This window comes from Heptranchias perlo, chromosome 2 (assembly GCF_035084215.1).
Source record: "Heptranchias perlo isolate sHepPer1 chromosome 2, sHepPer1.hap1, whole genome shotgun sequence".
Classification (NCBI taxonomy): Eukaryota; Metazoa; Chordata; class Chondrichthyes; order Hexanchiformes; family Hexanchidae; genus Heptranchias; species Heptranchias perlo.
This window is the reverse complement of record NC_090326.1, coordinates 94,973,935-95,046,023: the sequence shown is the minus strand read 5'-3', so window position 1 is coordinate 95,046,023 and position 72,089 is coordinate 94,973,935. Positions and strand designations below refer to the sequence as shown.

Sequence of the window (72,089 nt, the reverse complement as noted above, 5' to 3'; positions counted from 1 at the left end):
GATGTGGGGTGGGGGCAGTGATGTGGCAGACGGAGTGTAGGGGAAAGACTACGTGTACTCACTTTGGCTGACCTACTGAGGTCATTGGACCGCCTCCTGCACTGTATGCAGGTGGGCGATATGTTGGTGGCGCAGGTGACCCCCTCTGCCACCTCGAGCCAGGCCTTCCTGGTGGCGGAGGCGGGCCACTTCCTCCCGCCCGCCGGGAGGAAGATCTCTGTCCTCCCCCTCCTCCTCACCCCATGTATTGATACCTGGGGTGAGGCATCATTACACTGGGAGCAGCCTTCCCCCTGGGCTGCTCCATGCAGTCATCTTTGCTATTGGTTGCAGCATCTGTCAGTGGAGGACTGCCCCTTTAAATAAAGCGCCTCCAGCTGACAGATCTTACTGCGCATGCGCAGCCTGCCCGACGCGCAGATCAGCAGTGGGGAACCCGGAGGAGCAGGTAAGTGGCTCCAATTAGTGCGTTGCCTGCTACGATCGCGCGGGAAACCCACTAATTTCACCGGGCGCATTACCCACGCGCCCGCTTGCCCATCCGCCGAGAACCCGCACCCCTGCTAAAATCGGGCCCATTGTCTTAACCACAAACAGCAGAACATGTCATAGACGCCCTGGAGGACTCCCCACTAACGCTATTTAAAGGGACCATGCAGGATTTACAAGTTACTTGCTGGATTATTGCTTCTGGCTGCTGATGCATTTGTACCTAGGGGACATACTTAATATTTAGAGCCAGGACTTGCAGGAGTGAAGTTAGGAAACGCTTCTACACGCAAAGGATGGTAGAAGTTTGGAACACTCTCTGTAATTGGCAGTTGATGCTAGCTCAATTGTTAATTTTAAATCTGAGATTGGTAGATTTTTGTTAGCCGAAGGTATTAAGGGATATGGGGTTAAAGCGGGTATATGGAGTTAGGTCACAGGTCAACCATGATTTAATTGAATGGCAGAACAGGATTGAAAGGCTAAATGCTACTGCCACTTGCTGCCTCCTCGTATGTGCCACCATCTCCTGCAAGAAAGCAGGACGTGTGTCAGTGAGTGTCCTGTGGGATGTTTGGGTGATGTGCCTGTCATGGTTGAATAGCTGCCAGTGTGTGTGAGCTTTGAGTTGTGGGTGTGTGGCTTGCGATAGTGGTAATGTGTGAGGGTGAGAAAAAGCATCTGATTGGAAGAGTTGAATATTGATGGGAAGAGTTTGTTGGTAGGTGGGTGATGGGGGGTGTAGTACGTGGAGCAGTGGATGCAGCTGGTGGTGCAGCTGGTAGGAGATGCCACTTGACAGTTGACCTCACTCACCTTGACCACTCGCGTCAAAACATTGAACTTCTTCCTGCACTGCATCCATGTTCATGATGCTATGTGCCTGGCATTGACTTCGTCCCCTACTGCCTCCCACTGCCTCTTCAGCATATGTCTGGAGGGCCTCTTGCCCCCCCCCCGGCAGATATAGAATGCCTCTCCTTCTGTCCACCTCTTGCACCAAGGCCTCTAGTGCTTCAGCAGAGAACCTTGGTGCATGCTCTCTCGCAGATCTGGTACAAACTCAGATCAGCAGATTGGTGAGGTCTGGCATGGAGATTGGAGGATATGGGATTTACTAGTGCGCAACCTTTATTCAATGCTTTAACATAACTCAACAGTTTGTAAACATAGGGATGGGACCAGCATCTGTGTTTTGCATGTGAGATGACTGATCTCTGTTCAGACTCCGTGCAGACCCGTATCTTATACTTTGCAAATAAGAGGTGCAGGCTGCCTTTAAGAGGTACAGGCTGCCTTTAAGAGGTGCGAAGCACTCACGCGACATCGGGCCCCCCTGCTGGTGAGAAGTCATTCAAAAGCGCAGTCAGCTCTGGCTGCTTGTGCCAGAATCAGGTAAATGACCAGGCAGCACGAAACTCATGTGCTGCCCGCATCACAACAACCGGGCGCGTGTTAATCACACACCTCGACCTCCGTGCCCGGATTCGGGGGTTATCGAATTTAAATTCCACCAAGTCCAGACCTAGAAAAATCAACCACAGTGCCACCTAATGGCAAGAGGCCTGCAACTATTTATCATACGAAAATGCCATTATAAATATTTTAATAAACCCCAATTAAATCTCCTCACTCTGCTGCTGGAAGTGCAGCAGGTCAGGTCTTCTGCCTGCCCATGGAGATTGATGCTAACCCAGAAATTCTGGGTCAGCTAATATGAATGTTGCTGGGTTGGGACAAAGATTCGAGTTGTGCCATCAACTGTTTTTTACACCAGGGAGGCAGTGGCAGTCCGTGGCGCTTCCATACCCAAGTAGAAAGAAGTTTGATGACCTGACATGGACAGCAAAGGTAAGTAACTTGTCAATTAATTGCCAAGACTGCTTGGTGAGACTCTCCAAGAGAAGGCAGCACTCACTGCCGTCAGTGATTAATCACTGTACTATGGGGTTTCACAAAACATGTCTTGCTCTATGCACCAGTGTGTCTCTCACATGGATCCCTCCACTTAACCTATGCTCACATCTTGCCAGACATGTTTGCTCTTTGAAGTTTACTTCTCATGTCCCATGTTGAAGTTTCTTACAAGTCCTTTTATTTCCCTACACACTTTGAATGCTAACAGTCACTTAAGATGAAGATCAGAGACTATTGCTACTATTCAAATTTATTCATTCTTCTTACAGACGTTAGCACATCAAGCTAAAGAATAATAGGATACAGGTGAGAACTTCCAGGCATCTGGCCCACCACGAGGAAGAGGCAATGGAAATATATGGGACTAATTCTTCTCAAGCTATAGAAGATGGAGAAATTGGAGGTCCTGTGCCCACAGTCCGTCCTAGTCCAACTGCATATGTTATAAGCTCTGATTATGGAAACAGATCACAGAAGAAAAATTGTTTGCCTGAAAGGCCAAAATAAGATGATGAGGATATCTTCCAATAATCCTTGTTTATCTTTTGTAGTGTCAGAACCAGCAAGCAAACATGGAGCGCAGGAAGTAGCTGAAGAAGAGATAAAAGGCCCATCTACATCTGGGAACAGTCATAGAAACTTGCCCACCTTATCAGTTCCACTCTAACTTGCATTCATGACTCCACGTAGAGTCACTGCAGATCACCAAGATGGTATAGATAAGGAAATGTTACTAGTTGAGTCACTGGTTATGAGTAAGCCAGAGGCTGAAAGATGGAAGTGGAGGCTGATTTTGCTGAGTAGAGGTTAAAGAAACGTCAGACCCGAGCTGCAGTGTACAAACCGAGATGTCAGAGTTCCTGCCATGAAAAGAAAGGCAGGATGTTTGCAGAGCATCATACATATTAGGAGGCAATGCATAGCTGCTGAGAGGCAGATAACGAAAGCTGGAATCATGTAAAGTAGGGAGAAAATGGCGTCAATCAGTGTGCAATGCTGATTTAAAGTGATAGACACCATTTTGGGACTTAACGCTCAACTCAACACACAGTCTTAACCCTGACCATTTGAACGTGTCTTAGAGTGCCTGGAGGACCCGCCACCGGCGCTATTTAAAGGGACTATGCAGGATTTACAGGTTAGTGGCTGGATTATTGCCTCTGGATGCCGAGACATTTGTAACTGTTTTTGGAGATCTCTTAGGCTTCAATACTAGGACTCGGGGACATAGCCTAACATTTAGAGCCAGGATGTGCAGGAGTGAAGTTAGGAATTGCTTCTACACGCAAAGGGTGGGAGACATTTGGAACGCTCTTCTGCAGACGGCAGTTGATGCTACCTCACTTGTGAAAGTTAAATCTGAGATTGATAGATTTCTGTGAACCAAGGGTATTAAGGGATATGGGGCTAAGATGGGTATATGGAGTGAGGTCACAGGTCCACCATGATCTCACTGAATGGTGGAACAGGCTCAAGGGGTTAAATGCCACTGTCACTTGCTGCCACTTGATATGTGCCACCTTCTCCTGCAAGAAATCAGGATGTGTGTCAGAGGGATATGCCGGTCATGGTTGAATAGCTGTCAGTGTGTGTGGCCTGTGAGTTGTGGGTGGGCGGCTTGAACAGTGGTAATGTGTAAGGGCGAGAGGAAGCATCTGATTGGAAGAGTTGATTACTGATGGAAACAGTTTGTTGGTATATGGGTGATGGGGGTGTAGTGCGTGATGTAGTTGGTAGGAGACACCACTTGACAGTTGACCTCACTCACCTTGCCCATTCATGTCAAAGCATTGAACTTCTTCCTGCAATGCATCCATGTTCATGATGCTGTGCGCCTGGCATGACTTTGTCCCCTGCTGCCTCCCACTGACTTTTGAGTATATGTCTGGAGGGCTTCTTGCCCCCTGCTGATATAGATGTCCCTCCTTTTGTCCACCACTTGCTCCCAAGGTCTCTGGTGCATCAGCAGAGAACCTTGGTGCATGCACTCTCGCAGGTCTGGTACCAACTCAGATCGGCAGATTGGTGAGGTCTGGCGTGCAGATTGGAGGATCTGGGATTTAGTAGTGCGCAACCTTTATTCAATTTTTTAACATAACTCATCAGTGTGTAAACATAGGGATGGGATCTGCATCTATGTTTTATGTGTGCGATGTCTGATCTCTGTTCAGACTCCATGCAGACAGTAGACTGTTATTTTTAGCAAACAACAGCTACAAGCTACCTTTGAAAGATTTCTAAGAAACATCCTCCCTTTAAGAGATGGAGCTCCCTCTGGTGGTGGAAAGTGCAAATTGCATTCATTCCACGTGCAAGACCTGGAAAGGAAGGCTGTTTGCAGTTAAGTGCTCCCTTGGTTCCAAAGTTGCGTCTTGCCTGCCCAGGGTCCGTCGGGCGCGGGGTGTTAACACCGCCCAGAACGGACCCTTATCCAATTTTCCCCCTCCACCAGTCACAACTTGCAATGATCCCGTGGCATAATAATTCAGTACTATGGTCACCTTCTCCGCAATGGTAAGTGCAGTCTTAGTTCCAAGTCTGGACTGCAATTCTGGCTGCAATAGTGAGCTGAGTTCCTCCAGGGCTTCTGGATTGAACTGTAACTTCCTCTGACATAACTCTAGAGAGCAAACTAAGAGGGAGCACGTAGATCTATACATCCTTTTGGAAGGGTATTGGCAGGAGGGTCTGGTTTTTCTTTGGTACTGCCTAATTAGACGTGCTTCCTGTATAACGTTTTGTTTCTCCCTCTCTTCTTCCAACACATGTATCATTTATAATGGAATCATCAATTTTGCAGCTTTCACAGCTTTTAGGCTAAATTCTCCAATCAGAGAAACCTTTCCAGGAGATCTTGGATTTGAATTTGCAGGTTTCAGATGAACAGGACAAAAACATTACTGAATATAGAACTAAAGCAAAATTATAGCCAGAAATATTTTCCTACCAAAAGAATTCGACAGTACACCTCCACTACTACTTTCATCAGCTGGTCCAGGCAAATAGGTCTGTTTTATGCAGGTGCTCCTTAGAAGGATGGAGTTCAGATGGGTGATATCATTCAGTCCTAAATCCAACCTTTGCACACTTGCACTGTTTAATTATGCGGGCGTTTCTTGTTCATGCCCTCACTTCTGGAGGGAGTTGGGCCACATGTTAAACAGGGCAGAAACCTGACAAATCCAGGTCCCAGCTCAAATTCCTACCCTCCACCCCCCTCTGCAAAAGATGTTACCATTGCGCCCTCCACAAACCCCTCGGAATTTCAGGTTCCTAATGTTAATATGCAGATTCCCATTATAAATGTTCACTTAAGCTGTTTCAGTGTTAAATATTGACATAGGAAGTAATGTGCTTGCACCAAATGCAAAACTTTTAATACTACAGTATATAGATATTTCTCGAATTCTTGTCCTTACAGTTCCTAAATTAAATGTCACATTTTTGTAAATACTGTATCTTGCTGTGCTCTTGATTTTTGTGAGTTTTAAATCTGACTTTATCTTCTGTTCTGATATTTTCTTTCTCTATTTTTAAGATTCAGGATAGATTTTCTGTCAGTAAATCTACCACAATTACATGGGGTATTCTGGATACTGTGAGTTTCTATACACTTTCAACATTAATGCAGTGAAAGAAGCTACATTTAATTGAAGGCTGCCCAAATCAAACACCAGTGCTGCCAAAGCATTGAGTGTACAGATAAAGTATTGAATAATTGTCACAAAGAATGGATTGTCTTGAGTTCTCTTGAGAAGTGTCACTGTACTTCATTTTTGAAGACGATGCCCCATGAGTATTTAGCACTTGATCATGAAGCACGTTACAGCAGACTGATCAATGATCTATTAATTTTAGTCTTTACAAGGAGGGGTAGAAGAAGGACAATCTAGAAGCATAGCAATTTTTTGTTCATTCATTTGAACTAAGCCATAGTCATACTAAAGGGTAGAATTTCGTCTTTAACACCTGGGTGCTAAGCAACACTTGGGGGGAGTACGAGAACAACATTGGGTGGGACACACCTGTTATAGAACCCAGCAATTTCCTTTCCGTTAATTTAAATGGAAGGAAACTCAGGCGGGTTCTGTTAGGGACATGCAATCCTTCCTGCCAGATAGCTGTCTCCGCGTTCAGCCCAGGTGATGCTTAACAGCCATGCGGTAAAGATGACAATTTACCCCCATGACGTTTGGATAGGAGGAAAACCCATCACGTTATTTGGCCTCTCCTGACTCCTCCAAAGTATTTAGTAGTTTATCTCATTCATTATTACTGCTCTAAATCAGAGAGTTGCAGATAAGAAAAATTACTTTGGTCTATTTTATTGATACTGGTAATGTCGGTCATACAAAAAGTGCACATTGGTTAAAATGAATTTAGGGATCAATTGTTCCTTAATTGTGAATCAGTAATTATGCCATTCATTGGTACCATCTCCTATAGGCTTTTGCTGTAGTGCCAGATGGCACAGTACAAGGATGATGGATTCAGGTGAAATATAAGAATAAGATAGAGCTTGAGTAAGGGTCCAGGACTGTTTTCACCCTGCTGTGTTATAGTATTTTAATATTACTACATGTCCAGGAATACTATTATGAAGTGACTAAATGATGTACAGGATCACTGTATTGCCCTTTCATTAGTGCAGTTTATTGAGATGCTTCACTAGTTTTCAATTTCACTTGTGTCAGTGCGGAAGATCAAAGGCCAGGTGCCTTCCCATGGAGTAGCTGAGTATAAACATACAGTGGTTATGCTGAGACTTTATAATGCACTAATTGTACATGAAGTACTGTGTACAATTTTGTTCACCACGCTTCAAAAGGTACTTAGATGGTTTCAAAGGGTACTTAGATGAATTGGAGAGGGAAGAGCAACAAGGATGACCCCAAGTGTAGAGGGGATGAGCTGCGAGAAAAGATTAGACAAATTTGAGCGTCTCACTTTATAAAAAATAAGGTTAAGCGAGGACCTCGTCAATGTTTGTAAAGTAATAAATGGTATAAATAAGGTGAATCCAGATTATTACTTCAAGGTAATTCAGGCCAGTAGGGTCTGAGCTCATCCACTTTGGACCTAAAAAGGATAAATCAGAGTACTTTCTAAATGATGAAAAGCTCGAAACAGTGGACAGTGGAGGTCCGAAGAGACTTGGGGGTCCATGTACATAGATAATTAAAATGTCATGGACAGGTACAGAAAATAATCAAAAAGGCTAATGGAATGCTGGCCTTTATATCTAGAGGACTAGAATACAAGGGGGTAGAAGTTATGCTACAGCTATACAAAGCCCTGGTTAGACTACACCTGAAGTACCATGTTCAGTTCTGGGCACTACATCTTAGGAAGGATATATTGGCCTTGGATGAAGTGCAGCTTAGATTTACTAGAATGATACCTGGACTCCAAGGGTTAAATTATGAGGAGAGATTACACAAACTAGGGTTGTATTCCCTGGAATTTAGAAGATTAAGGGGTGATTTGATTGAATTTTTCAAGATATTAGGGGGAACTGATAGGGTAGATAAAGAGAAACTATTTCCGCTGGTTGGGGAGTCTAGGACTAGGGGACATAGCCTAAAAATTAGAGTCAGGACTTTCAGGAGTGAAGTTGGGAAACACTTCTACACGCAAAGGGTGGTAGAAGTTTGGAACTCTCTTCTGCAAAGGGCAGTTGATGCTAGCTCAATTATTAATTTTAAATCTGAGATTGTTAGATTTTTGTTAACCAAAGGTATTAAGGAATATGGGGCTAAGGCGGGTATATGGAGTTAGGTCACAGATCAGCCATGATCTCATTGAATGGCGGAACAGGCTCAAGGGGCTAAATGGCCTACCTCTGTTCCTATGTTCCTATGAAACCCCAGGAAAACAAAACTGTTGTCATGAATTATTTCTTTCTGGGGATAAGGTTAAATGAAAAGAGATAGAAGGGCCGATTTTAACTCGACTTGCCAGGTGGGAGCGAGGCTCTCAAATCAGAGTGCTGCACTTGCTGCTCCATTCCTGCTCTGATCCCATCAGCCCCCATTATGCCCCGAGCCTTTACAAGAGTGGCCCAGGTGTCTGTCTGAATCAGGTAGGAGCCTCGTTACTGTATGCAAATCAGGGTCCTATGACGTACAGGATATAGGATACCAATGCAATTTCCAGGTACAAATGGAAGCAGCCTAAGCAGCGGCCAAAAATGGCCTAGAAATTTTTTAATGTTATGTTTTTGTGAATCCAGGAGGACCAAGGTTGTTCCTCCTGGTTCCACAAAAATACTGCGAGTCACTTCTGGCCCAGGCTTGCAAACCCCCACCTCCCATTCATCCCATTTCCCCCTGGGATCTACCTGCAAGCCAGCTCAGTTTCTGGGCCACCTGATAATATGCCGGCTCAGAGGTGGTGAGCTGCAGCGGTACACTTGTTTGGGGTGTGCAGCTTGCCGGCAAAATGGAAATGTGACCTGGGCCTCTAAATGGCTTAGGCCCCCCACTGGCAAGAATGGGTGGATGGTGGGTTTGCTCTGCTTGCTCCTTGCTCCGCTGGAAGTTAAAACAGACTGTAGAGTCAGGTCAGTTCTGAAAGAGCATTTTATTTATTCATTCTGAGGGTGTGGGCATTTCTGCCAAGGCTGGCATTTATTGCCTATCCCCAGTGGCCCAAGAAGGTGGTAGGCTTTCTTCTTGATTGGCTGCAGTCCATGTGGACAACTAAATGGCTTACGAGGCTACTTCAGAGTCAACCACATTGGTGTGGGATTGGAGTCACATATAGTTAGACCAGATAAGGACAGCAGATTCCCTAAAGGACATTAATGAACCAGTTGGGTTTTTACAAATTCTGATAGCTTCATGGTCACTTTTTATTGATACCAGCTTTTTATTTCTAGATTTTTTAAACTGATTTCAAATTCTCAAGCTGCTATGGTGGGATTTGAACTCACATTCTCTAAATTATTAGTCCAGACCTTTGGATTACTAGTCCAGTTACATAACCAACAAACCACTGTACCAGATTTCTAACAGCTCTAATTAACAGACATATATGACCCAAGAGATTATAGCTATGACCTCTATTTTTAAGAATTCTGCTTCCAAAATCTCCTTTCATCGCTACAAACAACAAACATTTAAGTGGATAATTTTAATCTAACCTGCCGGGTAGGAAACAGTAAGGATCGGGCCCGCCAACCATATAACACAGGCTCAATTTTACTCTCCATTTACTTCAATAGAGAGTAAAATGGGGCGGGTGGTAAAACCAGCGGCCAACCCAAATCCGACCATTTCTTGTCTGGCGGTTAGGTTAAAATGTCCTCCTAAATGTGTGATGGTATTAGTTACAATTTTAATTGAGGATTTCAGCTAGGCGTTTCATTGTCCTCACAGCTGATTGAATCTTGGTCTAATGATCTCTTTTGCCCTGGCACATCTGACAAAATTGGAGTCGACCTCTTAATAACACATTCATTATTCATTTGAATGAATACTTTAGAATTCATTACATTTTGACAGATCATGGTTTTAGCCATTTCATTTTATAGCTGTGATTGTTCGCTCTGCCTTGTAATATTTGCCATGTGATACTTATAAAATTAAGGTGGCTCTAAGTTAACAGTTATTTTCTACAGGATGTGAATATATAACTCGCTTAACCCCTTAAATATTTAATTTGCTACAATGTGATGTTGCAAACCTTTTAACCGACATTTATAATTCAGCACTTGTCGAACACACTCTTGGCTTGTATCTTTCATTTTGACAAAATGGACCATAGTTGTTCAGCTGATGAAGAGCGATAAAGTAAGATGGCTGCTTGGGAAGAACTTGTGCCATTTCTTGAACATGATAAAGCTAATGTTGTATTTTAAGTTTTTGTGCTAGGTATCTCCTGGGGTTAAGCACCACTGACTACTCTAGTGAGCGGACCTGCATCCCCCAGGATCCAGAGCATACGTATGTCCAATATATAGGTAAATGTAGCGAGATCCGAGAGTTGAGCAGAGAATCCTTATCAATATACCCCGACTTACTGGAATATATCATGCATCATCGCGTGATCCCACTCTCAGTAGGTGAAGAATATACATTCTATCAGACTGTGGCTCAGGCTGTACTCCAACAGACAAATTTATTAAACATTAAACAGTGTTCAGTACAAACATCATATTTAGACTAATTACAAACTTTACTAATCTCCTCAAAATGTCAATAATAACAAAAACACTTCTCCTGCACTAACTCTCATCATTTTTTTATTCGTTCATGGGAAGTGGGCGTCGCTGGCAAGGCCAGCATTTATTGCCCATCCCTAATTGCCCTTGAGAAGGTGGTGGTGAGCCGTCTTCTTGAACCACTGCAGTCCATGTGGTGAAGGTTCTCCCACAGTGCTGCTAGGTAGGGAGTTCCAGGATTTTGACCCAGCGACGATGAAGGAACGGCGATATATTTCCAAGTCGGGATGGTGTATGACTTGGAGGGGAACTTGCAGGTGGAGTGGTTCCCATGTGCCTGCTGCCCTTGTCCTTGTAGGTGGTAGAGGTTGCGGGTTTGGGAGGTGTTGTCAAAGAAGCCTTGGCGAGTTGCTGCTGTGCATCCTGTAAATGGTACACACTGCAGCCACGGTGCACCAGTGGTGAAGGAAGTGAATGTTTAGGGTGGTGGATGGGGTGCCAATCAAGTGGGCTGCTTTGTCCTGAATGGTGTCGAGCTTCTTGAGTGTTGTTGGAGCTGCACTCATCCAGTCAAGTGGAGAGTATTCTATCACACTCCTGACTTGTGCCTTGTAGAAGGTGGAAAGGCTTTGGGGAGTCAGGAGGTGAGTCAATTTCCGCAGAATACCCAACCTCTGACCTGCTCTTGTAGCCACAGTATTTATATGGCTGGTCCAGTTAAGTTTCTGGTCAATGCTGGCCCCCAGGATGTTGATGGTGGGGGATTCGGTGATGGTAATGCTGTTGAATGTCAAGGGGAGGTGGTTAGACTCTCTCTCGTTGTAGATGGTCATTGCCTGGCACTTGTCTGGCACGAATGTTACTTGCCACTCATCAGCCCAAGCCTGGATGTTGTCCAGGTCTTGCTGCATGCGGGCACAGACTGCTTCATTATTTGAGGGGTTGCGAATGGAACTATGCAATCATCAGCGAACATCCCCATTTCTGACCTTATGATGGAGGGAAGGTCATTGATAAAGCAGCTGAAGATGGTTGGGCCATTGTAACTGTCGCATGGAATTTGATCTCTTACTTCTGATATGATTATCCAATACTATGGAGTACTCTCACACGCCATCTAGACTGATTTTATGCCACAACACCCAAGATATAGCTCCAAATTTCTCTGAATTATCTCAGAACAAAGATATTAAAAATTGAATTTCTCATAACTAGATTAGATGGTCAGTCATTTACAACTTTTAAAATGGCATTTCCCTACATAAATACACCCACTAAACAAATATGTACTGTAAACACCCTCACAGGTTGCTTGTACTTGAATTGAATGGCTTGAACTATTAATCTGTTCCAAATACTTTGAATGGCCTGTTAGATGGATTTCCATCTGAGAACAATGGTGGCAATCAACTCACATGTATCAAAGGCTTCCTGAAACATGTTATGCTGGTGCCTTTTCCTAAGGTGTGTATCTCAGCTAGTCCAGTTTATGTATTCTCTGCAGCCTGCAGAAACAAATAGCGGTAACCAATTTTAACCCAATGTGTGCTGTGACCATCAAGAAAGAATCTAATAAATGATCCATCATAGGCAAAAAAATACACTGAGTTCAATTAGGATCTTTCTGAGATTTGAGATCTTTGTTTTTGTTGCATTTTAATTGAAAAACTGAATTCTGTAAAAGCGTTTGTTTAGAAGCAATGTGTATGCAGTGGGATTCTTACTATCCATCGTACTCTGCTGTGTCCTTTGGGCACTTCATGCAAATAGTATTTTATGGCACAATCTCAATTACCGCAGTCACAGCCACCGTGAGCCCGAACCTCCTCGTGCATTGTTCCTGAGCTGTACCAGGTAGCCTAACTCTGCTGTGGTAGAGCCACTGCTGGGATAGCACCAACTGCAGGCCATGTGCCTACTATGCTTCTAGATTGTCCTTCTTCTACACTTACCATTACACCCATGCTCTCAGACAGAAATGTCCTTTGTATTATTCAACTCCATCACTGCTCTGGTGACACTTCCAAATCTTAAGTTTGTTTATACCCGGTTTGATTGGAGTAAAATACAACAACAACTTACAGTGCTCCTCACAAAGGGGGAGAGCTCTCAGGGTGCTTTACAAGGCAGTGACACACCCTGAGCAATGGGGAAAAAGGAAAAGCAGAGTTAGGATAAAGCAAAACCACAGTCAAACAATTGGATATTTAAAAGGCTTCTGAAGGCAGGGAGGGCGGTGACAAGCTGGAGGTGCTTAAGGAAGGGTTTCTAGAAATCATTGACATAATGGCTGAAGGAATGACCTTTGATAGTGAAGCAGAGGAAGTGGGGAGCAGGAAGGTGTCAGATGAGTGGAGAGTGCGAGCAGGGATGTATTGGTTGGAGGAGAATCCTGAGGCAGGGAGTGCAAGGCCACAAAGTGATTTAAAAGTGGGAACAGGAATCTTAATGTCAGTTATCTGGCACACAGTGGCTGAAGTGGGCTATGCTTTACAGGTTAAGGAAAGTGGTCTTGGTGATGGATTGGGTGTGGAGGAGGAAGCTCAACACGGGGTATAATGATGCCAAGGCTCCACATCTCTGGGTTTACCCTGTAGCACCAGCCAGGCAGATAAATGGAGTCAAGGCTGATGGTACATAGGTGTTTTCAGGAGCTAAAAAGGATGTTTTCAGTTTTGCAAACATTTGGCTGGAGGAGGTCTTGGGTTATCCAGGTCTTAATGTTAGAAAGGCAGTTGAAAAGACAACAACCCTACGGTTCAAGAAGGAGGCAGGAAGTTAGACCTGATTATCATTGGCATGCATTTAAAAGTTGGTGCCATGCTTCCAGAAGATGTCACTGAGGAACAATAGGTAAATGATGAAGACAAGAGGGCCAAGTATAGAATCCTGTAGTATACCAGAGACCGCAATGAAGGCACAGATAGAGAAGCCAAACAAGGCAATGTATTGTCTACAATACAAGAAGAAGAAGTGGAACCATGAGAGAGCAGTGCCACGGAGGTGCACTGTGGAGAAGAGGCATTCAAGGATGATAGAATGGTCAATGGTGTTGAAGGCAGCAGAGAGTGGAAGAGGAGAAGGAGCAAGAGTGAGTCATCATTGCAATTACACAGGATATTGTTAGTGATTTTGACCAGCATGGTCTGAGGGCAAAATTCTGTTTAGGAAGCTGCAAGCAGGGGGTGGTGTAGTGAGAGTGTAGTTGTGAGACAACAATGCACTTGAGGACTTTAGAAAGAAAGGAATTGTTGGAGATTAGATCGTAGTCAGGGAGAATGGAGGACTGGAAGTAAGATTTTCAGGAGGGAGGGATGATAGCAGACTGAAAGGACATAAGAAAAGGTTAATGATCTTGGTGGCATTGAACTAAAGAGAAGTTGAGTGGTAGAGGGTCAAGATACCAGGTAGTGGGCTTCATGGGTGACATAAATTGTGATGGTGGGAAGGAGAGGCGGTGGAGAAACTATGGAATAAGGGGGTGGGGATTTGGATGGAAAGAAGGCAAGGTTGAAGGCTAAGGGAGAGGGGCACCAGAGAAGTGAAGGCAGCAGAGCAGATAGCCTTGATTGTGGATGAAGAATCCTTGGGTTTCTTACATCTGGTGTTTAAGGTGAGGATTTGAGATAGATCCTTTGCACAAAGGCAGTATCTCTCATGAATGCTGCAAGAAAGCCTTGCTCTTCAATCTTCAAGAAGTTGGCTTGTCCCACTTCAACATGCTGGGGGGTTTGGTTGGAGAGAGCCATTACACAGGGCTTCACAAACCTCATTGCTGACCAGAAGTCTGCTCCCATGAAAATCAATGGACCTGCAACAGGGCCATGGATGGAGTAGGCATGGATGAGGCTGATATCTCTCATGCCAAAACCACATCCAACATTAAATCAAAAGCAAAATACTGCAGATGCTGGAAATCTGAAATAAAACACTGTTACTCAAATGACAGTAGATGTGCCAGAAAGTGGGTAAGGACGTATAAGGAATATTAGTTTAGGTTCTACAAGATATATATTACATACGAGGGTAAAATACACCAGGCGCATACACTCATCACTTTTAAATTATTAAATTTGGTTGCACTTTATTTCAATTGTGTGGAGAATTTTCATCTGATGGTGCAGAATCAGCAGACCAACAAAAACAACTTGCGTTTATATAGCGCCTTTAATGTAGTAAAATGTCCTAAAGCACTTTATTGAAGCGATTTTCAAACAAAATTTGACACTGAGCCACATAAGGAGATATTAGGACAGGAGACCAAAAACTTGTTCAAAGAGGTAGGTTTTAAGGAGCGTCTTAAAGGACGAGAGAGAGGTAGAGAGACGGAGAGGTTTAGGGAGGGAATTCCAGAGCTTAGGGCCTAGGTAGCTGAAGTCACAGCCACCAATGGTGGAGCGATTAAAATCAGGGATGCGCAAGAGGCAAGAATTGGAGGAGCACAGAGATCGCGGAGTGTTGTAGGGCTGGAGGAGGTTACAGAGATAGGGTGGGATGAGGCCACGAAGGGATTTTAAAACAAGGATGAGAATTTTAAAATCGAGGCATTCCCAGACCGGGAGCCAATGTAGGTCAGCGAGCACAGGAGTGAAGGGTGAACGGGACTTGGTGCGAATTAGGATATGGGCAGCAGAGTTTTGTTTGAGCTCAAGTTTATGGAGGGTGTCTGAGGCTGTTGAATTAGTGCTACAGAAAATATTGGCAAAGATGTTTTGGGACACTATTGTGCAAATGTGGACAGAACCGTTACCGAATGGGTGAAGGTTCTATCTTTAAGAATCTGGTGCATGAATCTTCCTGGCCGAAAAGGTATTTCAGGAACAATGTTTCTCTGGATTATTGTCAGGGTCCTGCTCTGGCCTTTGCTATAATAGGCCTCCTCGTCTTCCTCCATCTGCTCTATTGTCAAGCTTCTCTGGATGACAAAGTTGTGCAGTGCACGGCAGACAATAATCTAGGAGATTATTATTAGATAATATTGGAGAATGGAGACCCTGGTGTGGCTGTTCTATAATATGCCTCTGATCTGACCAGGCATCTGAAGTGCTATCTATAGCATGATCACTAATTATCTTGTAGCTGGATGCATTTCATTGTAACTTCACTCAGTTGGTGTTTCTAGTTGTTATAATAGTGTCCCGAGCTGGACTGAAGATGGTCGCCTTTGTTTCCGAGGAGCTATACTTTCAGTCTGCCTTCTCTTTCAAATGGGACTCTTTAGACATAGTGGCATTGAATATAAAGCAATTAAGTAATAGTGACTTTGTACAAGACAATGGTTAGGTGCCCATTATAGGAGCGAGTTAGAGTCAAGGATTCATTAGAGTGATACTGGAAATGAGAGCTTATAGTTATGAAGAAAGGGGCAAAAAATTGAGATTTTTTTCCCACTAGAATTGAATTAGTTAAAAGAACATCCAATAGAGGTTTTCAAATTCATGAAAGGTGTGGGGAGGTAAACAATGAAAGATTATTTCAACTGGATGGCAAATTGTTAACAAATGGCATAGATTGAAGATTATCACAAGAATGAAGTTAGAAGAATATTTTTCTCACAAAAGGCTATTAGAACATAATGCTACACCAGAAGTGGCTGTCGAGGCAGAGACTATAACATCATTTAAAAGGTGATTCAATAAGTATTTCAAAAGGAAGAATATAGGATACAGGCAAGGACGGGGAAATAGAATTACAGTAAACAGCTCCAGTTAAAGAGCTAGCATCAGCACAGGCACGATGGCCAAATGGTGTTATATGCTATAATTTATATGGCTCTATGATTTGATTGCGCAGCTGCGGAATGCTGCCCAGGTTCCTCACTAATAATATTTAACACGGTTATAACAAATGAAAATTGACTGATGTGGGTGGAGGGAGAGGTACTACAGAGTAGACTACAATGGAGGATGCGCAAGTATCTGGTTGATGCCCCCAACACTTCCCAACTGCAAAAACGTGATGAAAATCTTGCTAAAATTAACAAAAGGAGGAATGTCAGTTCCCAGATCATTTCTATTTTTTTTTGGAAAGCTGAGAATATTCAGAAATTTCCATTTTGACCAATTCAAGTAAAACGTCTGCATAATTCTGGAGACACGATTGTATCGAGTCTATACAAGGTTAAGTCACTTTATACACAAAACGGATTATGCACATTTTCCTTTCCATTTCATTCCACACACTCATTATCATTGTGTGGATGTGGGAACGTTTTACTGGACCCTGGTTTCAGGATATATTGTGCTATACTATGCATGATTCATCATTCATGTTTCTTTACTTTGCCGAGAAACTAATTTACCATTAGCAGAATCAAGTAAATCTGAATAGAGCTTCAGTATAACAATACATATGCTTTTATTCACTTTGACAAAGGATATGCTGTATTGTTATGGTTTAGGTTTTCTGGATGTTCTGAATATTATTTTCTCAATAGCTGCTAGTTAACACCAGTCAATTTTTAAGGAGTTTTTTTGTTGCTACTATTTTTATTTTCACCTTCACATCTACTATATGCATCATCATATTAGGTACTTATTCAACATATAATCATTATAATTTCTACCTTCTCCAGTTAGTTAGTATAACACAGTGGAGAAATGGATTGAGATTTAGGTTTATATCCAGGAATTATTGCAGTACATAGTTTGGCTTTGGAGCCTTAAATCCTATTCAATTAAAAACAGCTTGACCACCAGCATGATTAAAGTGCAGCACTGCATAGATTGCTATTTAACCTTTAGCTCACCTCAGATATCAAGGTCTGGAGAGTAATAACAATTTGCAATTATATGGTGCCTTTAATGTAGCAAAATGTCTCAAAGTGCTTCACAAGGTGGGGGATGCACCTGAGTAGGAGAGGTGATTTAAGGTTATGATCAAAGAGGTAGATTTTAGGTAAGATGGGAAGAGATGTAGCCAGATGGAGGAGGTTAAGAAGAGTATTCCTGAATACAGGAATGAGATGGCTGAAATTGATGTGGGGTGGAGGGAAAGCAAATGCACTGTACACCAACCGTAGTCACAAAAACGGAGGGTGCAAGAGGGCATGGGGCTGGAGAAGATTGCAGAGGTAGGCCAAAGCAAGGTCATGGAGAGATTTGTAAATGAGGACAAATATTCTGAGGGGCATGGAGTCAGTGGAAATCAGCGAGAACATGGCTAATAGGTGTCTTAGTATGAGATTGGATTCAAGGAGTGGAGTTCTGGCTGAAATGGAGTTTATATAAGGTGCAGCTTGGGAAGCCAACAAAGGAAGAGTTGGTTCTCGCATCAGAGATTTATTACAGTAGAGTTTCTGTACATTTCACAAACATGGTAAAATTCCAATTTCCAATGTATCTAAAGGAAACCATTTATTTGTTATTCTTTCTTATCTTTTGCCATTCAGCATGTATTACAGTGCATTATAATCATGTGAAAGCTAAATTCATACACTCACACTTCTCAGGAAGTTCTTGTTTTCAAAAAGTTTCATTGTTGAGTAATGAAATGCAAATACTTCTTCAGCAATTCTTAAGTTCAAAAGTGATATATTGACAAGGAAACCAAAATCTTTAACATATCAAAATAATGGTATCAAAATCAAATAAATGAAAAAACACAAAAGATAGTCAGTCAATGTTTGCTATAACAGCCTCAACTACTCTAATCAAGAAAGGTTAAAAAGATTAATTAAATGGTTAGAATTCTCCAGGATCACATCACATAGAGAGATAATTGAAAGTTAATGAGGATAAGTGCCAGAGTATCTGTCCTAAGTACTACCACAGATCTCTCAATTAAAGAAACAACTGTACAGAGGAGTGGTAATTAGGTAATGACTTTGTTGCACTGATTTATTCAAGTAGTATCTAACTGAGGTTGTTGAGGCAATCACATCTTACATTATTGTTTTCTGCAGTGCCTTTATATTCAGCTTCAAAGGAAACATATACCAATGGGAAGACAAAATCATTACAAACCATTGGATATATATTTCTACTTTATTATATGTACACTTTCAAAGTAACAAAGTCAAAATGCATTTTAAGTGGTGTTGCATGCTTTAAATTGCTTAGTTTCCTTGTTAGTGAAAGGCAATATCTTCTCACCGCAAGTTCAAAGAGGTTTGTTTCAATGATGGATTGAGTGATTGATTGGAAATTGTTACAAGTGTCTGAAGCTGTGCAGATGCAAAGGTTATTTTCCTGCTGATTGTATTGTGTGAATCCTGTTGAGTTCCACTTACATCAGTGACTTTCAATTTTTTTGTGCAAATAGCGATACACTCATGAGGACACAAAAACAAGATAATTGCAGAAAATATTTATTACCATACAGCAATTTACCTAATGCAAAATTTTCTTTAGTTAAATATTTATGTATTTATGTCTATATTGTGCTATTAATATTTGCTGAACCATTATGTTTCGCATTTGTACTTAGCTAGAAATAAACATATTAGTTGTCTTAGTCTGGAAAATTAGAACTGTACACATGTACAACCCACACGTCCCTCTGGTCATGCAACTCTGTGAAGGGCAGATAATCAATAAAAATACAGCTTCCAGATTATAGGAAACAAGGTCCACTCTTTGGAGCTACTGTGAAACCAATGATCACAAACACTTCTCCAAAAGCCAAAATTGTAATGTAGGGTTATAAAAGGTCTACATAGAGGTTCAGAAATGCATTCATATAACCTGTAGACATAAATACATACATTCACACATTACTTTATTTGCAATTCATTTAACATTTAATTTTTTTAAGGTTTCAGTACATAAAGTAGAAATGTGTTTTATAAATACAGTTCACAACAGCGTGTTGCAATATAGAATTTATTCTACCAGGGCAAAATCTTTGGAATTTATGCATTACTTATCAGATTTCCCTTAATACATAGAATTTGCAGCATAGAAACAGGCCATTCGGTCCAACTGGTCTATGCTGGTGTTTATGCTCCACACGAGCCTCTTCCCACCCTACTTCATCTAACCCTATCAGCACATCCCTCTATTCCTTTCTCTTTCATGTACTTATCTAGCTTCCCCTTAAATGCATCTGTGCCATTCGTAGGAATAAACTCTACACTCTGTATTTCTTCATTTAATGTATTCTATATGCATTTATTTAATAATAAAGGCATTTAAAAATGTATCAGTAGTCATTAAGGAATTATAGGATTTTATAGGAGTCTAACCATTTAAAGCAACAATGTAATTTACCTACCAAAAAACATCAATTGTTTTGCAAAGATTTTCATTTTGAAAAAGTTCCCCTTGTATATTCTGCTCACAAATGGTGCTAACCTCCATGTCCTGGCTCTGTCACTGGCAGTCACAAATAGCCCAACGTAGAGGTTAGCACCATTCAGCTACAATAACATCTGTCAAAGGAATCAAATTACTGGTGTTTTTGAATTTAAGACATAATTATGAGAGGAATAAATAAATCATGAGTTTTACATTTATATGAACTGAAATAAGTCACTGAAGAGAAGACAAGAAATGGGGCTATGAGGGAGATTCTCTGTTCCAAATAAAAGATCATTTAAGAAGAAAAAGATGCACACATTTTGCAGCAAAAACTTAGCATATACACTTCACATCTTAAATATCTCCATTTTTAAATGTATGCAAATTTTACACTTATCTAACCGCTTCCACTAGAATAATAGAGTGGAGTAAGAAACGATCATTTGGTCCATCAAATCCTTCCTCAGACGATATAATTCAAGAACTTTCTTTAATTTTCTGCCCTTTCTACAACATTTTCTTAAGCAAAATGAATGATACCTATATGTAAATGTAACAAAAGCATAATCTGAAAGGATCTCTACTCTAGGAATATTTTGGGAGGCTTAGATATAGATTGTATCCCCTCTTTTCACATTCAAAAAATGTGGAGAAAAAGTTGGTTTCAGTCTAGGTTTTTAAGTGAAAAAAAATTGTAGGAACTCTAGACCTGGAACTTCTTGCTAAGAATGGTAAACGTTTAATTTATCATCTTTGGATTTTTTAAAAACTGCTTTCTTCTTTGATTTGTTCTAATTATCTTATATGATGGTGCAGCAGGAGCTTCCTTATTTTTCATTGCTTTTCTGTTACCTGCTGAAAAAGAAAAGAAATGTCAATAAAAAAATATATATTGCAGTGCTCTATATAACCATTATATTTAACAATCTTGTGACAAAAATGAAGTGTTTTTTGTCTAATATTTAACATGCAATTTACTTTTTAAAATTCTGCCTGGCACATAAGGAGTTTAAAAAAAACAGCTTCACTCACAGAAAAACATGTCCTAGCTTATTTTGATGTAAATGTTACAGATTTCAGTCATTTTATTTCAACCAGGTATTGAAGGAAAGAACCAAGCCATTCAATTCAAATACAAACATCTTGTGGGATTTGTTTAAATAGATGTTTGATTGGCAGTTTTTATTTAATTAAACAGTTATTTCAATTTGTTTGGTTCCAACCATTTCCCATAAAATTTTTCTCAGCCTGGCTGGTTCAAATTAGGGTGTCTGTCTGAAGCCTTCAGAAAGCCATAGTCAGGCCGGAGAGTTTCAGTGCGCAGTGAAAAAGAAAAAAAAACATGCAAGAATGCTTAGTTTATCACAGCAATCACAATGATCAGTTAGTTTCTACTTAACCTGTGTTGATGGCATTCTGATAGATAGCCAGATCTGATCTGATCAGCTTGCAGAATTTAAGGAAATACTGGGTCAACTAAGGTGTGTTGTGGTGAAGATAGTCATGATGGAAGAACAGTGGTGTTGTACCCAGGTGAAGTACATAAGGTACGTCATTGGGCGGGGTGGATTTCTGCCACAGCACAACCATGTTCAGGCTATACAGAATTTAGAGGTACCTACCAACATGAAAGAACTGAGGAGTATTCTGGGTTTGTGCAATTATTACTTTCATAGAGGAGTGCACTGAAACTGCCTAATCTCTCAAGGTTCATGTCTAAACCTATGTTAAGACATGTTGTATAGCAAAGAATATCAGCCTAGTATTATACCAAAAATGCTACAAAAACTATTGGGTTATTGCTTATGCTAGCAACACCTTAAGTGAAGTGGAGCAAAATTACTCAGGAGTCTAAGAAGATGCAGTTTACTGTTTTCTGGGCCATTAAACATTCTGAAATTATGTCCACGGACAGAAAATCATCCTGTTGACCCATAACCGTGCTGCGATTTCTTAAACAGTAGAAAGGTTCATGAGGGTGAAGTTTCCAGTAATAGAACTGTTGCATGGACTCTGCTACTGCTGGGATTTCTGCTCGATGTTTGATACACTAAGGAGGAAAGGAAGGCCACTGTGCAAGACTTAGCCAAAGCACATGATTGTATGCTAGTAGACCATAGGGAAAAAAAATAGTAGAGATCGGAGCTACTATGCCAAATGAAGAGAACCGATAGTATGGCTAAAAGGAAGAAGAATGGGCAGGATTACCAAAGGTATGTGTAGATGGCTGCACATATCACCATGAAGGAAAGCTCTGTGCTGGAGTTAGAGAAAATGGAATAATGATTGTCTATATACGTCTGTGGAATATCAATTGGGTCCCCACAGTCCAGCAGATAGCGCCAGGAGTCTGATGGTGATCCAAGCTGCAACTCAAAAAGGACTCAAAGAGCTGGTGGTATGTACAGCCATCTCACTACGTGTGTAATAGCTTTGTAGAACTCTTGATGAGCAGAGTTGTGACGATAGGTCTTCGACCTGAAACATTAACTCTGTTTCTTTCTCCACAGATGCTGCCTGACCTGCTGAGCTTTTCCAGCATTTTCTGTTTTTATTTCAGATTGCCAGCTTCCGCATTATTTTGCTTTTGGTTATAGAACTCTTGTCCTATTGGAAAATCAGGGAGATGAAAACAGCAGAAGGGAAAGTGATTAAGAATCCAGAACTAACACTGGAAGTGGACAGGTTAGTCAGGGAGAAGTAAATGAAGGATTATTGGAGAAATGTTAACAGTCACTCAAAGTTGCTCAGGTTAGACAAAGAAGGGAATGATGACACTAAAAACCTAGCTAAAATGGGTGCTTTAAGAGGAATCAAATGAGAGTTGAGGCTGAACATAGAAGGTAACAACTTGGCAGAGGGAAAACCAAGATACATCTCAGAAAGCTATTGTTTTCTTATATCAAGATGCACCTGATAGCAAATTAGTTGAAATGCAGAAAGGGGACAAAACTGTAGGTAAAATATACCTCTATACTCAAGATCCTGAGTTATGCCCTATTACTGCAGAGGATCTAGAAGTCAATCGGGATTTACAAATAATATAACAAATAATAGACAGGTTCCAGATACAAAACCACTTCTTGGTTTATGCCCCAAAGGAAGGGGGCTGAGTAAATAAGTGGTTCCCTAGCGCCATGGGGGAGTAATATTACAGTATTCCCACCATGAGCAGAGCATATGGAGGGGCCAAAGATACTTATCAAACATCAAAACAAACTGCCTATTGGCCCCACATGTTCCCAGACATGGAGACTCACTTTCAACGGTGTCTGGTAGGTTGTAAATTTTAACCAGCCAACTGTTTGTTAAAGGACCCCTTTGGTCAGACATCCAGATGGACTGGGTTAAACCTGTGACCAAATCTGCACACGGAAATAAGTATATTCTCGTGGTCATGGTCCTTTTTACCAAATGGGGAGAATGTTTGCCTGCATCTATAGATACTGCAAAGCTTGCTGTCATCCTGCTGATTAATCATATATTCAGGAGATGGGTGCTGTCCTTGCGCATAGAATCTGATAGGAGTTCTCATTTTACATCAGAGTTGATACAGAAGATTTGAGATACCCTAAAGGTAAAACAAAAGCTTCATGTTGCATACCATCATCAATTCTCTGGACAAATAGTGTGCACTAATCACTCAGTAATCAGCCTTCTTAAAAAATATATATACTCTAGTGGAAAAGACTAGGATGTTAAATTGCCTCTGGTATTAATCAGGCCAACTCTGGCTGGACGTACACTGGGAGGTTTCATCACATGACCTCTCACCTCCAATTACCTACATTAGCTTCAGTACTCCAACACCTCAAATTTAAAATTCTCATCCTTCTGTTTAAAGCCCTTCATGGTCTCATCCCTCCCCATCTCTGTAACCTCCACCAACCAGAACCACACTGCCCCCCCCCCCACCCCACCAGCTCTCCATTCTATATTCACTAGAGTTTAGAAGATTGAGAGATGATCTCATATAAACATATAAAATTCTAGCAGGACTGGACAGACTAGATGCAGGGAGGATGTTCCCGATGGCTGGGAGTCCAGAACCAGGGGTCACAGTCTCAGGATACGGGGTATGCCATTTAGAACCGAGATGAGGAGAAATTTCTTCACTCAAAGGGTGGTGAACTTGTGGAATTCTCTACCACAGAAGGCAGTGGAGGTCAAGTCATTAGATGTATTCAAGAAGTAGATATATTTCTTAATGCTAAAGGGATCAGGGGATATGGGGAAAAAGCGGGAACAGGGTACTGAGTTAGACGATCAGCCATGATCATTTTGAATGGCGGAGCAGCCCCAATGTGCCGAATGCCTACTCTTGCTCCTATTTTCTATGTTTCTATGTTATGTTTCATTCCTGGCTGGCCTCGTGCATTCCCCCACCTTTTGTCGCATCATTGGCAGCTGTGCCTTAGCCACCTAGGTCCCATGCTCTGGAATTCCCTCCCTGAACCTCTGCGCCTTCGCAACTCCCCCTCCTCCTTTAATGGCCTTGTTAAAACCTATCTCTTTGATCACTGTTGCAAATATTTCCTTCTTTGGGTTGGCATTCATTTTTTTTTCCATCTGCCTCTGTGAAGCACCTTGGGTTATTTTTCTGTTAAAGGCACTATATAAATGTTGATGCACAGAATTTTCCTCTCCTACAAGTAGTGTTATCCTATGACACACCTGAGCTTGCACCTGAAGTTGTAAATAATTACACAAATGAGGTTAAACAAGAAAATTGAGTGCTATTAGTATTGGAGATTCCAAGGGGTCTTAAAGCAATGCAAAGCAAATTAGAACTGACTTATACCTGAAGACAAAAATCACCTCCAAGTTGTGTTACTTTAAGTACAGTCGACAAAACAAGGCAGTTAAGAAGTTCTTACCAATCTGGGAAGGACCTTACTGAGTTAGTTGTTAGTTGTCATCACTGGTTTATGAACGAGAAATACTTATGACAGGAAAAGGTGGTAGAAGTGGGTGCATATTAATCAGTTAAAACCTTTATGAGCCAGAAGTGAGTCTGGTGTTAGAAGAGACAAACTACGTAATCAAGAAGGCAGCTTAATCATGCTGTCTCTGTTACCAGTGGAGCAGCTTGACATGCTAGCAGTACTGCTTATTTCCAACCTACCAAAGTTACCGAGTGAGTCGACAACTGTGATGCCCAGTCCTCCATCTACAGTCATGTTGCAGGAAATATCGGGTGTGCTGATTACTAAATCCCAGGTAGTGTCTAAATGAAACTACATTACGCTCGACCCTCAGACCAATACCTGGAAAGGATACTGAGAACTTGTCACAGGAAATGCAATGATGGCATCAGGATTATATCCAACAGATGGTGCGAGTAAACAGATATTCTCCAGGATGTTGATCCTGGTAAGTAATAATTGGTGGGGTTTCTACCCTTGCAAAGGTGTTGTTATGCCACATGCCTATGTTGAGAACCATCTTGTTATGGTAAACATACTCAGGTTTAATAAAGGGTAAACTCAACAGAGAAACTACCTCCATTTTTTCACTATTGACATGAAGAGGAATAGCACTACCTAATCCATATGCCACCTTACACTATATCTGGTTAATAAGCAGGAATTGGACGTCACTGACTAACTTCACCTTGCAGTTATTGAAGAAATGTTATACCGGGACCCCTCTTGGTGACTATTTACTGGGCATTCTGCTTACCATAGCATTGGGAATAATGTGGAACAAAGAATGGGTTTCAAAAGAACAAGCTCCGGCTTTTGCCCCACTGGCAGGTTGGAAGCAGTGTTAGAAGATGACCATTCTCTGCACAGGATTTTGATCCACATTGATATAACCTTTGATTAGAAATTTGATACTGTACATTCTGTGTGCTTTTATTAATATACTTCTAATTATAGGTCAGAAGTGACTTGATTATATTCAGCCTATATATTCCCAACGTAAAAGGAGATGGATTGTATCACTTATTCGAATTGAATGTTTTATTTTATATTTACTCCATTATATTCATGTATTGTGAGTATGATTGATGATGGTGATACAGGTACCAGAGATTCCATAATTTATTTACACTCCTTGCAAAGAAGGATATATCATTTCTTGTCTTTGAGGGGGAGTAGTGTAGTGAAAATACCCTAAAGATGCCCTTTAAATGTGTCCTCAAAAAGGAGTTTCAGCCATCAAACTGAACTCTGGGAAACCAAAAAGCTATTACAAAAAAGAATCATGAATGCTTATGCGAAGCAAAGCAATCTTTATAAAAACTGGTAAGCCCAAGCTGTCAAGGCCACAGCTCAGAGATATCTTGTTAGAGAGCTATAAATGTAACTTTTATTTAAATTTGTGTAGTTTCTTTGTTAAAAAAACTGAAAAGTTATGGGGGTGTAACTGCTATGTGACATCTGTTTTCTCCCCCCACAGTTTAGCATGAGGCCATCATAATTCCTTAACATGGATGTTTAAGGTAACTGTATCTATAGGAATGAAATCATGTAGTAGTTCCCTGGATGTTTAAAGATATAGAAATTAAAATGAAACAGAAAAAGGGTTATGACAAGTGTAAGGTTCATAATATACTAGAGAAGCCAGCTAAATACAGAAAGTACAGAGGAGATCAAAAAAAATGAATGAGGGGCAAAGAGAGAGTATGAAAATAGATTAGCAGCTAACATAAAAGGGAACGCAAAAGTCTTTTAGAAACATATAAATAGTAAAAAGGTAGTCAAAGGAAGGGTGGGTCCAATTAGGGGCAAAAAAGGAGATCTCCTTGTGGAGGCAGAGGGCATGGCTGAGATACTAAATGAATACTTCGCATCGGTCTTCACTAGAGAAGAGGATGCTGTGAATGTAGCAGTAAAGGGGAAGGTGGCAGCGATATTGGACAGGATAACAATAGATAAAGAGAAGGAACTTAAAAGGTTGGCAGTACTCAAAGTAGAAAAGTCACCCAGTCCAGATGGGATGCATCCTAGGTTACTGAGGAAAGTAAAGGATATTGCAGAGGCTCTGGCCACAATCTTCCAATCCTCCTTAGATTTGGGGGTGGTGCCAGAGGACTGGAGGATTGCAAATGTTACACCCCTGCTCAAAAAATGGGAGAGGGATAAACCTGGCAACTACAGGCCAGTCAGCCTAACGTCGATGGTAGGGAAACTTTTTGAGACAATAATCTGGGAAAAAATTACTTTGAAAAATATGGGCTAATAAATGAAAGTCAGCACGGATTTGTTAAAGGAAAATCGTGTTTGACTAACTTGATGGAGTTCTTTGATGAAGTAATGGAGACGGTTGATGAGAGTAGAGAGTTGGTGTTGTGTATATGGACTTTCAAAAGGCATTTGATAAAATATCACATAATAGACTTGTAAGCAAAATTAAAGCCCATGGGGATTAAAGGGACAGTGGCAGGGTGGATACAAAATTGGCTAAGAGACAGAAAGTAGAGAGTAGTGGTGAACGGTTGTTTATCAGACTGGAGTGAAGTATACAGTGGTGTTCCCTGGAGTCAGTATTAGGACCACTGCTCTTTTTAATATATATTAATTAACTGGACTTGGGTATAATTTTAAAGTTCGCAGATGACACAAAACTCGGGAATGTAATAAAATGTGGAGGACAGTAACAGACTTCAGGAGGACATACACAGACTGGTAAAATGGGCAGACACATGGCAGATGAAATTTAATGCAGAGATGTGTGAAGTGATACATTTTGGTAGTAAGCATGAGGAGAGGCAATGTAAACAAAATGGTACAATTTTAATGGGGATGCAGGAACAGAGAGACCTGGGAGTGCACATACACAAATCTTTGAAGCTGGCAGGACAAGTTGAGAAGGCTGTTGGAAAAGCATGTGGGATCCTGGGCTTTGTTAATAGAGGCTTAGAGTACAAAAGCAAGGAAGTTATGCTAAACCTTTATAAAATGCTGGTTAGGCCTCAGCTGTCATATTGTGTTCAATTCTGGGCACCACACTTGAGGAGGGATGTCAAGGCCTTGGAAGTGGTGCAGAAGAGCTTCACTAGAATGGTACCAGGGATGAGGGACTTCAGTTATGTGGAGAGACTGGAGAAGCTGGGGTTGTTCTCCTTAGAGCCGAGATAGAGTAAATAGGGAGAAACTGTTTCCAGTGGCAGAAGGGTCTATAACCAGAGGACAGAGATTTAAGATGACTGGCAAAAGAATCAAAGGCGACATGAGGAAACATTGGGCTCGATATTAGCAGGGCGGCGGGTTCTCAGCGGGGGGGGTCGACTGGGCGTGTGGGTAACGCGCCCAGTGAAATCAGTGTGCTCCGCACGGAATCGCAGGCTAATTGGAGCCACTTACCTGTCCTTCCGGGTTTCCCGCTGGTAAGCTGCGCGGTGGGAGGACTGCGCATGCGCAGCAAGGTCTGTCAGCTGGAGGAGCCCTATTTAAAGGGGCAGGCCACCAATGCTCCTCCTGCAGCAAACAACCAATGCTAAACCATGGAGCAGGCCTGGGGGAAGGCTGCCCCAAGATCTTCAGACTCCTCACTCCAGGTGCTGCTGGATGGGGTGAGAAGGAGGAGGGAAATCCTTTTCCCGTGTGATGGGAGGAAGTGCCCTCCCTCCACCATGAAGAAGGCCTGGCTGGAGGTGGCCGAGGAGGTCACCAGCAGCGGCAATGTGCCACGAACCTGGGTCCAGTGCAGGAAGAGAATTAATGACATAAACAGGTCAACCAAAGTGAGTATACTTACGCATTCTCCCACACTCCGTCTTCCACATCACCTCCACCACCACACAACTCCTTCTGCACTGCCACCATGACGCTCTCGCATCACTCCTCACATCCACTCAACTATCATCCTCACCTTGCCTGCACGTACTCACCGCCCCTGTCCCCATTCGAACTCTACCAGGCAACCCAATCCTCATACAATCTCATGGCTATGTCTCACATGCACCCTCCCATGCATCTCCCTCACACTCAACCCAACCCACACCAATGCATGAGCGGCTCACCATGCAACCATTACTCAATCACGCCTCTGTGTTTTGCCTTGATAGGAGAAGAGATGCCAGAATGCTCGGGAGAGGGCACGGACGGAGGGGGCCCGCCACACCAGGTGGCACTAACAGACACAGAGCAGCAGGCATTGGACATCAGCCGCACGATGGAGTGCTTGTCCGTGGCGGATGCCGAGGCTGGGATTGCAAAAGCAGCCGGTGACAGAAAGCTAACACTCAGCACTCATGATAGCGAATGACCTTAGCATCACTTGGCAGCTGCAGCACCTCAACATCTGTCCACATGCCTAATATTGCTTTCTGTTCTCTTGCAGGGCCAATTGCGAGCGCCGTGATCGTGGAGGACGATTCCTCAGAGGTCCTGCCAGCCTCTGAGGGTCCATCGTCACATCTGAGCCATGCATCCACCAGCGCAGATACACACACCTCAGTGGGTTCCCGTCCTCACTTAGTTGGGCTTGCACATGGTGAGTCACCACGCACATGTGAGCACAAGCAGACCCTGGTGGCAGGGGCAGCCATGGAGAGTCCGCGTCAGTGGGAGCACTCTTCTCCAGGCTCTGCTCAGCTGGACCCAGATGCTGAACCCTGGAGGCCAGCCGTGAAAAGGAGAGTCGAGGGGCAGCAGCACATTGCCGAGGCACTGGAACAGGTGCCACGCGCACTCTTCACAATCGTGCAGAGGATGGAGGAGTCCAACTCCTGCATGAGGGGAATGGTGGCACAGGTACAGGAGGGTATCTCCGAGGCCCTGGCAACGGCCGTTCGGATTCAGGGTGAGCAACATTCTGCCGCCTTGAACAGGCTGACAGATACTTTACAAGTGGCCTTCCAAGGCCTCACACAAGTCCTCCAAACTACCGTCCGGCAGGGTGGAAGGAATGATGTGGGCCTGGGCCACGAGAGGGATGATGGTGAAAGGGCACATGGAAGTGGGGACTCCACTCAAAGCGCTCCCACATCTCACCCGTTGCCCCCCTCTCAACCAGTACCCGCAATGCTGCCCCCTCTCCAGGTGGCTGAGTCTACCCCTGCACAGGTGTAGGTGGAGCAGTCTTTGGAGCGGCCCTCACAGGTACCCAAACCCAGAGGGCGTCGGCCCAAAGCATCTCATCGGTCAGGGCATGAACAAGAGCAACCTGCCACTACCTCTGCTGAAGCCACAGGGGTAGCACTATGTAGGGGTTCCCGGAAACGCAAGGCGAAGGTTTTGTGAACACAAAGGGAATGCACAAGGGTGTCTTGACGATTTGTCACGTTTTTTATTTATATTTGTTTTCTTTCACAGGCACAATAAATATTATTATTATCACCACTACTGCCACGTCTTGCCCATTCTTTACTGGCTTGTGGAATAGGTCCCTTTCACGGGGTTCACCATGAACACGCACACTTGATGCCACCCATTGTGTCACTGCAGAGTGGGTGTAGGTGTATTTGCAGGGCTCTTTTGTGCAGACGACTGAGAGACATCGGCGATGTCCCCGGTGGCACCCTGGAAGGATGCGGAGGAGAAGTTGTTGAGGGCAGTGGTGACTTTAACAGCGACAGGTAAGAAGATGGTGCTCGGGCCAGCCGGGAGCAGCTCGGCATGAAGGAGGCTGCAGATGTCCACGACTACATGTCGAGTGACTCTGAGCCTCCGTGTGCACTGCTCCTCAGAGAGCTCCAGGAAGCTGAGCCTCGGTCTGTGGACCCTGTGGTGAGGGTAGTGCCCTCTGCGACGCATCTCTCTCTGCGGTTGCCCTCCCTCCTGCTGTGCAGATGGATGTGTCACAGCACTGTGTTGTGGAGCTCCACGTGTCAGAGATGGACGGCGAGGCTGGTGATGCTGTTCGCCCTCCGAGGAGGTCATGACTGCAGCTACGGCGGCCCCCATCTGGAAGATGTACATTTGAGGGGGTCCGCAAGGTAGATAAATGTGTCTGGACACCGGGGTAAGTGTGCAAGTTTGTGAATGTTACTGTTAGGGGGAGGGTGGTGGAGGCCAAACTTTGTCCAAGGTAACAGAGTGGCCTCCTGCAATGAGTGAGGATCTCCCCCACAACCTGTCAAATGAGCCTTTGCAGCTGCCACAGGCTGATGGCTGCAACACGTCCATTTGAACTGGGAGTGTTTCCCCCAGTACGGGAAACAGTCTCAGTTAATTTCAAAATCCCATCCCTCCTAAAATATCAGGTCAATCAGGTCTGTAAACGACCTGAAGTACCTGTTTAAGTACTTTAAGTGGCACTGGCGGGAGTCCCACTTGCGGGAACCCGGAAGTGGGCGGGTTGGAGCCGGGCTCCGGACCCACCCCGGGAATCCCCAATTTTTGCAACCTCCCTGCCACGAACGCACCCGATTGCGGGTGCGAAAATCAAGTCCTTTTTTTTTAAACGCAGAGTTGTAATGATCTGGAATGCACTGCCTGAAAGGGTGGTGGAAGCAGATTCAATAATAACTTTCAAAAGGGAATTGGATAAATACTTCAAAGAAAAAAATGTACAGGGGTATGGGGAAAGAGCAGGGGAGTAATTGGATAGCTCTTTCAAAGAGCTGGCACAGGCACGATGGGCCGAATGGCCTCCTTCTGTGCTGTAAAAATACTATGATATGTCATTCAGATTGGTTAATGACAAATGAGATTCTAGGTTCGAGAAAATGGTGTTTTGACACTAATAGTTAGTAAAGATTGAAATTTATTAGATTAGCAATTAAAACTCTTAGATTAAGTGTTATTGTGTGTAAGTTCTCTGTATAGTTGTAAGTATAAGTGTGCATGCATAAGGATGGAAAGAGCATCAGGAAAAAGCATCCGTGAGCAAAGAGCAAAGTTAGTTCTCACTCTGTAAAAGAAAGGGGGGAAGGAGAGTATCACAGCTAGGTATGAGTCCAGACACTGACCACCAGTGTGCTCTGTTACTGAAGTGTAATTCTGGTCACACCACAGGGTTAACAATGCAATGTTGATGTTGCATATTTATTGTGAAATAATTTGCAGTGGATTGCTGGAAAATTCTGCAGCCAGTATGTATTTTAGGGATTACACTACTTACGTGGTTGACAAATCTTTTGGCAAACTCTAAGAGAAACAAAATTGTTGTCATTTCCGCCACAGCCGGAGTAACTAAATGTCTCACAAGAGGAGGTCTCTTGACTATAGTAAAACCGTAGGATATCTGCTGTACAACTTCCTTTGTCTTTGGGCTTGGTACAGAATGAGGGCGTAACTGTAAAGAAACCATAGCTTTGAAACCATCTATCTTTACGCAATGAAAACCATTAAATATATTTATTCCATTTAAAATGGCTTAAAATAAATAAAAATATATATTTTAAAACTTACGTGAAACTTGTTCACACTTCTGATGGCAAGAAAACATATTCCTGAAGTTATTGTCATTTCCATAGCAGCCACCATACGAAAATCTCTCACACTGTCCTGTTGTAAAGTTATAGAAATATCTGGTAAAGGAAGCACGGCATGGTCCTGTATCTGCCTCCAACCTGCATGTTTTGGGAACCTCTGCAATTAAAAAAGGGACTTTGTTAAATGCATTATGCAACACATCAGTTTACATGGTTTCCCATCCATAATAAATCACAGGCAATATCACTGCCAGATTGAAAAATATATTTAAAATGTAGCTTAAAGAAAAGTTACCCATTTGTGATTGCTATTAATTTCATAACAACTAGTTCAAAAAAGCCAGTGTAACAGTTATGTCCAACATACATCAGCTAATCCCACAGATGAAGTTATTACAACACATGTAGGTTGGACATTTCCTCTTTCCAGACACTTAGCCATTGTGAATGTATTCCATATCTGAACTTTTTTCTAAACCTGGATCAAAGCCAGCTTCTCACATGAGACAAATAAGAATGTAAAGAACGCAGATTCTCACTTAACTGATCAGATACTTACAGGAATAAAATCCTCGATTTAACCCCCCCCCCCCTCACCAATGAGAACAGGGCTTGCGGAGGGGTTAAAATACCTGCAGTGACTTACTCACCCGATCTTCTCTGCCCTCACTCTGCATGCCATTTTAACAGCCGTATTCTGGCCTTGCACCAGTCAAGCAAGGGCCTCGTTGAAATGCAAAAGTTTGGCTTTGATGACGTCCTTCAGATCCCAACTATATTTTAGCTGCTGACAGACTTGTTCGGGTACCTGGTGCCGGTCACTGGGAGCATCGGCTGGCATGGAGCAGCAGGACCAGAAAAGTGCTGAAAAGGTAAGCTAAATTTATTTTTGAAGTGTTTCTTTGTGGACCAGGAATGCTCCTCCAGGTTTCACAAGAAGACCCAGGGACCCGGACTTCCCTCCCCTGCCCACGGTCACCTACTTCCCCCACCACCACTGCCCTGACTGCTGGGGACAATTACCACGGGTTCCCAGCCATGGCCTTGTGCCTCGCTCGACTTCCGCCCACCAGCCTGGCATCATTGACGCCGGGTTCAGGTGGAGTTTGGGCTTGGTACATTTAAATAAGGCCCAGGAGTTAAAATGGCCCAGGCCTCACGTTAAAATCAGGGCTACAGTCTTGACTGTGAGTGTCAGCATATATAGCATGTTGGGCTCATTTTAATGAGATCCAAGATATGAAGAATTACTACATAAGCAGTTTCCACCTTCTTGATTTATCACTATTGAATAATTTCAGGAATAGTATAAAATCAGCCTGAACAGTGCAATAAATACCTTAATCACTTACCATTCCAACTCTGGTTTGTCCCACCTTGTGCACTTAAGTTAGTGAAAAGGATAGTTCGCACCATTACCGGACGAGCTTTCATCCACAAAATACAGGGATAAATCTTACTGATTACATTGTGGAACTCAGCAAGTAGTCTTCTTACAATCTTCATAAATTTATTCTAGGAATACTTTTAGTTAACTGAAACTTAACTGGTAAAATAAAATGTTGCCTTGCACATAATCTGGGGTCCAATCACAAGGCATTCTGACTATCTAAAATGCATGTGATTTTTATACCGCCCAATTTTTACTTATAGGCTGTGCCTCTTTATAACAGAGCCCAAGCTCACTTTCTCTCTCAATAAGGTTAACCAAGATCTATCTTAATTTTTCTCTTTGATTAGGCCTAAAGGAAATTATCTTTCTCATACTATATTTTATTAAAGCACTGACTTGAACACCTTGGTGGCTCTGTTGGTAAATTCACAGCCCTGTGTGAAACCAAGCCATACAAACTAGGAAGGCCCCAAATTCAATCTTTGGTCAGTGCTGAATTAGTCAATCTCAGCTGGGGTGGAAATAGGGGTGCTACAATCGGCTTCAGTGTCAGGTGTAGAAATGCATAAAGAGATACTTGACCATGTTAATGTAGAAATGCATGAAAAGTTACTTGACCATAGTAAAGAAGAAATGCATGATGGATATTTGATCAATGTTAACTCCTTGGCTCCCATAATGGGGTAGCTACAGCACACACACACACAGAAAGACACAATTGTGTAATTATGTTTAAGCCTTGGTATGTTGATAATTAAGTTGGCTGTGCAGGTGCTTAGTACTGTCTGCACCCCCCCGAGCAGATAAGGGTATTGCTGACTATAAAATATAATGAGAATACAGTTTCTTGAGAGGCCATGTGGCCTTGAGACTGACTTCAGCCCTACTGATAACCAGCTTTAGAATGTAGGGAGGATAATGTGCTCGGGCCTACGGGGCCTACGTGCCAAAGCAGGAATGAGCTATGGACGTCCAGAGGGGGCAGGCTCACTACTTGATTGACCAACTACCTGAACAAATAAAGAATGTACATGTACGCCCATATTCTATGACAGGTGGACATTGCTAATTAAACTGTATAAATGTGAACTGTTTCCTTTGTTCAGTGAAGAGGTTGTTCTGACCATTGTTCAGAGTACAGCTTCCCTTGTATACAAGTCAATTAAAGTAAAACTTTTCCCTTTGTGATACTGGTCTGAGTGTGTTAGTGCATTGGTATAGTGTTAAGTTTCGACATAGGCCTCGAGCATCGGAAAGAAAGAATGCCAGGGTTCCCATTCCTGATTGTTATCCAGCGACTACTGTTGGAAAGTGTGTGTTTGAAGATATCAAGTAAAGACAAGATCAGACTCATTGTGAAGCCTTCTGGAATTGAAAAGCTGGCTGACATCCACGACTAGATTCACATATGACGAATGGCCATTTGGGCATGAATCAATGCCTTCAGGAGAGCAAGAAATAAATCTGCTGCAAAAAAAGACTACCATTTTCTTTCATAAATGGCCCTGTGAAAGCACATTAAACCAAAATAGTATCTAGGCAACACAAATAAAGGTAGAGTTGGAATAAGGGCTCCCATTGAGAATAAGGCCACAATGAGAGGAAGGGATTTTTCAAAATTTGGAGTCATTCTTGGAAATGTTAATGCAGAACAAAATAATCTAAAATAAGTTTTTAAAAAACACCTTAAAGCAGTATCACTAATTATAAATTTTTATATAGAATGATCTGGCAAAATATTTTGCAGTTACTTTTTTTAAACAGGAAAGATCTAAATATTAACAGAAATCCACTTAGCACAAGAATAAATGTAAAATTATCTTTTGTTTTGTCTTTTTGATCACATAATTGGTAGTTTGCTAGCATTAGTTGCACAGTTCAGTTTGTCGGCTATTCAAACTCTATTTAAAACTGTTCCATTAAGCAGGAACTCTCACCCTTCCTGTCACATTTCTTTTCCCCAGTGAACATGCCCTGTTGGCAAAGCTGCACATTACCTAAACAGGAAAAAGTGCTTGAATAGAAACTTACTTTTAATTCCTTGGCAATGCGATGAGCATAATTTCAGAGTTTCAAAGTTATTTAGATTACCCTTGCAGCCACCATATTGAAACGGCTCACACGTCTGTGTGTATCTGTTGTAATAAAAGCGAGGGAACAAGGCTCTACAAGGTCCTCTTTTCGGTAACAGTAAGCAGATTTCTCGGTTGTCTAGAAAAATACAAGTTGTTGCATGTGACTTCTGTGAAACTGCATGATAACTGAGTTAGTAAACAGAAGTCTTGGTGCCTAGAAACAAGAAGCAAATTAAATCAAAACCATTACTGACTAGCAAAAGTACCTCCAGAATGTAGAATTAAAAACATGGCGGCTGACCTTATCCAGTGTAACGTCAAGAGTACCATAACTGCCTCAGCACACTGAACTGGGAAGAAGAAAATCAGCCAGGGTTCCCACTTCTGATCACCACCAGTGACTCCTGGTGGATAGTGCGTGTGTGTGGACTTTGGGTCATGATTGGATTGAATTTGGTTGTAATGCCGCTCTCCCCTATGGTTGAATGGCTCATCAACACTAACTGTCTAGGGTCACATATGAAAAATGACTACTCAGGTGAGGTACTGAAGGGCAACCGACACATGTGAAACCATAGCCCAGCAGTAATCAATGTTTTCAGAAGAGAAGAAAAGGGGAGAAAATAGGCAATAAACTGTGGTGATGGAAAATATCACCTACAATTAAAATACTCTAAACATAAATATGCAATGGTAAGAGTCTCTGTTAAATATCTACATCTTGAAATTAAGCTGTAGGATAATAGGTTCTAATGCTAGTTTGAAATTGCTTTTCTGCTATTTTAGTTGATTCATTTGTTTTAAATATTTTTGGACAACCATGTTAACCTACAATTTCACAGCATAATTTCAAGGGCCTATAGTTTTTGTTTTTAAAAAATTAATGAAGACCTACAAAAGTAGATGGCATACTTTAGAGTCGAAATAATTAAGGCCATAAGCAACAACAACTACTTGCATTTGTACAGTGCCTTTAATATAGAAAACGTTCTGAGGTAAAATGGATGCCAAGCAGTAGTGAAAGAGTTAAGAGAAATGACCAAAAGCATATTCGATAAGGTACATTTTGAGGAGGCCTTTAATGGTCGGGAGAGAGGAAGCAAGGCAGAGAGGTTGAGGGAGAGAGTTCCAAAGAGTAGGCTAGAGGCAGCTGAAGACTTTGCCACTGATGACAGACTGAAAAGGGTAAAGGGGATTGCAAGGGCTAAAGTCAGGGAATTGAAGGGGGTGGACTATGTTGCAAGGCTAGAGGAGGTTGCAGAGGTAGGGGGAGGCTGCAGAGGTAGGGGGAGGCTAGGCCATGAAGGGATTTGTAAAAGAGGGCAAGGATTTTCAAATTAATTCAATACATTGGAAGTCAGCTAGGATAGAGGTGATGGATGAAAAGGACTTAGTGAAAAACAGATTGCAGGCAGCAGTGCTCTGGACAAGTTGGAATTTGTGATGGGTAGAACATGGGAAGCTGATGATTAGGGTGAAGTCTAGAGATAACAAAAGTGTGGCTAAGGGTTTCAGAAGCAGAGGGCTTGAGGTAAGGGCAGACACAGGTTGTGGAGGTGGAAGCAAGTGCTCTTGGGGAAGGATGATATGGGGTTTGAAGTTAGCTCTAGGTCGAACAAGACATAGTTCTAGGAATAGGCCGTTCATCTCCTTGAGCCAATTTTGCCATTCGGTTAGATCATGGCTGATCTGTATCTCAACTCCATTTACCCTCCTTCGTTCCATATCTCTTGATAACATTACCCAACAAAAATCTATCAATCTCAGTCTTGAAAATTTAATTGACCCAACACAGCCTTTTGGAGAGCAAGTTCCAGATTTCCACTACCCTTTATGTGAAAAAAGTGCTTCACAATTTTACTCCTAAGTGGCCTGGCTCCAATTTTAAGATTATGCCCTCTTGTTCAATATTCCCCCACCAGAGGAGATAGTTTCACCGTTTCTACCCTACAGAATCCCTTTATCATTTTAAACACTTTGATTAGATCACCCCTCAACCTTCTAAACTCAAGGAAATACAAGCCAAGTTTATGAAACCTTCCTTCATATTTTAACCCTTTATGTCCAGGTATAATTCTAGTGAATCTGCACTGCACACCTTCCAAGGCCAATATATTTTTCCTGAGGTTCGGTGCCCAAAATTGAATGCAGTGCTCCAGATGGGATCTGACCTGTACAACTAACGCATCACTTCCTCACTTTTGAATTCCAACCAAGAAATAAAGACCAACATTCTATTAGCCTTTTTGATTACTTTTTGTGCAAGGTTACGCGCTGTCTGGTTTAGGCTGAACTAGTAGCTAGGAGAAGGATGGAGCCTGTAGCAAGAGTTGTAGAAGCTAAATAAGATGGCTTTAGTCTTTCCAATGTTCAACTGAAGGAAGTTCTGACTTCCATGCAACCTCAACACAAATATGGTCCTAGAATTGAGAGACAAGGTGGAAAAACATTGCTAGGTTAAACTAAATAGTTAGGCAACCTGTTGTGACAAAATAACTGGAGCATGATATGAAAATAGCTTTGGTGCTGAAGTGTGTAGGGGAGTGTGTATTAAAAAGATCTGCCTTAAAAGGTATTAGGGCATATCAAAGACAAATGCTCTATAATGGTTTACCACAATCACAAAACACTGATGGCGAATAGAATGGTTTCTCTAGTCATAAGGCTTTAAGCAACAACTCACATTTCCAGTTCTACAGTGTTTGATAAATAAAATAATGATGCATTATTAAAACACCCTCTAACTTGGAGTAAGTTTAATGAACATCAATATAATCCTCTTAAACTACTGTACAGACACAGAGCAGAGTATCCAAGAAATCTTCAGAAAGCAGAGACATAGCCAAATAGGAGCTTTCCTGTAAACATGGCAGAGTCCAAAGGGACTTTGCTGCACATTTGCTCTGATTGGATAAGTGTTAAACAAATTATTAGAGAAAGATTAAACACTATGAAGGATAACAATACTCTATTGATCTGTATGTTCTTTTTTACCTAACCAGCTGGAATGAGTGAGACGCATTAAATAATGTTGTTTCAGGCACACCAGTCAGATTATCACAGCTACATACAATTAGATGCTCCAGTTTCCTCCAAAATTGGAAGCACCACTAGGCATATCAGGCACATATGTTGCATTGTGTACACGTCTACACATACACAGTGGTACTCTATTTGAATGAAACGCAGTGCAGCTATTCTGACCAGTAAGACTTGACCACACACACATTGGACATTTCAGTTGGTGTACTGTTTATACTCGAGGAGTTGATCCATACAATTGGTAAGTAGGTAGGTATAATTGATAGTCACATATGTTTAGTAGCTCTAATGTACATCATGACATTGTGCTGTCATGATGTGTACTGGTTTATGAAAGATTATATCAACTTCAGGTACTACATAGTAACCTACCCAAAATTATTCTTCCACCTGATCATCACCTTGGGCAAATGATGTCAATGCCTTGCATTTATATAGCATCTTTAATGTAGTGAATTTCCAAAGACATTTAACAGTGAACAAACAGGTAATGACTAGTAGAAGTTAGGGGAGATGGCATGGTCAACGAGATACGTTTTCAGGAGGTTTTTGAAGATGGAGAGAGAGGTAGCAACAAGAAGGGATTTCTGGAGAAAGTTCTAGAGAGTAGGGCTGCAACTATTGAAGGCTCTGCTACCAATGGTAGAGTGTGGGGGGTTGCACAGGAGGCTTGTGTCAAAAGATTGACGGGTGCGGGCTGCAACATAGGGTTGACGGAGGCTGCAATGCTAGGCCATGGAGGCATTTCGACATGGGGATGAGGATTTTGAATTCAATTCGCTGTGGGACGGGGAGCCAGTGGAGATTGACAAAGGCAGAGGTGATAGGTGAGCAGGTATCAGTGCAGAGCAGGTTGTGGGTGTCAGAGTTTTGGGTGAGTCGGTATTTATATAGAGTGGAGCGTGAGAGGGCGGTGAGGAAAGCATTATAGAAGTGGAGCCTGGAGGTAACAAAAGCCTGGATAAATTTGTGAATAGACTTCCCATGCTTGGGATTCAGCAGATTTTTGTACTTTCAACACTAACAGCATAAATGAAGAACATTTCTAACTTAATAAGAGCACTATGGCCCACAAAGGTCATATTCTAATGTGAATGAGATCACCCTGAGGTTTATAGTCAGGCCTGGTGGATTGAGTTCATATCTCAGCAAAATGTATTACATTACCTGCCAGAAACATCTTCTGATTTTTTAATTGCCAGAAAATGGCAGGAGATTGCATCTGCCATTTATGCAACCCAGACACAAATCTGCTCTGTAGCCCTACTCAGCTTTTAAAGTTAAGCATTTGTAATTTTTAATTCTGAGCGACCATAACAAAATAGCTACATACTGGGAACACTGGATCATTTGAGCTGCAAAAATGAAAGAAACATGAACTTGTAGCTCTAGTGTAAACAGGTGTCAGCTGTGGCTTGGTGGCAGCACTCTCGCCGCTGAGTCAGAAGGTTGTAGGTTAAAGTTCCACTCCAGAGACCTAAGCACAAAATCTAGGCTGACCCTTCAGTGCAGTACTGAGGGAGCGCTGTCTTGTCGGAGGTGCCATCTTTCAGATGAAACATTAAACCGAGGCCCCGTCTGCTTTCTCAGATGGCCATAAAAGATCCCATAGCACTATTTCAAAGAAAAGCAGGGGAGTTCTCCCCGGAGTCCTGGCCGATATTTATCCCTCAACCAATATTCTAAAACAGGTTATCTGGTCATTGCTGTTTTGTGGGCAAATTGGCTGCCACATCACAACAGTGACTACACTTCAATAGTACTTAATTGGCTGAAAAGGGCACTGGGATGTCCGGAGGTCGTGAAAGGCGCTATATAATGCAAGTCTTTCTTTCTTTAACAGGGCATCTGATGTTCTTTTTGGTGACTTAAGTGACCCTTTATTCCTCAGTGTGTGTGTTTTAAAAGCAAACAAACGTTAATGAAGTAAGTGATTTGTTATGAATTCCTCATTCACTTCAGAATCTATGCAATCCTGTTATACTGAGCTAGTTGTGCCTCATTTGTGTTTTTGATGCAGCACCAAAATCCCAGTACAGAACTGTACCAAAGCAGCTCTAACTATGTTAACTACACTGACAACTACAAAAGAAAATGGAGATCAGGTGGTACAGTTACATTCTGTAGATTACAGTGCAGTACCTGGCACTGATACAATCTTTCATAATCCAGTGCACATCATGACTCAACAATCTTAAGGCATAGTTCAGCACATTGCTCTTTAGACTTATCTAGCCAGGTACAGCATTAGCAAAGCAAATGTGTTAAACAATGTCCAATAAATTCCTGCATTTTACCACTAAATAAAATTATAAACCATTGCTTGTTCTTTTTTTAAATATAGCACAACATGAAATTGCAGAATACAAATAAGTTACCATCAGTTCTCTCTGTTTCAACCCATTTCTCATTGCTGCCACTGCTCCAATACAAATGAGCTTATGGAAGCAGTCTGACAGAGTAATTTTACTGGTACTTGCCTCACAGCAGCTAGAAAAGGTGAAATGACTGAAAGATGTGCTCCACTTCAATGCAAATACTTCAAGTGGGACAGAAATAGTGCTAATAACATTAGTACCACAATATACTGTGAAAATTAATATTCAAAATGGTGGACTGCCAATAATTCTCACTTTTAGTGTATTGTTAAAACCCTAGAGGTTCATAATGGTGACGTACCTGAAAAGTGATTTTGCCTGAAAAGTGAACATGACAGTGGTCAGTAGACTGAACAGTAAAATGACATCATCACCTCCACTGTAGATTGCTCTGGACAGTCAAAGCAAACCTTTTGAGGATAGGAAGTATCAGATAAGTACTCCACCCATTGCCTCATATATTGTGGGTTGGGGTACTAAACTGGCCCTTCCCTTTATTTCCACAGGGACTGAAATACTTACAGGGATGACCGCATAAAATACATTAACTAACTCTACAGTTAGGAGACTTAGAAATGTTTACACTTCAAAATGAAATATTATGAGCATTACTTCTGTTGTGTAATCAAATTGTTGGTAAAGGGGTACATAATAGTTAAACATTTTAATATAACAAAATTAATTTTAATATAATTGTATTATTCATCCTTTAGATTTGTTCCAGACGAATGCAATACTGTTCCAGTCCAATACAAAATACCAAGTACAGAATAGAGTTGACAGACTTCTATCCTGAGTCACATCCAAAGCCAACATGGGGAAGTGTGAGTTAGAACCTGTATGATGGCCACAGATGCTGGTGTCAAGCAACTAATATCCAAAACAGGTCATCTGGAATTTCTGCCTTGCAGAGAATTGTAACTAAAAGTCCTTCAGACATCAGAATAGTAATGCCATCAATTCAATGTCATGCTTTTAATCTAAGTTTCATCACATCAGCATACTAACACTATCCTAGGTGCTAAAACTAGCAGTAATACACATACCTTCTTATTTCTGACTGTTTAAAGCTGCATTTACACTGGGAAGAGTCTCTCCAATACAGGAAACTTAATACCCATTGTGGAACAAAGTATTTCCAGCGTGAAAAACAGAGAAAAAAAGATATGGGGGTAATCATTCCAAGAGGCATGTAGGGAAAAGCAGTGAAAACTTTACCTAGGATAAAGGAAGCTACAAATAGCAAACAGGAAATCTTCTCCAAGTGTGAACCCACTCATTCCAAACAGAAATATTCCAAACTGTTAGTCCAAACTGTGCCTTAAAAACCTTTGGCAATTTTTGAGGCAGAGTTTAGAACTCAAGTAGGGACATTGTTAATTGACTGTCTTCATCCTGTAACATTCTCCCAATATCCTGAGTCAATCTATTGGATGAAATGTAAGGAGTCTTACAACACCAGGTTATAGTCCAACAGCTTTATTTAAAATCACAAGCTTTCGGAGGCTTCCTCCTTCATCAGGTGAGTGTGGGATTGTAACCTGATGTTGTACGACTCCTTACATTTGTCCACCCCAGTCCATCGCCGGCATCTCCACATATTGGATGAAAATTACAGAACTGCGCTGGTGCTAAACTTCACAGTAATTCTAACAGTCCTGAGTGACACACCACTGATGAGCTCATCTTGTTCTATGAAGCAGAAGTAGAGTCTCACCAGTTTGTTAAGTTATAATTAATAAGCACTAAAGAATACTCAACACTTTTGTCCATTTAACACTTTTGTCCATTTTTCATTTCTGGTACTTCACCAGCAGAGCTGATGTTAAATTCCAGCCCCCGAACTGCAGGTATTTGCTGTTAACACAGGGGTCTGTGATAAGCTTGACTGCTCCGCTAAGATTCAGGTGCTTACCTTCCAAACTTGTCACGTTGGGTTCTGGCTTCTGTCCCGCAAGAGCACATCACATTTCCCCCCCCCCCCCCCCCCCACCAGTAACGTTACACATTTTCTTATCATTGCTATTTTAAAAGCATTAAAGAAAAAAACTCAACTTCTACTTCTGCGCACTGTACTATTTTGAACCTTTTACCTTGCAGCGCCATGCCACACTGTGGAGCCAGCAGGAAGATGCCGCAGATCAGGGGGAAAAGCTTCAACTCCATGACTGTCAGCGTTGATTCCGCTGTCGATTCTTCGCTGTGACTTGAGGCTACACTTGATCAACAAAATCAAGCAGATTCTTCACTCCCTGACTTGAAGCTGGAGCCCGCCACATTTATAGAGCGGGTTTTCCGGTGACTGCACTCGGACCGGTCCGGAGATGCCGCCAGTGTGACTCCAACTGGAAAACCAATGACGTCAGCTTCAACCCTGCCATCAGTTTCTTGGATCTGAAATAAAGTGCAATCAGTTTTCTGTATAACATCGATAACGTTTGCTATCCCAGAGGCGCGTTTTATATCACGCCTTGGTTTATTTTTTTAATTCTTACCCAACATTTGCAGGGCTATGGGAAAAGAGCAGGGGAGTGGGACTAATTGGATACTCTTTCATAGAGCCATGATGTGGAGATCCCAGTGATGGACTGGGGTTGACAAATGTAAGGAATCTTACAACACCAGGTTATAGTCCAACTGTTTTATTTGAAAATCACAAGCTTTCGGAGGCTTTCTCCTTCCTCAGGTGAGTGAAGGAGAAAGCCTCCGAAAGCTTGTGATTTTCAAATAAAACAGTTGGACTATCACCTGGTGTTGTAAGATTCCTTGCATTTTTCATAGAGCCAGCACAGGCACGATGGGCTGAATAGCCCCCGCCCGTGCTGTATGATTCTATGAAAGTAGTATTTTTGTTATGTAAACTTTAGGTGTAAGCCACGTTCATTTATGTGTGTGGCTGTATTTTTCAATCTATAGTTTGTGCACTTTTTGAGTAACCGTGTGGTATAGTTTAATACCAGTACAGCTCAAGAACTGTACTGACGTGGAAGCAAGTAGTTACATATGTTATGTGGCTTAAGCATTAGATATACATAACATTCCTTTGCTGTTAGTGGGATAAAAACATAAATACATAAAATGCCAAAGGGAAAAATCTCAATTGGCGGTCATAAAAAATTGATTTTTATCTGTGTTGAATTTTAACTTGTATTTTGTGCTTTAAGAAACAGCATTTGATGGGTTTAAACACAGGGTGTTCCTCAAAGGAAAAGCATGAGTTCAGAGACCAGACAGGCTCACTAAAGCAGGCTTCACAGGGTTCTTAGGAAAACACAATATGAAGTCTAAGATGTTAATTGTGTTATATGGCTGCAGACGTCACATTGTACGGCAAGCATCATATGCCATTGTCAAAGATTAGCTAGACATTTAATAATGATAAGGAAAATGCAGCCTTTTATTTCAATATAACTGATGAGGTAACAGGGCAGATGAGGGCAATGCAGTTGATTTTTAAAAATTTGTTCATGGGATGTGAGCGTCGCTGGCGAGGCCGGCATTTATTGCCCATCCCTAATTGCCCTTAAGAAGGTGGTGGTGAGCTGCCTTCTTGAACCACTGCAGTCCGTGTGGTGAAGGTTCTCCCACAGTGCTGTTAGGAAGCGAGTTCCAGGATTTCGACCCAGCGACGATGAAGGAACGGCGATATATTTCCAAGTCGGGAAAGTGTGTGACTTGGAGGGGAACATGCAGGTGTTGTTGTTCCCATGTGCCTGCTGCCCTTGTCCTTCCATGTGGTAGAGGTCGCGGGTTTGGGAGGTGCTGTCGAAGAAGCCTTGGCGAGTTGCTGCAGTGCATCCTGTGGATGGTGCACACTGCAGCCACGGTGCACCGGTGGTGAAGGTTGTGAATGTTTAGGGTGATGGATGGGGTGCCCAACATGCGGGCTGCTTTGTCCTGGATGGTGTTGAGCTTCTTGAGTGTTCCATCACACTCCTGACTTGTGCCTTGTAGATGTGGAAAGGCTTTGGGGAGTCATGAGGTGAGTCACTCACCGCAGAATACCCAGCCTCTGACCTGCTCTTGCAGCCACAGTATTTATGTGGCTGGTCCAGTTAAGTTTCTGGTCAATGGTGACCCCCAGGATGTTGATGGTGGGGGATTCAGTGATGGTAATGCCGTTGAATGTCAAGGGGAGGTGATTAGACTCTCTCTTATTGGAGATGGTCATTGCCTGGCACTTGTCTGGCGCGAATGTTACTTGCCACTTATGAGCCCAAGCCTGGATGTTGTCCAGGTCTTGCTGCATGCGGGCACGGACTGCTTCATTATCTGAGGGGTTGCGAATGCAATTGAACTCTATGCAATCATCAGCGAACGTCCCCATTTTTGACCTTTTAATGGAGGGAAGGTCATTGATGAAGCAGCTGAAGATGGTTGGGCCAAGTACACTGCCCTGAGGAACTCCTGCAGCAATGCCCTGGGGCTGAGATGATTGGCCTCCAACAACCACTACCATCTTCCTTTGTGCTAGGTATGACTCCAGCCACTGGAGAGTTTTCCCCCTGATTCCCATTGACTTCAATTTTATTAGGGCTCTTTGGTGCCACACTCGGTCATGGACTTTCAAAAGGCATTTGATAAAGTTCCGCATGGTAGGCTTACCATCAAGACTGCGGCCCATGGAATAAAGGGAGCAGTAACAACATGGATACAGAATTGACTAAGTGACAGGAAACAGAGAGTAGTGGTGAACGTTTGTTTTTGGACTGGAGGGAGGCGTACAGTGGTGTTCCACAGGGATCGGTGCTGGGACCACTGCTTTTCTCAATATATATTAATATTAATATATATTAATGACTTGGACTTGGGCGTACAGGGCACAATTTCAAAATTTGCAGATGATACAAAACTTGGAAGAGTGGTAAACAGTGAGGAGGATAGTGATAGACTTCATGAGGATATAGATAGGCTGGTGACATGGGAGGACACGTGGCAGATGAAATTTAATGCAGAAAAATGCGAAGTGATACATTTTGGTAGGAAGAACGAGGCGAGGCAATATAAACTAGAGGGCACAGCTTTAAAAGGGGTACAGGAACAGAGAGATCTGGGGGTATATGTGCACAAATCGTTGAAGGTGGCAGGGCAGGTTGAGAAAGCAGTTAAAAAAGCATATGGGATCCAGGGCTTTATAAATAGAAGGATAGAGAACAAAAGTATGGAAGTTATGATGAAACTTCATAAAACACTGGTTCGACCATAACTGGAGTATTGTGTCCAGTTTTGGGCACCGCACTTTAGGAAAGATGTGAAGGTCTTAGACAGGGTGAAGAAGAGATTTACTAGAGTGATTCCAGGGATGGGGGACTTTAGTTAAGGTGGATAGACTGGAAAAGCTGGGGTTGTTTTCCTTGGAACAGAGAAGGTTGAGAGGAGTTTTGATGGAGAGAAACTGTCCCCATTCGCAGAAGGGTCAAGAACCAGAGGATGTTGATTTAAGGTGATTGGCAAAAGAACCAAAGGTGACATGAGGAAAAACTTTTTTTATACAGCGAGTGGTTAGGATCTGGGATGCACTGCCCGAGGGGGTGGTGGAGGCAGATTCAATCATGGCCTTCAAAAGGGAATTGGATAAGTACTCAAAAGGAAAAAATGTGCACGGCTACGGAGATAGGGCAGGGGAGTGGGACTAGCTGGTTTGCTCTTGCGTAGAGCCGGCATGGACTCGATCGGCCGAATGGCCACCTTCCATGCTGTAACCTTTCTATGATTCTATGATTCTATGAACTTTAAAGAGGTTTGGATTGTACTTCTGTGGAATATTTTGTGCTATCCAGCAGAGAAGCTGGACCAGTTTTGAAACTACAGCTTGTTTCACAATGTAAGAAGTGAACTTTTTGTTTCAAAGAGAATACAGAGAGGGATAACCAAACAGATTAGGCACCCGACTGTGAAAAAAAACTGTTTAAAATGATAAAGGGATTTGATAGGATAGATACAGAGAAACCGTTATCTCTGGTGGGGGAAATCCAGAACAAGAGGGCACAATCTTAAAATTAGAATTAGGCCATTTAGGAATGAAATCAGGAAGCGCTTTTTCACACAAAGGATAGTGGAAATCTGGAACTCACTCCTCCAAAAAGTTGTTGATACTGGGTCAATTGAAATTTTCAAGACTGAGATAAATAGGTTTTTGTTAGGTAAGGTTATCAAGGGATATGGAACAAAGGTGGGTAAATGGAGTTGAGGCACAGATCAGCCATGATCTAATTGAACGGCAGAACAGGCTGGAGAGGCTGAATGGCCTGCCCCTGGGACTATGTTCCTATGTAACTAAGGAAGCTGTGAATGTTTGCATTGGAGAAAAGAAGATTCAGGGTCGACCTTAATAAAGTTTTCAAGATTCTAAAATGAACCCTGATAAATCGTTTGATACAACAACTACTTCTGTAACCGGGGGGAACATGGGAAGAGACTCTGTATGCTACAGACTCTATATGCTACAAAGTATCAAAGTTAGATTCAACTACTTTACACGGAAAGTGGTGAAAGCGTGGAACAGATTGCCAAGGATGCAGTGGAGATGAATAGTGTTAACAAATTCAGGAAATGGTATTTTGGTGATAGAAACAATTGATCAGTATAAGAAATATAGAATTTTTTAAAAAGTTTTAATGACTGGCCAAATGGACCACAATTATCCTTAATGAGCCTTATTGTATGTTCCTAAGCTCTTATGAACGTCTCCATGTTCTTTGGACAAGTTCCACCAGCTCTCAGCCAATCATTCAGATGGATTACTCTATAGCAGCAAAGAGTTGCATCTTGGGGAAGAAACACAATGTCTGCAAAGCTATTCCATCTGTCAGATGATCATGGGGTAGAGCCAAGCCCAGAATCTCCTATCCTCCTAATCAAAGGAGAAAATGTAACAGCGGTAAGTGGGGGTGAAGAGGAGGGTGGGGGCAGTTAGGGGAAACATGGGGGAAATGCTGAAAATTTAACAGCATTCAAGTAATAATTGTTTGATTATCTTGCAAGAAATAACTTTCTCAGTCTCAATTGATGGCTGTTCAGGTAACTTTTCAGGGTGTGATGGCCAGATTCCCCTGCTGAATATTTAGCATTTATTTTCCTATATGTTTTCTTTCAGTAAGTTTTGTTTTTTTTAATTAAAATATCTATCAATTGTGAAGTTAAAAAAATTAACTAGACAATGCAATATTTGACATAAAATTTAAAATTTTGGGTGAGGGCGAATACACCTGGATCCCTTTAGGAAAACACATTGCAGAACATGCAAGGGAGGCAAGCAGCGTTTGGAACATGTGTGTACAATTCTAAATTTGCTTCCCGTACCTCAAGGTGTCATCACTGCAGTTTGTTTAATGTAATGTGAAAAAAATAAACATTTTTGTGCTCATTGAAGTGAGGAATGTTAGTGCTGAGGAATGCAACATTTTCTATTTGAGGCACACGGGTAGATTTTCCTCCTCAGTGTAAGAGTCTGGTGAGGGGGAAGCCCTTATCACAAAATCAGCCTCAGGCTGCTCATGATTTTCCATCCAATTAAAGTCTTACGTCTCAGCCCTGAAGAGGAAAACCTCGGTCCCAATGACAGCATCAAACACTTTCAAGTCAGATAGACTGCAGCTGGATACAAAATAAAGCTTCCTCTACCTTGCCTCAACAATATGCCTCAGCCCTAATCCCAGATGTGCGGCATGATGGGCACTGAAGTCCCATCATTTTGATCCTGAGAGGACAGACGGAGCCTCGGTTTAACATCTCATCTGAAGGATAGCACCTCTGACGGTGCAGTGCTCTCTCAGTACTGCACTGAAGAGTCAACCTAGATTTTGTACTCAAGTCTCTGGAGTGAGACTTGAACCCACAACCTTCTGACTCAAACCAGAGAGCTACCACTGAACCATAGCTGACACCTATACCCTTTCTGGAATAGACAATTGGTAAATGCTCAGAGAAAATACAGCAACATGCACTGAAACTGAAGGGAGGGAGATGTGAGGTTTCTACTTCCATCGTATCTGTAAACTAAAATTGTCGCCTTTTTGTGGCCATCATGATCTTGAAATGTTGGGAGCGAAATTGGACCGTATTTTGCCTGATTTTCTGGAGTGAAATGGGTCCAGAAACGAACAATTTATGCTGACAATCCCATGGAACCAGAATGCACAGAAAATGCCTGTGGTTGTCAAGGTCACCGTGGTCCTTAATTTCTGCATCACAAGGTAATTTCAGGCTGCAACATTTAACATCATCCAGTTTGCTGTCAGGGGTGTCCGAGGCTCTGTACTCCATGAGGAACGACTTCCTCTCCTTCCCCATGGAGCAAGCAAGCTTCCCAAGAGTGCAAGAAATAATTGCATGCTCCATGACAAGACCCAGGCATGTATGTGTGCAGGGAGGGATTCTACTCTCCCAATGTGCAGGTGGTGTGAGATGACAGGCAGCCCATCATACAGGTCAATGCCGATTTCCTGGCAGTAGTCAAGGCACTTTCATCAGGCATTAAGCAGGCTGTTTGGAGACAAAGATATCTATCCCCTGTACGCATGACTCTTGATTCCTGTCAGGAACCCAAATACAGAATCTGAGGAGCACTATAATCAGGTCCATGTCTCCAATAGAGCTCTGATCGAACAAACCATCAGCATCCTGAAACAGAGACTGCCTGAACTGTTCAGGAAGAGTTCTGCAGTACAGCCCCGACAGAGTCTCCAAATGCGTGGTCGTCTGCTGCATGCTGCATAACTTTGCCCTGTAAAGGAGCCAACCTTTGGAAGCACCTCGGGAGGAAGAATTGCAGGAGCAGGAAGGTGATCAGGAAGATGAGGATGAAGAGGAGGAGATGAGGCAACCAATCGTGCGAGCTGCCAGAGCTGTGAGGCAGTAAATAATCAAGGAGAGCTTTACCTAAATAACCCCTTCTCTCCCCAAAGCATTCTAAAGTTCATAATTCAAAAAACATTAACTATAGACAACTAAAACTCACCCTAGTGTGAAGTCCTGTTTCCTGATTTCTGTGCTCTTTTATCTATTCTGGTGCTCCTATGATATGGTTCCCCTGCCCCTGCAACTGGAGTTTGGGAGGTGAAAGGCTGCTGCCTTGAGATAGCTCTGGTGGGCTGCCTTGAGGAGCTCTGAGCATAGATGGCCCAGCTGCAGACTGCTGCATCCTGACAGCGGCCAGGGCAGTCTGGCCCAGCTGGCTGCTAAGCACCAACATGTGCACTGGTTGAGAGGCTGGCGGGGTAGCAGACGTGCTGTCATCCTGCAAGAGGTGCCACTGCCACTGCCATGGTGCCACTGCTACTCTCGATGCAGAGCCTCAGCACTTCCACTGTTCTGCTTGAGAACAGAGTGCAGGAGTGATGTGAGGCTCTTGAAGCACCTTTCTATAGTCTCCCTCATGGCTTGAAAGCCAGAGGAGATGGAACCAGTCTGAGCTTCCACCAGAGGCTCCATCACTGTGGACCCCCCTCCTGTCTTCACAGAAATGACCACTTACTCCATGGTTGACTGCAGTGCTTTGATGGACTGCGCAAAAACCCCACACGAGACCTGCTGGCAGGCAACCCAGTGTACCTAGAAGTTCCTGGTGTATAGCCATATGTCTTCCTCTGTACTCTGGGCCTTCGTAGTCCACATCTTTGTCCTCTGCAGCAGGCTAGAATGTGAGTTCTTCCTCTGGTGAGTTTCTTCCTGGGCCATTCTATCCCCCTGCCCTTGCTCCAGTGCACTAGTGCTCGGTGTGTCTCATCGTGCAGACCTTTCTAGCCTACCATCTAAACTACAAGGGGTCGCAATCTCTGAGCTGGTGCCTGCAAGGGTCAGGTCAAGTAATGTTTCCTTTTCAATTGTGCTGACTTCCTCTTCCTCTGCTCCCTCAGGACCCTGTAGAGTTTCTGGAACTGAAATGGAAATGTGGACAGTTAGTGATAAGGGTAAGCAGAGATAGATGATAAGCTGCTTAACTAAAATGCACTTTGTCTTGCAGAGTGTGCAGAGTGATTTTGCAGTGGGTAGGGATAAAGAGGGTAAGATGTGCAGAAACCCTGCGGGACATGTCCTCCAGCTTCACCAGTCACCGAGGTCATGTTTCGCCCCCTTAGCCCACGATGTCCAGTGCCTCCTCCTCCAGTGGAGGCAGGACATGGATGTTTGCTCGCCCTCCTCCTGTCCTTGCCTATTTGAAGAAATTAATTTCAGGCCACTTACCACGCTGGCAGCGGCCTGAAGGTAAGTCCACTATGATGCGGTGCGGAGCAGCAATTGGGGAGGGGCGATTGGGATGCTATGCAGTTGGCAGAGCACTCCTGTTCCTCCTGGCTCCACAGTAATGATTTTTCCAAGAGATTGAGGGTCCTCCTACTCTGCTCTGCGATATCGAATTTTGGAGATGGGGACCTAAAACAGGCGTTAGACCCCTCATTTACATATGTAAGGGTGCCTAGTGCCTGTTTGGTCGGCTGCGAGGGACACGTAAAAAATCACCCAACCCAATATCAGGTCAGATTTCTTTCAAGCCTTATTTGGCATATGATTTTGGTTCCTGAAATTGGGCCTTGTTGCGTCCATTTTATGCCTGTAATACAGGCTCAGCAAAGTCCAGTTTCTACCCAATTTTATTTTCTAAAAACATACTATCAGAAAATGTTATCACAGAATAACACTGCACTTTTAATGCTTGATCAAAAGTAAAACTTTGTCGTATCGAGGGCAGATTTTTTAAAAATAAAAAATATCAACCTTTTTCAGTAATTTTGAAGAAATCTTCCTGTTTTAAACGAACAAATAACAAGCTTTGCCAATGTGAGCACTCACTTTGCAGATAATGATTTTAAGTATAATACAGTGCTGTCTGTAATGTGGTAACCAGAATGTGTGGCTTATTATAAGTGATTCCGACTGTATGGAGCAGGTGACCCACTCCAACAGATGTATAAGAGGCGATAAATACTCTGATAACAGACTTTTGCAGATTACCACTACTGACGTCAGTATGATCCACTCTATTAATAAATGTAATTTTAAAATAAACAAAAAGTATGTTTACAGGGAGGCTGACGAACCAAAGGAAGGATATGTGTTTTTTTTTTAAAAACTGTTTCCTTTGGAAATTGCAAATGCAATTCTAGAACAATATGTTTGGCAAGGAAGGATTTTCGCTCCTTCTACTTAATGATTATATCTGTTAAGGCTTTTGATTTAATCATATTATAAGATTAAGATATTATAGGCCTTGCTTTAAAACGTCTGACAGAAGGCTGTGGCATCACTGGTGGTGGCGGTGGACTGTGAAAGTTACGTCGACAGTGGCCGTGGCAGGAGAGTCTCACCGACAGCTCGCCAGTGAATGAAGTGAATTTACCCCGGGACAGGTGAGCTCATCACTTCCAACACCATCCACTCATTTGCATTGTGGAAGGATTTTACCGTGTTTGTTTTTAAGCATCCACGCTTTAAAAATTGCGATTATTTTGACAAGATTATGAACAAAAGTTTGTTTGTTTTTAAGACAATTGTAACAGCTCGGGATGGAAGAGTTGACAGATAAGGACCGTTTGAAAATGGAGGTAGACCAACTTCGTAAAGAATTACCATTAGAGAGGCTGCTGGTAGGAGCTCCTATTTATGATTTCAGAACACTAACACTAATTTGTTGTATTTTCTTGTTGCTGCTTTGTGGGGCTGCAGTTATCCTATAACAATCTCCAAGCTGATGTTAAGGTTCATTTCACATAATAAAACTCAAACGGCAAATTGTCTATTAGCATTAATGAAATCTGATTAAAGATCAAGAATGTGACGAATTAATTAAAATTTCAAGCAAATCCGATATACGGTATATTTTAATACTATGGGCTTTGGACATGCCTGATGCTAACAATGAATGCCAAAATTGAGGGAACAAAATATAAAGTCAAGACAAAACCACCCACTGCTGTATCTTAACACATCTAATATTACCCTTATCTACAATCTTTCCTCTAACAAGTACACGTCCATTATGAATAGCCACAGAGCACCGTGATCTGGCTGTTCTTCATTAAAGTTAGGTCTTTTCTCAAAATTCAACAGACCCATAATGTGCAGCATGCCTTCAATTATATCAATAATCTACCAGACTACCGCAAATTAAAAATGATAAGTAATAAAGCATGATCCGTTAGAATATGTAAGTAACATTGTATTAAAAGTAAGAAACAATGAAACAGAAAATTCTAACATTGAATATTTTGTAAAAGTTATCATGTCACAGGTAATTGCTTAGATTGATCACCCATAAAATTATGGTGGCTTGATTAATGTTTACAGCACCAGTAGCTTTGTGAAGCACACGAGGGAGAAAGGAATAGAAGGATATACTGATAAGGTTAGATGAAGAGGGGTTAGAGGAGGCTCGCATGGAGCATAAATGCCGGCATAGACAAGTTGGGCCGAATGGCCTGTTTCTGTGCAGTTAACTCAAAGTAACTCTATGAAGCCTCAGATGGTCAGCAACAAAGTCAGCTTGTTAAGTCAGAGATCACTGAGGAGTGCGTATTGCTCCTCCTAATTTACAATATACATAAATGTTACGATACTGGAAATCCAAAATATAAACAGAAAATGCTGGAAATGCACAGCACATCAACTAGCATCTGAGGCTGCAATTATACTACGCTATCTTATCTGTAAAGTGTAAAGCACAGCCAGCAAGGTCCATTTTGCATTGCCTGGCTGTGAATGGCACTCTCAGCAGCAGGAGACAGCTCTCTGCATGTATACTTTTGTTGATGTGTTTAAAGTCTACTATTACTCCATTTATCTTTTATCACTTATAATTTGACATTGAATTATTTCAGGTATCTAAGTGTGCAGAGGAACTGAAGGATTACATTGAATCACAATCTGCAGAAGATCCTTTGGTAAAGGGAATCCCTGAGGACAAGAATCCTTTCAAGGAGAAGGGTGGTTGTGTGATCACATGAACCAAACAGGACTCAGACATCCTCAGAGCATCAGGGTATTTTCTACAGCTTAGTGACCATTAGTGCGATGAAACCCTATAGATGCTAAACGTGGAAGGTGGAAAAATAGAGTCATCATCTCGGTTGGCATGACGTCTTTAATTTGTTATTGAATTTAAAAAGCATTTCAGCAGCTGGTGCAAAAAAACTGAAAATTTGGCAAATTCTACCAAGGATGGCAAGTTACCATTTGGAGAAAAAAAATCTTTTTGATTGCCGATCTGTGGCGGCTAACCCCATAAGAAATCATCATTTAATATTATTGAATTCTGACGAAAGGTTTTCGACCTGAAACGTTAACTCTGTTTCTTTCTCCAAAGATGCAGCCTGACTTGCTGAGTATTTCCAGCGTTTTCTGTTTTTATTTAATATTACATTCTGTGCAAGGAACTTATTTTGAAATTGCAGTATAAAAGTGTACATATTCTGATAACTGATGAGTGTATAAACTGAACCCATATGCAGAAATTTATCAATAAAACAATATTATTTCCCACTTCAAATACCATATTGAAAAGCCACCTAAAGTAATAAAATTTTTACAATTCATATTCCCGAAAACTTGTTTGAATGCGTCAATTCTATCATCAATTTCAGCACTGATAGTACACAATAATTGGAATTTACAAATCATATATAAATGGGGTCCAAAATCACTCTGATAACACACTTAGCTAATTTAATACAGAATTTAGCAGATCTTTTACTGGCTTTTAGTTTTGATACAGTCATACTGGTAAAAAATCAACTAATACAGGTGTTGATGCTCAAAATAAATACCTGTTTATAGAAAGTGTACAATGGCATTTTGCATTATGGTTTATCCCCATTGTATGGTTTCCAAAGAGAACATATGGAACTTCAAAATATAATTTAAGCTTTTGAGCTTTTTGCAACAACAATTTTCATTTATAATGTTAAAAAATAAGCCCCAAGGCACTTCACAGAGAGCTGCAATGAGAACGGAAGCTGAGCCAGTAAAGGAGAGATTAGAAGGGGTGACCGAACACTTGGTGGAAGAGATGAGTTTTGAGAAGATTGTTAAATGATGAGGCAGAGGTAGAGAGACAGAGAGCTTTAGGGAGGAAATTGAGATAGAAGAACTGAAGTGGCTGAAAGGTGTGACACCAAAGGTAGAGCAAAGGGAGGGGAGCTGCACAAAATGTCAGAGTCGGAAGAATCAAGTGTTACCGAGGAGAAATAAATGACTGGAAAAATTGCAGCTATGGAGGGATTTAAACATAAGGATGAGATTTTTAAAGTTAAAGTTTTGGTGGACGGGCTGCCAATGTCAGCAGCATGGGTATAATGGTTGAGCAGGTTGTGGGGTGGGATACGTGAAGCAGAGTTTTGGACAATTTGGAGTTTATGGAGTATAGGAGACCAGTGAAGAGAGCAACAATAGTCAAGTCTGCAAATGATAAATGTACATATAAGGGTTTCAACAGCAAAAGACCAGAGGCAGGCAACATTGTGGAGATGGAAGTAAGCAGTCTTTGTGGTGGAAAGGACATAGGGTTTGAAACTCAGCTCAGGGTCAAACAGGACACTAAGGCTGAGAACAGTTTGGTTCAGCCTGAGAGGGTGGCCAAGGTAAATAATGAAATCAGTAGCAAATAAAGAAAGTTTGTTTCAGAGGTTAAGGACAATGATTTTGGTCTTCTCAATGTTGGGCTAAAGAAAGTTATGACTCATCCAGAACTGGATATCAGACGAGGCGTTCTTTCTGTAATGTGGCAATTGTGGGGGTGGGGTCAAGAGAAGTGATGCAGAGATAGAGTTGAAGGCATTGATGCATATGTGGAATTCCAGCTGGTCCATCGAGTCTGTCCCATTGCAATTAGGCAACATGACCCTCAATGTTCCCCACGCACCAGCTGCCAAGTAATATCCCTAGAGAGACAAAAAACAGATTTTAAAAACTCTAGGCCAATTCAAGGAAATAATAATTCTAGGAATTTCCTCTCCGGCCCCTGAATGTACTCAAAACGAGTTTCAAAACAGTGACCACAAGCTACATCACTCGACATCCCAACAAACTTTTATACCTAGTGATATCAGCCTTCCAAGAACTCATCCAGCAGGGAATCCTCATCCACTACACAAGCTACCAACTTATTCCAAAGGTCAGTGGTCTTCTGTGAAAAAAAAACCTCCTGATATCTTCTATGCTTATGTAATTTATACACATATCTCCTTGTTTTCCCTAATTTATCTGATTTAAATAATCCATCCACATGCACACTGTATCATAGTAGGTACAGCACAGGAGGAGGCCACTCGGCCCATTGTGCCTGTGCTGGCTCTTTGAAAGAGTCTCATTCTCCTCCTCTTTCCCCATAGCCCTGTAAATTTTTTCCCTTCAAGTATTTATCCAATTCCCTTTTGAAAGTTATTATTGAATCTGCTTCCACCACCCTTTCAGGCAGTGCATTCCAGATACAACTCGCCGTGTGAAAAAATGTTTCCTCATATCATCTCTGGCTTATTTGCCAATCACCTTAAATCTGTGTCTTCTAGTTACTGACCCTTCTGCCACTGGAAACAGTTTCTCCTTATTTACACTATCAAAACCGTTCATGATTTTGAATACCTCTATCAAATCTCCTCTTAACCTTCTCTGTTCTAAGGAGAACAGCCCCAGCTTCTCCAATCTCTCCACATAACTGAAGTCCCACATCCCTGGTACCATTCTAATAAATCTCTTCTGCACCCTCTCTAAGGCCTTGACATCCTTTCTAAAGTGTGTTGCCCAGAATTGAACACAATACTCCAGCTGATGCCTAACCAGTGTTTTATAAAGGCTTAGCATAACTTCCTTGCTTTTGTACTCTATGCCTCTATTAACAAAGCCCAGGATCCCATATGCTTTTTCAACAGCCTTCTCAACTTGTCCTGCCACCTTCAAAGATTTGTGTATGTGCGCCCCCAGGTCTCTCTGTTCCTGCACCCCCTTTAAAAGTGTACGATTTAGTTTATATTGCCTCTCCTCATTCTTCCTAAAAATGTATCACTTCACATTTCTCTGTGTTACATTTCATCTGCCATGTGTCTACCCATTTCACCAGTCTGTCTTTGTCCTCCTGAAGTCTGTTACTGTCCTCCACATTGTTTACTACATTTCTGAGTTCCGTGTCATCGGTAAACTTTGAAATTATACCCTCTATACCCAAGACCAGGTCATTAATATATATCAAAAAGAGCAGTGGTCCTAATACTGACCCCCAGGGAACACCACTGCATACTTCCTTCCAGTCTGAAAAACAACTGATCACCACTACTCTCTGCCTTCTGTCCCTTAGCCAATTTTGTATTCACGCTGCCACTGTCCCTTTAATCCCATGGGCTTTAATTTTGCTAACAAGTCTATTATGTGGTACTTTATCAAATGCCTTTTAAAAGTTCATATACGCAACATCAACTATCTAGTCCCACCATCATTTTAAATACTTCAATCAAGTCATCTTAAAGTCTATACTTTTCTAGAGTCAATAAAGACAACTCTCTGAGCCTATTATGATAACTAAGGGTTTTTAAACAAGGCTTTTTAAATTTAAGGTTTTGATAGGGTAGATGGAGAGAAACTATTTCCTCTGGCAGGGGAGTCCAGAACAAGGGGGCATAACTTTAATATTATTTCTTCACGCAAAGGGTAGTGGACATCTGGAACTCTCACCCCCAAAAAGATGTTGAAGCTAGATCAATTGAAAATTGCAAAACTGAGATTGATAGATTTTTGTTAGGTAAGGGTATTAGAGATTTGGAACCATGACAGGTAGATGGAGTTAAGATACAGATCAGTCATGATCTGATTGAATGGAGGAACAGGCTCGAGACCTGACCCCCAGGGTGGGTGGGGGGATACAAATTTAAAAATTGACAACCTGACCCCAGCTCACCTATTTTCGGTTTTAATTGACGTAGGTTGGGAGCGGGCAACCAACCCGCGCTCAGGAGATGGGTCATTTACTAAAATATTTTAAGGAGACTTTTAAGTAAAGTCTTATTTTGAAAACCTGCAGGCCAGTGCCTGGGCCAGCAGATTAAAGGAGGCGAGAAAGCCAGACCCATCAGGTAAGTACTTTCACAGCACTGCTTGTGGGCCAGGAGGAGCAGGAGTGCTTCTCCCCGGCCCATCAACCTTCTCTGTTTATCCCCCACAATGGGTCAACAACCCCTCTCCACGATGGGACCCCCGCGATTGACTGATTCCCTCCCTCCCCTGGCAACGTCTGAATCCCACACCCACCACGACCGATTTCCATCCCCCCTGAGGTCAGACCCCCCTCCGATCTGCTGCCCGGTTGCTTTCCAACCTGACAGACAGCCAGCCTGTGAAACTGTTGAAAACTGCCCAGGAAATCTGTTGAAAAAATTTAAAACAGGTCCTGCGATAAAAATTGGCAGGACCTGCAGCAAACCCTTACTTCCGGATTTCCCGTCCGCATATCCTCCCCCCCACTCTCTTCCTACCTCAGAGTTATTATCAGGGCCTATGTCTCTATATATCAATGGTGATAACCTGTGACAATGACAGCAACATGGAGGAGGGTAACCAAGAGAAAAACCAATGGATCAAATCGCTGCCAGAGAGATGAAAGTGACATGCAGAAATGCAGTAGTGACAGGGGATTCTATAGTGAGGGAAAGAGACAGGCACTTTTGTAGTCAGAACCAAAAGTCCCAAACTGATATGTTGCCTTTCAGGTACCAGAGTAAGGTCCAAGAGACTTCGGAGAGGGGAAGAGAACAGTCAGATAGAATTGAGGTCCTGCAAAGAGCAGCAATTAGGAGATAGGTTAATGAACAGAACCTAGAAGATATTAAGAAAGAAAGAACTTGCATTTCTATAGTGCTTTTCACAACCTCAAAATTTCTAAAAGTGCTTTACAGCTAACAAAGTACTTTTGAAGTGTAGTCACTGTTGTAACATAGGAAATGCAATAATCAATTTGTGCAGTGCAAGGTCCCACAAACAGCAATGAGATTACAACCAGATAACATGTTTTAATTATGTTAATTTAAGGATAAATGTTGACTAGGGTACAGGGAGAACTCTTCTATTTGTCTTCAAAAAGTGCCATGGGATCTTTACAGCAAGCAGAGGGGGCAGACAGGACCTCAGTTTAATATCTCATCCAAAAGACAGCATCTCCAACAATGCAGCAGTCTCTCAGTACTGCACTGAAATGCCAGTCTGGATTACGTACTCAAGTCTCTGGAATGGGGCTTTTAACCACAACCTTCTGACTCAGAGGTGAGGGTGCGATTATTGAGGCAAGGCTGATAGGTCAGGATTACTCATGGTGCCACTCATTAGTCAGTATCAGAATAGTAAGATAAGGGAGTGGCTGGTGAGATAGTGTAGGAGGGAAGGGTTAAGACCCCTGGGACATTAAGAGCAGTTCTGGGGCAGGAGTGGCCTGTACTCATTAGGTTTCACCTAAACAAGGCTGGGACTTATGTCCCTATTGGGTGAGTAATTAGTGCTTGCGGAGGGTTTAAACTAATATGGCTGGGAGAAAAGGAAAAAAAAATAAGAAGACAAAACAGAAAGGAAAGGAAAGGGGTGAAGGGGTGTAGGAAAAATAAAGGAGAAAAAAGAGAAAAGTTATAAAGAACAGATCAGGAGGGGGAGGGATTAAAACAAGGAAGATTGCCAAACAGACAGAGGCAGGTTTGAGTTGTATTTACGTAAATGCATAAGGTATTGAAAAAAAAGTTAGTGAGCTAGAGGTACAAATTACTATGGGGGAATATGATATAATAGCAATAAATAGATGTGATTTAGGGTATGAAAAAAAAGGAGTGTAAATCAAAGATTCCTTTACAGCACTGGAACATAGTGATGGTGCAAATGTTGAATGTATGTGGTTAGAGTTAAGGAATAACTCTTGGAAGTATTTTATTGATCACCAAATAGTGGAAAGGAGAAGATATCTGTAGACAAGTTAAAGAAAAATGCAGGAACAACAGGGCCATAATAATGGGTAGCTTTAATTCACTATTTTACAGACTGCAGTAATACAAGTGGCAAAGAAGAGGAGGGGTTTCTACATTGTGCCCAGGACTGCTTTCTGGATCAGTGTGTTTTTAGTCCATAAAGAGGCAATGCTGATTCTAGTTCTAGGAAATGAAGTGGGCCAAGTGGCTTATGTAAAGGTTGGAGAATATCTAGGAAACAGCAAGCATAACATAATTAGATTTCAGATGGAAATTGAAAATGAGCAGGAACAGTCAAAGATAAAGCCACTTGACTGAAATAAAGCTAATTTCAGTGAAATCAAAAGGGAACAAGCCTAGACAAACATGAAAGAAAATTGGCAAATAAGACCGTACATAAGAAGTACAGGTGGTACAGCAAAAGCTGGAGCTCCTTGGATGAGTAGAGAAATTAAAATTAAAATGAGACTTAAAAAAGTCATTTGACAAATCTAGGCCCAGTCTTGGAAAATAAACAAGTGAAATAGAGAAAATATCGAGTGGAAGTAAAAATGCATTAGAAAGGTGAAGAGAAGGTATGAAGATTGGCCCAAGCCCCACTCTCCAGTCTCCCACTGTCCCTAACCCTGAACCCTAATCTCTCTGCCACTTCTGCCCCATCTTCCTCCCCCCTCCATTTTCTTCAAGCTCATCTCATACATAAGAACCACTTCACACAATTCCTGACCACCAATTTTCTTTCATGGCCCCCATGCTAGCTGACATTGTAAATGTTTCCACTCTCCTCAGATACCATCCTTTTCTCTTCAAAATTTATAATCCCCTCCTCAAAAAACCCACACTCAACCTTTCTGTCCTTGTCAATTACCACCCTTCTCCAACCATTCTAAGGTCCTTGAGCATGTTGTTGCCTCCTTGATTCAGGACCTTCTCTCCTGTAACTCTGCATAAATTCCTCCAGTTCAGCTGCCACCCTTTTCACAGCAGCAAAACAGCCATAACCAAGGTCACAAATGACATCTTTTGTGACTGTGACGATGGTGCTTTATCCCTTCTTGTACTCTTCAACCTCTTCACAGCATTCAAACCGGTTGACCATGGCATCTGCCTCCTCTGTCATTCAGCTTTATAGAACACTCTTGCAGGGTTCCATTCTACCTATCTGAACATAGCCAGGGTCTCCACCACACTATTACTTCCAATGTCCCCCAACGATTTATCCTTCGTTACCTCCTCTTTTCACCTCATACTGCCCTTTGGTGACATTATTCTCAGGCTTGGCGAATGCTGAGAATACCTAGGTCTATGTCTCCATCACCTCCCTTGACCATTTGACTGCGTCTGTGCTATCAGACTGCTTGTCTTGGATGTGTCATAACTTTTTTCAGTTCAACATCAGGAAGGCCAAAGCCATTGTTTTAAACGCCCATCACACATTCCACTCCCCTGCCACTGTTCCAGGCTGATCTGGACCATAAGCAGTCTTGGTGTCCTGTTGATTTGTGAGCTGAGTTTTGTTAGTATTTTAGTTTAATCAGTAAGTACTAATGATTTGGGTTATTGAGCTTGACCATGTGAGGAACTTCAATTATTGTACAGTGCAAATGATCTCATTGTTGAAGCTCACCAGGTTAATGCCTATATCTCCATTGATAATAATTCAGCTCCTGTCAGTAATTCCTCCAAAGCTGTTCCCTCTTTACATCATCAGCGCTTACTGTGAATATAGGTATCCACAAACTATCAACACAAATGGGCAGGAAATAAGGTGTTAAAGTTATTTATGTTTTTTAGTAACTGATTTCTAAAAGTATTATTAATGGTGAAGTCCCTTTTTGTAAATTTTGAAGATACTGTATATGTAAATGAATAATAACTAACAAAGTATCACAAACATAGGCACAACAATAACTGGTGCAATAACAATTTCAACAGAAGTTCAACTTGTGTCCTTGGGAGTATAAAGGCCCTCCCAAAAAACGGATAACAACTAATTAATAGGACTATCGGATCTAATTAAGAATGAAGAGTCTGTTCTGAACGAAAATATGAGAGACCAATGTCCAAACTAACCAAGCCAAGAAAAACAGGAATAGATGATAAGGGAGGTGGTCCAGTCCAGTGATAACGAATAACATAATGGAAACAATTGCACCTTACGAATTAGAGCTAGGGAAATGTGCAGTAAACAAACTTAGAAATTTATCGTGAATGGCACTTCAATCATACAGATACAAATGACTAATCAAAAAGAGCGTATTACTTTTTATATACTGCATAATGTTTGCAAACCAATTTTACACTGATTCCTTTACATATTTTACCATAACTTTTTGAAATCGAAATGTAAGTAGCAAAATTCCTTCATACAATGACAAGTTGCTGAAGCTTGCTGAAAGTTGTGTTCAGATTGATGGGAAATACTGTCAAGTTTAACTTCTACTGATCATGATTTCCAACTATCTACATTTTACTTTATACCACACTTAAAACGTTATGTAATAGCAAGTCAGAAGGCAATCATTTGTACAAATGTTCTAAAGTACAATTCAGATTTGATAGCAAAATCTATCATAGTCATAGGTGGTGGCTCTGAAATTGTGCTGTAAAATAATAACAACAACAACAACTTGCATTTATATTGCGCCTTTAACGTAGTAAAATGTCTCAAGGCGCTTCACAAGAGCATTATCAAACAAAATTTGACACCGAGCCACATAAAGACATATTAAGACATGTGACCAAAAGTTTGGACAAATAGGTAAGTTTAAAGGAGCAATTTAAAGGAGGAGAGAGAGGTAGAGAGGTGGAGAGGTTTAGGGAGGGAATTCCAGCGCTTAGGGCCTAGACAGCTGAAGGCACGGCCCACCAATGATGGAGCGATGGATATTAGGGATGCACACAAGACCAGAATGGGAGGAGTGCAGAGATCTTGGAAGGTCATAGAGCCGGAGGAGGTCACAGAGATAGGGAGGGGTGAGGCCATGGAGGGATTTGAACACAAGGATGAGAATTTTAAAATTGAGTTGTTGCAGGACTGGGAGCCAATGTAGGTCAGTGAGTACAGGGGCGATGGGTAAACGGGACTTGCTGCAAGTTAGATATAAGGGCAGCAGAGTTTTGGATGCGCTCAAGTTTATGAAGGGTGGAAAGTGGGAGGCCAGCCAGGAGACATGCAATAGTCGAGTCTGGAGGTAACAAAGGCATGGATGAGGGTTTCAGCAGCAGATAGGCTGAGGCAGGGTTGATATCATGCAGGTTGAAGTAGGCATTCTTGACGATGGAGAGGATATGTGGTCGGAAGCCCATTTCAGAAACAAACAGGATGCCGAGGTTGTGAACAGTCTGGTTCAGCCTCAGGCAATGGCCAGGGAGGGGGATGGAGTCGGTGGCGAGGGAACGGAGTTTGTGATGGGGACTGAAGACAATGGCTTCGGTCTTCCCAATATTTAATTGGAGGAAATTTCTGCTCATCCAATATTGGATGCTGGACAAGCAACATGACAAATCAAAGACAGTGGTGGGGTTGAGAGAGGTGGTGGTGAGGTAGAACTGGGCATCATCAGCATATATGTGGAATCTGACCTGTTTTTGGATGATATCGCCAAGGGGCAGCATTTAGATGAGAAATAGGAGGGGGCCTTGGGAGACTCTGGTGGTAAGAGTCCCCTAGCGGGAATAGAAGCCATTGCAGGAGATTCTCTGACTGCAGCTGGATAGATAGTGTTGGCCAGGGGCTGCAGAAGGTAACCTGAGACGTCAGCTGCTGATACACACAGGCAGGAACAACGTTTGAACTGAAGTAACCTGAGTTCAGTCACTGACCTTGGCTGGCTGGAAACAGTTTGAATTAATTAAGTTTTGTGAAAGACAAAGGAAATGTGATAAGACACAAGTCTTTATTTAGAAAAGGAGTAATGAGGTAATGCTACCTAAGTCCTTGAGACAGTGCCAATAAGAAGAAGACACAGGGTAACCAGAAAGCCTAAACCAACGAAATAGAAAGACAGCACAGCTTGAAGAGATAAGATTCGGAATAAGAATGAAGGATCTGGGGCGTGGAGCCAGACCGAAGACTCCGGAGACCAACCATCGCAGAAGTGGAAGACCCTACGTTAAGGACGTAGAGATGACGTCGAGAGAGAGAGAGAGAACGGAACGCCTGGCCAGCGTCAGCTCTCCTTTTCGGGTATTATCCTTTATATTCTGTGACCACTCAGGGAGTGTCAGAGAAACCTAGTGGGTGTGCATTTAGATCTTAGTTTGGGTATAAGACTATATAACCTGGTGTAAACTGCATGCCTACATCTAACCAGACGTATAAGCTATATGTATATGATCTAACGGCGTGAATAAAGTGAATTGAGAGTTAAGAGAGAATTGACACTTCTCCTCTTTGTACTAAGCCAGTAACCATAACCGGTGACCTCCGGTCAACAATAGGAATGGAACCAGGCGAGGGCAGCATACAAATGCTTAATATGTTCATCTGAAATTCTTTCCCTATTATTTTAACAGAGGTGTTATTCAATTAAAACAAATCAATTGATGCCTCTAATAAAATAGTGAAGAGAGGAACGTCAGAAGAAGGTATTGAACATTCATAGGCTAGCACCCATAAATCAATGAAAACAGTTTTTGTCCCTGTTTAAAAATTCTAGAATAACATTCGGACTAGAGTGCTTTATAAGGCTGTGATATGACCATGGGTCTTCTGGTGATATGATAAACCAAAAGATTGAGGCCAAGATATTCCTCTCCCCCCTCTGTCAAACGTTAGTCAAGCAGAATGAATCCAAAGTGCCAGACCTGGCATCAAGGATTTAAAGTTTACTTCCGTTTACTTCACTGTAAGACATTGGGCCAAGGTTAACCCTCTTGTGCTCTGATTTACTCCTCCTGGCTTCTACTCTTGCTGTGCTGCTGTTTTGAGTCCTTAGTTGTATTATTGGATTGGATCAGCTGTTGCTGTTCCATGTTGAACATCCTTGGTGCTCGGCTCAACTCCTCTGTCACTGCTCTGCTTGCCCCTGATGCAGATGCTTCCTCACTCTTACGTCCCCTGGTTGTGCTCTGCTCTGCTCTACCTCCATTACTGGGACATCTCTTCATTTGTTCTCCGGGGAGCTGGCTCTGGATTCAATCCTACTGCACCGGCACTGCTCTTCAGTCCCCCAAAACACCACACCAACCCTGGGCCTACAAGCACCTACCATAAGGAGGTCTTATATAGGACTCTGATGAGACCACACCTGGAGTGCTGTGTACAGTTTTGGTCTCCTGACCTAAGGAAGGATATGCTTGCCTTAGAGGGGGTGCAACGAAGGTTCACCAGATTGATTCCTGGGATAGAAGGCTGTCCTTTGAGGAGAGATTGAGTAGAATGGGCCTATATTCTATGGAGTTTAGAAGAATGGGAGGTCATAGAAACATAGAAAATAGGAGCAGGAGTAGGCCATTCGGCCCTTCGAGCCTGCTCCGCCATTCAATATGATCATGGCTGATCCTCTATCTCAATACCATATTCCCACGCTCTCCCCGTACCCCTTGATGCCTTTTGTGTCTAGAAATCTATCTAGCTCCTTCTTAAATATATGTAGTGACGTGGCCTCCACAGCCTTCTGTGGTAGAGAATTCCACAGGTGCATCACCCTCTGAGTGAAGAAATTTCTCCTCATCTCAGTCCTAAATGTCCTACCCCGTATCCTGAGACTGTGAACCCTCGTTCTAGACCCCCCAACCAGGGGAAACATCCTCCCTGCATCCAGTCTGTCTAGCCCTGTCAGAATTTTATACGTTTCAATGAGATTCCCTCTCATTCTTCTAAACTTGAGTGAATACAGGCCTAGTCGACCCAATCTCTCCTCATACGACAGTCCTGCCATCCCAGGAATCAGTCTGGTGAACCTTTGCTGCACTCCCTCTATGTCAAGTATATCCTTTCTTAGGTAAGGAGACCAAAACTGCACACAATACTCCAGGTGTGGTCTCACCAAGGCCCTGTATAACTGCAGTAAGACATCTTTGCTCCTGTACTCAAATCTTCTTGCAATGAAGGCCAACATACCATTTGCCTTCCTAACTGCTTGCTGCACCTGCATGTTTGCTTTCAGTGACTGGTGTACAAGGACACCCAGGTCCCTTTGTACATCAACATTTCCCAATCTATCACCATTTAAATAATACTCTGCCTTTCTGTTTTTCCTTCCAAAGTGGATAACTTCACATTTATCCATGTTATCCTGCATCTGCCATGTATTTTCCCACTCACTCAAATTGTCTAAATCACCTTGAAGCCTCTTTCCATCCTCCTCACAACTTACAATCCCACCTAGTTTTGTATCGTCAGCAAACTTCGAAATATTACATTTGGTTCCCTCATCCAAATCATTGATATATATTGTGAATAGCTGGGGCCCAAGCACTGATCCCTGCGGTACCCCACCAGTCACCGCCTGCCACCCCGAAAAAAACCCATTTATTCCTACTCTCTGTTTTCTGTCTGTTAACCAATTTTCAATCCATGCCAGTATATTACCCCCAATCCCATGTGCTTTAATTTTGCACACTAACCTCTTACGTGGGACTTTATCAAAGTCCTTCTGAAAATCCAAATACACCACATCCACTGGTTTTCCCTTATCTATTCTACCAGTTACATCCTCAAAAAACTCCAGTAGGTTTGTCAAACACAATTTCCCTTTGTTGACTTTGTCTAATCCTGTTGATATATTCTGAGTGTCCTGTTATCACATCCTTTATAATAGACTCCAGCATTTTCCCTACTACTGATGTTAGGCTAACCGGTCTGTAGTTCCCTGTTTTCTCTCTCCCTCCTTTTTTAAATAGTGACCTCATTGAAACGTATGAAGTTCTGAGAGGGCTTGACAGGGTAGATGCTGAGAGGCTGTTTCCCCTGGCTGGAGAGTCTAGAACCAGGGATCACAGTCTCAGGATAAGGCCTCATTTAGGACCAAGATGAGAAAAAATGTCTTCATCCAGAGGGTTGTGAATCTCTGAAATTCTCTATCTCAGAGGGCTGTGAATGCTAAGTCATCGAGTATACTCAAGTCTGAGATCGATGGACATTTGGACACTAATGGAATCAAGGGATATGGGGATAAGGCGAGAAAGTGGAGTTGAGGTAGAAGATCAGCCTTAATCTTATTGAATGGCGGAGCAGGCTCGTGGGGCCCTATGGCCTACTCCTGCTCCTATTTCTTATGTTCTTATAAGAACACCAGCCTCAGTCTCCATTGCTCTCCACTGTTCTTTAGTGTGACTCAGTGGTAGCACCCTCACATGTGGGTTCAAGCCCTAATCCAGGGACTTGAGCACATAATCTAGGTAGACACTTTATTCAGTACTGACGGAATGCTGCATTGTTGGAGATGCTGTCTTTCAGACATGATGCTGAGGTGGCACTCTGTCTACCTGTTCAGGTGGATACAAAAGATCCCATGGCACTATCTAAAGAAGAGCTGGGAAGTTCTCCTGGTGTTGGCCAGCATTCATCCCTCTGCCAACCCACCAAAACAAATTAACTGGTTATTTATTTCATTGTTGTTTGTTGGACCTACAAATCAGCAGTGATTACACTTCAAAACACTTTGGGATGTCCTGAGGATGCAGAAACTGTATAAATGTAAGTCCTTTCAAGATCTTCTATCTAAGCTTCACTCAGTTTCAGCTGCCATCTACTTCTGTCCCAGACTCCATTCCCTCCATGATAACGCCCCAGGGCTGAAACCCACTGATCCTTCACCTCCTGGATTGTAATCCAGCACTTCACTAATCTATTGGGTTGAGCTCCAATTGACTGCTGGCCTCCTGCTCTTGAGTGCTTCCCATGACTCCATCACTATTGATCTCCTGGATCAATCCTGCTCTCTGTTGATTCCCTGGTCACTCAGGCATAGTCCTTTCTTTTACCAGTTGCTGGAATGAACCTAGTGGATTTCTGGCCTTCACACCACTCCTCCTGGATAATTTCCTGCTGCTCTGGGCCTTTGGATCAGCTTCTATTGCACCAGGTCAATTGTCCTCCACTCCTTTGGCTCCCTAAACGAACTGCCCTTTTATTCACCTCGGTTGGCACCTTGGCTAATACTCTGCCCCTCTGTCAGCTCTTGAATCTATCTTTTCTCTCGCCTAGCATGAAGCCAAACTTCTCTTCTCAGCTGGCTGGTGGCTGCTGCAAGGTCTACCCTCCCTCCTTTGTCCATAACTGGATCTTGTTTCACCACTGCCTCCTGGCACACAACTGCCCTAGTCAGCAATTGCCACATCTGCCTTGATCATGTCAAGCACTGCTGTGCTTCACTTTCCTCAGTCAATGTTGATTATTACTCCAGAATCATCCTGATGGGCAAGGACAACCTTTCCTCAAGGACCAACTGTCACCTGCAACATCACCTGAAACATCTAGTGCAAAGAGCTAATGGATTTTTTTGTCTTGAGGTTCAAGACCATCCTTGTAGCTATATTCACTGCTTTCTCCCTTTCCTCTTCCCAATGCCTCCACCTTCCCCCAAGTCTCCCACCCAGAGAGCCCAGGGCCCCCATCTTTTTACAATTCTTTCCTGGCCTCTCCAGACTTATTTTTTCCCATGAAACCCACTCCTGTTTCCTCAATCACGACCCCACTCAACACCTGGTCATTCAGCTCTCCTTGGCTCCCATTAAAGCTAGCATTGTCAATGGTGCCCTTTCCTCAAATACTGTCCCCCTCCTGTTCAAAAGCGCTTTATCACTTCCCTCCTTAAAAAACCCACCCTTGACCACTCTGTCCTCTCCAACTACCAGTGCATCTCTAACCTTTGTTTCCTCTTTAAAGTCCTCGAACAGATTATCGTCTCCCAGCTCCATTCCCATCTCTCTCAAAACTCTCTGTTTGAACCCCTCCAGTCTGGCTTCTACTGGTCTCACAGCAATGAGATGGCCCCAACCAAAGTCACAAATGACATTTTCTGTGACTATGGTACACTATCTGTCTTTGTCCTCCTCACTTTTTCCCAGCATTCAATATAATTGGCCACATTATCCTCCTCCAACACCTCTCCTTCATCTAGCTCATTGGGATTGCCCTCCATTCCTACCTATTTGAACGTAGCCAATGCATCTCCACCAATGGCTTCTTTTCCCAACATCATACTGGCACATCTTGGGTCCCCAAGATTTTATCCTCAGTCCCCTCTTCCTTATCTAGATGCTGCCTCTCAGGACATTGTGCGCAAGCATGGAGTTAGCTTTCACATGTACTAGTCTCTCAATTGCCTCTGTGCTTGTCTGTGCAAGTCTTGGATAAATCACAACTTTCTCCAGCTTAACATCGGAAAAATTGAAACCATTATCTTCAGTCTTCACCACAAACTCCATTCTCTGAAGCTTAATCAGACTCTATGTAATCTAGGCGTCCTGTTTGACCCTGAGCTGAGTTGCATATCCCATCCATCACAAAGATCCGCAACTTTGCCCACCTCTGCACATACCTTGGACCTTCCTGCTCTGAAATCTTTATACTTGCCTTTGTCACCTCCAGACTTGACTACTCTATGCTTTCCTTGCTGGCGTCCAGTCCTCCACTCTCCATAAACTCCAACTTGTCCAAAGCTCCGCTGCCCATATCCTGTATTGCATTAAGTTCTGCTCACTCATCATCCCCATTCTCATTCACTTAGACTGGCTACTAGTCTCCCATTATATTCTATTCAAAATCTTTGTCCTCATCTAGAAATCCCACTGCGGCCTATCTCTGCAATCTTTTTTTTAAAATTCGTTCACGGGATGTGGGCGTCGCTGGCAAGGCCAGCGTTTATTGCTCATCCCTAATTGTCCTCGAGAATCTCCTCCAATCTTATATCCCTTCCTGTTCTTTTGACTCCAACTTGCTGTGTATCCTCCCTCTATCCGCCCCACCATTGGTCACCTTGGTCCTACTCTCTGGATCACTCGCCACCTTTAAAATCTCCTCAAGTCCCATCTCTTTGATTAAACTTCCAGTCACCTCTCTTAACCCTTGATTTAGCATCGATTTTTCTTGTGCCTATTTGTGAAGTGCCTTGGTACACATCTTTACAGTAAAAGAATTGTATAAATGCAAGTTGTTGTTGTACCAGGAACAGGAGAGGTTGCTGGCCACAACAATCAATACCATACAAATGATAGGTAACAGTTATGCTATGTGAATGAGAGGTAATAACCATCTCAAACAAGAAAGTTGAGCTATCTCCCCGTGACCTTCAAGGGCACCACCATCACCAAGTCCTCCACCATCAACATTTCACATGGTTACCATCGACCAAAGCTTAACTGGACCAGTCATATAAACACCATGGCTACAAGAATAGGGCAAAGGCTGGGTTCTCTGCAATGAATGGCTCACCTTCTGATCCCTCAAAACCTCTCCACCATATGCAAGGCTCAAGTCAGAAGCTCAAGTCAAGTCATCATTTGCCTGCATGGGTGCAGCCACATTAATACTTACGAAGCATGACACCATCCAGGACAGATCGGTTTGCTTGATTGGTACTCCTGCCATTGAACACAATATCCACCCATCCATCACCCCCCCCCCCCCCCCACACCATTACCAGAGCACTGTGGCTGCACTACGTACAATCTACAGGATGCACTGCAGCAACTCACCAAGGTTACTTTGACATCACCTCCCTCCCCTACAACTTCTACCACTGAGAAGGATATGAGCAGCAATGTTGTGGAAATGCTCTAAGTCAAACACCATCCTGATTTGAATAAATATTGTTGATCCTTCATCATCGCTGGAATTTGCCACCTAACACCAGCATGGTAGCATCATCACCACAAGGAGAAGTTCAGGGTAACTATGGATGGACAATAAATGCGGCTTTGCCAGCATTGCACACAACCCGAGAACAAATTTTAAAAAGATGGCTTCTCTCTGTCAACATGTGATGTCACCTCTTCACAAAAGTCTATAAGATTGGTCCAGCAAAGTCTATCCCTTCTAAAGTCATGTTGACTCTCAGAATCTTTCTATTCTTCAATGCCTCCTTCAAAATGACTCCTGGTGCTTCACAAATCTTTGTCCTTGTCTTGATAGTTCATCTGTTGTAGGAGATTTTTTGGATAGGGTGAATAGGAGCAAAATTTCCTGGATGAAGTGAAAGAAGACTGAGAGGGAGGGTCCGAAGACACAATATGGGAGAGGGGCAAGTTGAAAGCACACATTTTGAAGATGATAGGGTTATTAAGGTATTGCATCCTGTTGATAATTTGTGCAGATCATTTTACTGTTGACTCTAAGCATGCAATTTTACTAGCCTCACTCAGTCAGGACCAGAGGCTTTATTTTAGTTCAGAGAATGAATGGAATATCTGATAGACACAGTAGTGATAAAAACCTAATATTGGTAATAGGAAAAAAAATGGAATGATAGAAGGAGGTTCTTTTCCAAAATCGTCAATGTTAGATTTAGTGGAGAAAAGTGAGTGAAAAAGGTCATTGTGCTCTGTAAAAGTAATCAATGGAACTAATGTGACAGAAGAAGGTGCAAAGTGAAAAGAAAAAAATTAAAAAGTTTCAAGATATAGCTTTGGCAAGTGACCAGGAGAAATCACTGCTGGAGAGACAATAAGATAGCAGTTTGTGTTCAGAACATTGTGTCCAGAACTTTGTGTTCAAACATTGTGTCTCTGTATGATTAGTCATAAGAAAGGTAAATACTTGTAACATTCAGCTAAGAGTAGATCTATTTATTGGTTGAACTCAGATTTTAAAAGTTCAAAAAATCTTTGTGGTTGTAGGATCGTAGTTGGTTGTGACAGCTCTGCTTAAATTTAGTGAATTAGTTTTATCAAGGTTTCTTATTCTGTTGAAAATTTGCACAGATAATTTTATTGTTGGGGTATGAATTTAGTGGCCTCACTCAATACTGAAAAAATATAGAATTTTGATGGTGGTTCTTGTTTGGTGTAATTTTTGTAAATAACCAACAACAATTTGCACATATAAAGTGCTTTTAACATAATAAAATGTCCCAAAGTAGTACAGAAAGACAAAAATAGCCAGATGCCGAACAGTGGTTGAAGAAGGATTAGGGATGGTGACTTAAGGAATGATCAAAGAGGCAGGTTTTAAGTAGGCTTTTGAAGGAGGGG

The 72,089-nt window shown here is 42.3% G+C and overlaps 2 protein-coding genes across 4 annotated transcripts; one reads left to right on the top strand and one right to left on the bottom strand.

The window, feature by feature from the left end:
• Positions 1-18,858: 18,858 nt before the first annotated feature.
• tfpi2 (tissue factor pathway inhibitor 2) lies at positions 18,859-43,366 on the bottom strand. Of its 3 annotated transcripts, XM_068004474.1 has the most exons (6): positions 43,119-43,366; positions 35,562-35,741; positions 32,115-32,294; positions 31,825-31,998; positions 24,935-25,076; positions 20,637-20,664 (listed from the first exon to the last, which is right to left on the bottom strand). In XM_068004474.1, exons 1-5 carry the CDS (start codon positions 43,189-43,191, stop codon positions 24,940-24,942), a joined length of 744 nt encoding a protein of 247 aa, XP_067860575.1. In that variant the 5' UTR covers positions 43,192-43,366; the 3' UTR covers positions 20,637-20,664; positions 24,935-24,939. The 3 variants fall into 3 exon arrangements, with proteins under 3 accessions (XP_067860589.1, XP_067860582.1, XP_067860575.1); XM_068004488.1 differs by lacking the exon at positions 24,935-25,076 and having other exon boundaries at positions 18,859-20,661; positions 43,119-43,360; XM_068004481.1 differs by lacking the exon at positions 24,935-25,076 and having other exon boundaries at positions 18,859-20,664; positions 43,119-43,357.
• Positions 43,367-52,098: 8,732 nt separating this feature from the next.
• gngt1 (guanine nucleotide binding protein (G protein), gamma transducing activity polypeptide 1) lies at positions 52,099-54,552 on the top strand. The gene is made up of 3 exons (XM_068004493.1): positions 52,099-52,373; positions 52,511-52,610; positions 53,841-54,552. The coding sequence occupies exons 2-3, from the start codon at positions 52,530-52,532 to the stop codon at positions 53,964-53,966; spliced, it is 207 nt and encodes a 68-aa protein (XP_067860594.1). The 5' UTR covers positions 52,099-52,373; positions 52,511-52,529; the 3' UTR covers positions 53,967-54,552.
• The last annotated feature ends 17,537 nt before the right edge of the window (positions 54,553-72,089 follow it).

Coding starts and splice junctions, on each gene's coding strand:
- tfpi2 (XM_068004474.1), bottom strand. CDS start 43,191: ATGGAGTTGAAGCTTTTCCCCCTGATCTGCGGCATCTTCCTGCTGGCT. Junction 35,742..43,118: donor GTGTGGCATGGCGCTGCAAG/GTAAAAGGTTCA, acceptor GTATTTTTCTAG/ACAACCGAGAAATCTGCTTA. Junction 32,295..35,561: donor GCATTGCCAAGGAATTAAAA/GTAAGTTTCTAT, acceptor TTTTAATTGCAG/AGGTTCCCAAAACATGCAGG.
- gngt1 (XM_068004493.1), top strand. CDS start 52,530: ATGGAAGAGTTGACAGATAAGGACCGTTTGAAAATGGAGGTAGACCAA. Junction 52,611..53,840: donor TACCATTAGAGAGGCTGCTG/GTAGGAGCTCCT, acceptor GAATTATTTCAG/GTATCTAAGTGTGCAGAGGA.